This window comes from Macadamia integrifolia, chromosome 12 (genome assembly GCF_013358625.1).
Source record: "Macadamia integrifolia cultivar HAES 741 chromosome 12, SCU_Mint_v3, whole genome shotgun sequence".
NCBI classification, from domain to species: Eukaryota; Viridiplantae; Streptophyta; class Magnoliopsida; order Proteales; family Proteaceae; genus Macadamia; species Macadamia integrifolia.
Genome location: NC_056568.1, coordinates 14,132,572 through 14,196,687, shown reverse-complemented (window position 1 = coordinate 14,196,687; position 64,116 = coordinate 14,132,572). Strand labels below are relative to the sequence as shown.

Genomic DNA, 64,116 nt, shown 5'->3' with positions numbered 1-64,116 from the left:
TAATCCTTGAGTTTACTCCTTAAGTCTCAAACCCAGTGATTAAATGACTCATTATATTGTTCGTGATATGGTCACTCCTTGCTCCTACATCGAAGGCATGCCTTGACCACATCCTCAGGGGGGGGGTTTCATTCAAATGCAAGTATGCCTTCTCCTAATCTCTTTGATGCTATTTATTTTCTTTTGAAACTGAGGTTCAGTTGAAGTCTATGAGGCTGCCTAAAAATGTAGTCTCAATAGCATACCAGGGTGCTTTGCCTTCAGGTTTTGATATAGATGCCTACTGCAAATTCTTTAGTGAGTATAAGGAAAGACTGTAGAAATCACATCTGATAGTCCCTACACAACACATATGAAAAATGTTAGGACATGAAAATGAGTAATTGAAAATACAGATTTGATTACACAATTTTCTCCAAAGATAATTTTTTTTTTTAAGATGGAAAAAGTATACCTTCTATCTGTTTGACATGAATGTGAGTGACATATCATCACTGTCATCGAGTAGAGCATCCCATAAATTATCCAGAAACCACATCCAGTTGTCCTTATACTCTCCTTCAATTACACCATATGCAATAGGAAAAATACTGTTGTTCCCATCAACAGATATTGCACTCAACAGAACTCCTCCATATCTGCCCTTGAGGTGGCAGCCATCAAGACCAATGAATGGTCTACATCCTCTCAAGAAACCATTCTTGCGAGCATCAAAACAGATAAATAATCTTTTAAAAATTGGATTATCTGATATACGGTTCCTGGTCTCAAATTGGAGCTTAAAAATACTCCTAACATCCTTCTGAAGTACCAACCTACCATAAATAGATAATTTTGCATATGACTTGGAATGGCATCCTTCATTAATCTCTTGGGCAATCCTGCATACCCTGTACAACTTGGTGTAATGGAACTGAAGACCATATGGTTTCTGCATATGTTTAGCCATAGTCTCTATTTTCATTTGTGGTTCAACCTTCAGCTATTGAAGAAGTTTCATTACCATCCATCTAGATGTAGCAAACTTGTTCTTGGTTGCCTTAATACATGTATGAACTGGGTTATATGTCTTTATCATGTAGGTGACACCATCTGATATTGATGAAGCATGTAATCTCCATGAACAATTTGATGCTTTGCATATAACTGTAACTCTAGCTTGTTTATTTTTCAGCCTGATAATATCAAACCCTATGGTAGTATATACTCTCTCAAAGCTTCCCTGAAATAGTGCACACTTCTGTACACATTACCTTCAGCTATCTTCACCTTGCTACCTTCACCCACATAGTTTTGTTCACCAAATTTACTATAACACTCTTCAGATTCATATCCAGATAAGTCATCATTAAATGAATCCTCAGCATTTTTCCCATACCCATCATCCTTTGTAGCTTCACTATCATTCTGACCATCTTCTCTTTCACTTTCATCATCCCACTCATCTTCGTTGCCAATTTTTAAATCTTCATTAGATCCAACCATAGAGTGATCCGATCATACATTGCTCTTACTAACAACCCTGACAACCTCATCAGACACTCTCAGTCTCTTACCAATAGCTTCACTTCTGCTATTGGCTCTTCCACTAGAAGTAGCAATGCTCACATACCTTGCAATAGTCATGGTACATTTACCTCCCCTAGAAGTACCTGTAGCATAAGTAGTAGCACTTTCACTTCCACTTCCACTACCACTACTATTAGCACTAGTAGTAGCCCTACATACAGTAATTTTTCCCCTGCTCTGACCAGGACGAGCACCATATGGTTGTAGAGGTTGTTGACAGTGTCCAATAGGTTCATCATCAAGTTCACCATCTCTATCATTAACCAGACTGCTAGGGAACTAGTTAATTATAAATTCATTGCTTGCAGACTTGCTGTGAACAATGTCATCCACATATTATTGGTGTATGATGTCTTGTATTCCATCACAGTTTAATCCAGGGAGTACTGGTGCAGCGCCTCGACAGGCAGGATGGTGGATTAGGGTTTTTTGCTATATATTTATAGTGACAGTTTCTTTCTCTGTAATGCAAGCAATACTGAGAGGTGTGAGGGACGATATAACCCTATTTTCCATTGATAGTGAAGCAGGTTCTCATCTCACTGGGGGTGTAGGAAATTTTGCTGAACCTCGTAGATCTATGTGCATTGCTTGTTCTTGTTTTTCCATTATCTTCTGCATCATTTTAGGGTTGCGTTTCTACACATATATGTTTATCATATCACAACTATGCAAACCAAACAGCTCATACACTAATGGATCATTTGTTACCTCCCTTATCTCATTGTTTGGTAGTGTACACTTCACTTTGAAAACTACATTGTGACCCACAGGGACATGTGTGATAAGTTCATTATATATGTCATACACCATGTCCAAGTAGCCATATAAATCTGGATCAACAATTTTAACTATAGTCTTCCAACTCCAATGGTATTCAATAGCACCCTTAACAGTCATTGCTAAAAAAAAATCAAATGTGAAAACAGAGAAAATCAGTAACAGTACTTAATACTATCAAATGAAATATACCAGCTTGTCCAGAGATCATATTGCATCTAATTCTTTAACAAAGACATTCATCTCATCTTTCATCAAAACTAAAGAAGGCATCTCTTGATAGAGAGAAATCTAAACACAATTAGCCTAGATTAGCAAAAACAAAGAAGCCCAAATGCAAAGAAGATTGAAACATTTCTGTTTACTTTGAAGCAATGTAGAACTAAAACACAACCTCAATAGTGATTTTTATGCTATATTTTAAATGCATATGGTTCTCATAAACGGAGTTAAAAGAGCAATACTACTGCATAACACTGTTCCAACAACAAACTTGTCAAACTCAAACACTCCTAGTTGAAGTCTTGAAGATTAACCACACGATTTTAAGTTGGATGCAGACAAGAGATGAAAAAATAACAACATTTGAAACAACCATAACCAAATAAAAAGGCAAAGTTAATGTAGTTGGCAATAGTGCCTACAACAATGAAATATCAATCTATCTTACCTCTGTAATGGGTTGCATAGTTTTGAATTCTCTTGTAATAAATAGAAATATGATGAATAAGACCATCTCCATTAAAACACACAACACATATGGTTCAATTTTGCTTTATATATGAACTATTTTGAGAGATAAAAGAGTGATTCTCTGTCTCTATGTGTTGTTCATAAGAATTTAAAGTATTATGTGGTCTGTGGTGGGCCTGGTGGCCGGTCGTGGTCGGTGGCGACACCACAGCCATTACATTGGAGCCACTCACTCGTGATCAGCCATATATATCTGCCACTATAGGGGGTGGCCCCAGTTCTTTGGTTTCCCATTTCATAGGTTCCAGTCACCATTATATGCCAAACCCATCTAACCTTATATATCGGTTAGAGAAGTAAAGATCTGCTATTCTTTTATCATATTTTCCACTCTGAAAGAAGATAGATTTGAATCTGTCTTCTTAGAGAAACTGTCTCTGTAAATTAGCTAGAGAATAGAATCTCAAAATCACAAATCAATTTTGTTTAATCAAGTCTAACAATTTGAATAGAGATGTAAACTTTCCAAAAAGGAAGAAGAACCCTAAAAACCCAAAGGAAGAAGAACCCTTAAATACCTTGGACAGACAAGTCGTCGGAGAGGAGAAGTTCTGAGAATCGCCCGTCGATGGGGAGATGGTTTGAGAATCGCATGCCGAAGGGGAGCGGTCAAGTTGCAGGTTCTCTTCTTCTCGGTTTGGGGCTTTACTTGTTCGTATGAGTGAGGAGTGAGAGGGAGAGTGTGGGCTTAGAAGAAGAAGGGAAAGGGAGGGTAATATTGTCCTCTCATAATAGCCGGGGGTGTTTTGGGTATTTTTTAAAAAAACTAACAAAAGTTTATTCACTTAACACGGTCGGCTAACGGCAGGGACTGATTTGGAATTGTTTGAATTTTCAAGGGGTGTCTTTGGTGTTTCGAAAAGCCCAGGAGGTGGCATTGAATAAGGACCAAAGTTCAAGGGGTGACAATGTAATTTTCTCAAATCTTAATTATAATAAAGGGAGGGGGTCACTATAGATTAATATTTTAGTGGTCCTCAATTAAAATCATTAACCCAAACTAGTGATTCTCATTAAGTGACTAAGTCTAGGACAGAAAAATCAAGTAAATACGGTATCCATGGGTCCTTCCAAAAGGAAATGATCTTACCATTACCAATTCTAATTAACATTTTTTTTTTTCAAAAGAAGTAATATATATGTTATGCTATTCCGAGTTAAATATCCCTTCTAGCCATTATTGATGGATCAAAACGAGATTTAGAAGTGAAGTATTTAGCTTAATAGTTGCACCCAAAGAGAAGACTCACAGGTTAATAATCCCCTTCTAAGTTTCAAAAGAAGTGCTCTATTTTGGAATGCTAAATCCCTAAGACCAAGACCTCCAACAGATTTAGTTGAGCAAATATTTTTTGAACTATAAGATAAAGTTTTTTACCTCCCCAAAATCTTCATTCCAAGAAATGGAGGCAAATAGAATCAAAGTGAACAGCACACTTTTAGAGAAAAAATAAAGCAAGATATAAGATAAGAAGGAATAGATAACAGAAAAGATTGAACAACACGACTACCAAACTAAGAAGCCAAATCTTTATCAAGTATTTTAACAGAAGCATTCTCCTCTTCAAATGGACTCCATAGCCACTTGGATCACCCTAATTGGACTTAAAACGACAAAGTTATGGCCAAATGAATATTGGGGGGTATTTTGGTATTTTTAAGGGTGTATTCCTAACAAGTGCGGTGTCACAGGCTGATGACAAGCTCTTAGGCCGTCCAATCAAGTGTGAGCTTGATTATAGCCCTTAAATTAACTTATGTGTGATTGGATGAGTCACCAAAAGGGGAGGCTTGTCTAGCTTGTATAATAAAATCTTGGGCATGTCTATGGTACACCCATGTAATATAAAAGTGTTGCGGCCTATCACACAAGATTGATTTGATCCTTAATTTTTGGGCTACCCTCAATCTAATAGGCTTAATTTGGATCATTATATACTAAGTTAGAGCTTAAAAAAAAAAAAATTAACTCATGTGGCACATGACGTCCTACCAAAGGGAATCTATGGGGTGTTCACTATGTTTATAAGTTACATCACATTGGACCACTAATGCTATGTATCTCCTCACACTTGTTCTTCTATGCACGACCAATTATGTAACTCGTGCTCGAATCTCTAACAATCCCAACTAATTTAATCTTGCGTGTTCTAGTTAATCGTTTGATTTGAATCTTAACCATCTGATACTCATCAAATGACTATTGAGCTTTTGGAAACATAAGATCCAAACATCAAAATAAATATTAAATTCAATACTCACTGAGAGAATGCCAAATAGGTATCTCTTTGAAGCATTTTACTAAACATAAGATGGGACTCATGTGCCTTGGCCATTTCGAGCATTTAATCCCATTTGGCCTTATGGTCCATACCCCGCTTTAGTGTGCCAGCAGCAAGCCAACCTTAATTAGTTGGCTGCCATGGGTTGTGCCCTTACTGGTGTGCGCTTGGTTGTAGGACTGTGTGAGTGTGATTGTTCATGTGTGTGGGGGGGCTTGTATGCCTGGGCTGGCCATGCATACTTGGTTGGCTTGTTACTTAGTTGTTGGTGCGTGCATAGCCGCGAGCCCACGACTAGCCTAGCCACCTGTGCTTGAGCTACTATGCTAGCACCCATCTAACTATATGGCCTCCTACTGCAACCTATGCAGCTACATCACCATATGACCATACATCAATTATGTCACATGCCCCTGATCTCATGCACCATGCATGCCATATCACTTCGTGCATCTATCAAGTAACACATATCATCATTGTACACCATCATCATATCTCTTACCAAAAAAAAATACACCATCATCATATCAACACATGCATGTTAGGTATATGCAACGACATCTACCATTTATTGCCACATGCCATGCATCCATGCCACCTTACATACATATCATGTCATGCGTATCGACATGATACCCTATTATACATGCATATCATCAATGCATAACATGCTACATCATTGGTACCTCACCAGGCATGCTAATGTCATCAAATGAGATTCATAATATTAAATATCAACACACACTCCCCATTTAGGCCTTTTGTTGAACATTTGGGCCTTTGGAATGTTCATACAAAAACTATCATAGCTCCCTCATTTGGAATCGGATTGATGCGTTTCTAGTTGCATTGGAAAAGAGACTCGACGCTCTACACTTCTTCGGTACGATCCTATGGAGACTGTTCTTAGGGTTTCAACAAGACTACAGTATTATTGAGAACCAATGAGTCATAGATCCCTCCGATTCTAACTTCTCTAAGTTGAACACCAAGAAAGACTATACTTGTATTTATTCCAATCAATCTCTATTCCTTGCTTTTCTTGGTTAAAAGTCGATCTGGCCATACTGCCCAGATTATTATGAAGATGGACAAGCCCACACGCTTCGATACTCTCGGGAGAGATCCCAACGCACATCTGGCTAGGGGGTCCCAGTTGTCAGATGTGCATTGTGCGCTCTTCAATACGAGAGAGGAAAGATCTGAAACCCTGGATTATATTATAGGGCTTTAAGTATAGTGCTTGAGCACCTAGGTATATATATCCTCCAAGTATGAAGCTCCAGATTATAATATAGAGCTTCAAGTACAGTGCTTAAGCACCCAGGCTTTGAAGGTCCTTCTGTAACTCACTATGAAGTTTGAAGCTCACACCTACTATGTGTATCTTTGAAGTTGCTTTGACTCAATAGTAGGTGTTGCTTCCAACCACACGTGAATATTTACGTGCTTTTTTTCACGCTTTGCTCTTTTAGTGTTCGCACAGGCCTCCCTCCCTCCCTCATTCGTCCCTTTGCTCTCCCCTTCCCGGACGTCAATCAACACCCTCCTTTTCCTTTCTGAAATTCGAAGGCCCTTCATCTCTGGACTAGTGAAAGATGCCCACCACTAAAAGAAGTCCAGGAAAAAGAAAAAACCAAACGTATCTGCAGGAAAGGACTCGAACCCATCTTAGTGTGATTACTGCTCTCCTTGCTCTCACAGCCCCTTCCCTCTCCCTCCTCTCCCTACCAATCCATGTTTTGAAATATATCACATCATACTAATATTAAAAGTATGTACTCCCCCTTCTTTGGTATACCCTTTCAAAAAGACAAAAAGACTATTGATATTTACAAAAAAAAAAAAAAATTCCAAATGATCAAAAAACCCCTCCAAATGGAAGATGAAAAAATAATAATAATAAAAATAACCCACGTGGGCATTCTTGCTATTGCTCCTCCTTAAATCTCTCTCTCTCTTTCTCTCTAAATGTGGAGGAGAAAGGGGGAAGTAATAAGTTTTAAAAAAGATTTAAAAAAAAAAAATAAAGTGGGCATATAATAACCAATCCCTAAACTTGGGGGAGAAAAAATAGGGTAGTTAATCCTTTCCCTAAACATGGAAGAGAGGGGAAGTTAAAAAAAAAAAACTCATAACTTTATTTCAAAAATCTCCATATTTACCTTTGTAAATCTCTCCATAATTATTCACTCCCTCCTCACTCTCCATAATTATCTTTCACTCATCCTCTCACTTATCTCCCCCTTCTCCACTCTCTCTCTCTCTCTCTAAACGTGGAGGAGAAAGGGGTAAGTAATAAGTTTTGAAAAGGAAAAAAAAAAAAAAAAAAAACAACATGGGCACATAATAACCCATCCCTATACGTGGGGGAGAAAAAATAGGATGGTTAATCATCTCCCTAAACGTGGAAGAGAGGAGGAGTTTAAAAAAAAACCTCATAACTTTATTTCAAATAACTCTTTCCATAAACATGGGCACATAATAAGGCACAAAAGGGGGGAAAGAGAGAATGAACAAATACCCTCCCTTCACATACCGTTTCAGTGAAACTATTAACCCTCCCCTGGTACGCCTTGTAATTGGAACAAAAACCCTTTTGTATGCTCCTCGATTCCATTTGAATGTGCCTCCATGAATAGTCACACCATCAGTTATTGCCATTGTAATATACTAATATCTCTCCCCTCTCCTCCCTCTCTCAATCTCCCTTCCCATTCTCTCTCTTCCCCATCTCTCTCTCTAATTCTATCCCCCTGCTTTATTTGAAGCACTCGCCCAAGTGTGCTGCCACGACATCTAATAGGCCATGGTTATTGGACATGTGAAATGCCATGGGGATATAGGTTTCACGCTAAAAATGTAGGATCAAGGGAAGCCATGGCAGGATGGGGACAACCCGCACCCAAGCTTTACCCGAAGTACTCGCCAAGGGCTATTGCACCGATACCGAAGAGGCTCCGGTGGCTGATGACCGGCCACATGAAACGTTGTGGGCTCATTGAGACTTGCTTTTCCTCTCTTCTTTCTTCCTTTATACTCTCACTACAACTAGCTATGAGAAGTGAGAACACTGCTTTAATCAGAAACTAGAAGGCTGGGGTTGAAATCCTCTGCAATTCCGATCTCGTACAATTCCATGCAATACCACCTTCAGGGGGTGACACGTGTATTGATACCAATACAATGGTCCAGATCTGGTACAACTAATAAAACATTAAATCAGTGAAGAGGCATTTAAATCAGATCTTGACCATTACATTGGTATCAATACATGTGTCACCCCCTGAAGGTGGTATTTCACGGAATTGTACAAGATCGGAATTGCAAATGATTTTTTTCCAGAAGGCTGAGGCATGGTATAGGCCATAGAAGAACTTGTAATCCATCAAAACAAGGTAAAATCATGAAGAACTTTCTTCAAATCTTCAGTTGCTTCCATATATGCTATGGTTCAAAGGATATCTTTTTCTTCCTTTTTCTTTAACCGTCTTCTGGCAAGAGAGAGAGAGAGAGAGAGAGAGAGAGAGAGTCCATGTATAGGAATATCAAAATTGGACTGTAGTTGCCCAAACATGTTTCTTATTGTGATTTTACAAAAAATCTGTATCAAGAGAAAATATGCCATTTCATTATTCGCTAAGCATTCTCAGTTCACATGTGGAACTTGTGGTCTTATGAAACACTTAATCCGAAGAAAAGACATGGCATATGTGCTAAATTCTTGGCATAAACATGCAACACACTTCATGGATATAAAAGAGATGTGAGTTAGCTAGTAGGGGGTTGGAGCCAAGATGGCAGCAACTTGCTTTCCTGCTATGTAACATTAACAATGAAAAATTCTCCAAGGTTCTCAAGGTGGGAAACCCATAATAATTTCTGCAATTTTCCTGATAAATAGCTAAACCATACTATAGGCATTAAAGAAAAGTAAGATTTTAATCTTTGTTAGCATCAATAATCTTTTGGCGTGTCAATCTAAGAGATAAATATGGTTGACTTCTTCATGCTAGCATGCACATGTTTGCCAAGAATCCTGTTTTGATAGTCAGACTTGATGATCAGCCACAATCTGACTGTTCAACAGTTGACCTTTCATTGTTTGGTACTTAAATAAAAAAATGTACACTCTGATGATCCTGACTGTCAGCTTCTGGCTTCTGGTTCTGATTGACTGATTCAGCACTTGGTCCATTTTCCTAAACAATGCTATAATGAAGAATCCTTATATTCATTATTTCTCAATTTATTTGTTACATTCTTTTCACCGTTGTTGTTGTACCTTGTACAAATCTCTACATACTTTTATGGTTATCAACAGGAAAAGAATCGGATGAACAAAGATGGGGAGCTCTCAGAAGTTAGCTTATGTTCTCTAATTTGTTATTTTTTTCTATTTTGGTTCCAGCGTTGATCTCATTCAATGTTTTTATTCAGGGATAATTGAAGATGCTCTGAAAAAACTTCAGGTAAGAAACTTCAGAACCCTTAAATTTTTCTATATAAACTTGCGGCTAACTACTCAGTAATTGTGCCAATTTTCGATTCATATCAAGATGATCTTTTATTGCCAAGTGTTCGTTTCTTTTCTAGTGTTTTATCTATCTTCGTGCTTTTAACATCTCTCTCTCTTTTAACACAAGACCAAAAATGCATTTGCACGTGCATCTTTACTAGGGTCTATATATATATATATATATATATATGGAGAGGTATAGGTATGCTAACAGGTTACAATGGAATTAGGAATGCTAGCGGGATAGCCGTAGGATTTGTTCATCCTAAATACAACCGTTGGATGGTGGTAACAAATCCAAACTCTCACTCCACCACTGCTACACCTTCTCTCCCCCTCTTTCTCTCTCCCCGCCCCTGCAATTGTGTTGTGTTGCTGCTGCTCGAGATAGAACAATCCTACCATAACAAGATCCCAGAAGCCGTGGAGAGTTTGAGAAACTGCCAAAGCCCAGTAAAGGCTTGGGAAGAGAAGCCAGTCCATGTGATACGACATTCGCCACAAACAGTATGGACAAAAGGTCCCAGAACTATTAACCACCATGAGAGATCAAGAATAATTGCAATTCCAACTATGCCGACCTTAAGCTTAGAGACGAAAACTAGTTTTCTAAAACCAGGAATCGATCGATCGAGTATTGGTGGAGAAGTCGGTGTGAATTGGAATTACTTTAAAACCCTAAAGCCAGCCAAGCCCACTTATGGGAGTAACAAAAATCGGTAGGATGTAATTACCCGTATTCATCTTTCAAGTTCCATCCACGGAGTTCCCCTGCTATTTCCAGAGCTGACCTCCATATTTTATTAAGGAAATCTGGAGCAGGGTGGTTTTTGATACCTAAGATTCAGCGAGCATGGGTTATGATTAGAAATCTCAATTTCAAAGGATTTCCTTGTGGTGAGAATCAAGCTCATCTCCATACATGGACCTTTCTTACTGCCAAGTGTTGTTGCAGGTCCAAAAAATGTGTGGATGTCCTAGAAGGTTAGCTTTATGGATGAAGCAGCAGTAATTCAGCAGCTATTACTGCTGCATCGAAGGCCATTCAAGAGACAAAGGAAGGTTCAGGGGCAAGCTTGAAGGAGATAAATGCTACAGTTAGAGAAGCAGTTGAGAAAGTGAGGAACGGATCAAGGTTGGTGATGGATAAATTCAAGGCCCCTGTAGATGGTAATGACAATCTGACTTCCTTTTTCCTGTGTGACTCTTGGATTGGTTGTGATAAAGAGTTTCAAGTTTAAGGTTTTAAAAAGAAGCCGAGCTGGGACCCTGAGATTTCTTCCTTCAAGAGCTGTTAGGGTTGTTGGCTTTGGATCTGAGAGGGTATACTATGGCGATTCTTCAACTGAAATTTCAGTTCACTTAGAATACGCAAGGGTGAGCTCATCCTTTGAAAGGGGGGCTGGTTTATCGCTGGACAATAGACGGACGGTCAATGTCTTCTGCTTCGACATCGCCTTCTTCTCCTTCTTCGGCGGTGTCCTCTCCCCATCAACGGTTTGAAGGGTCAAAATTCTTTTCAAAGATCAAATCCACAAATTCATTGAATAATGGAAGTTTTACCACCGCCGACGAAGGGAGGGCATGGGAGCCGGAGACGGAGACAAATGCGGAGAAGTAAAAAAAGAGAGATTGTAGAGCACTAGTGGTGGGTAGGTTATGTTAGACAACGGTCATCTAACAGTCAAGATTGCTTATGTTTCATCTAACGGTCTACATTCGTTAATATTCTTAATACCTTTGCACTCCGCTAGCATTTCTGTCTTTTTCCCATATATATATATATATATCAATTGTTTTATTGACAGGAATATATGACAAATGTGAGGAATGTGGTGGTTGAAGAAGAGGGGGATTTTATGCTAGAAGAAGAGGGATTTTGTGGCAGAAAAAGTGGCAGTGGACTAGTGGTGGTGAGCAAACTAGGGAATGTGAAGTATCAATACTTAATAAACGAGTTTAAACATGTTTCCATTATTAATGGATATTTTTTGACATATCATAACAATTCTTATCTAAAATTTCAAAAACTTAGAATCCTTATTACAAAAATTTCTGAATCGGTTACACTGGCATATCCCATTTGTTGTCATAGCTTCAAGAATCCAGTGGATGAGCATCCAAAGGGTTGGATTGATGTTAATTAGTATTGCTAGACTTTGCTTATAAAAGACAAAAAATATTTTCATCAACCTTTAAACGTATCAGAATCGTCTCTTGGGTATCCCATAATAAATTTAGGTTGTATTGGATTATTAACACAAATTGAATGCTTTACGGGTTTAAGTGCATTCGTCCTTTTTGTATGCTCCCCCAAAGTCTAATAGCTCTTGGATTTGGAGGATCTTAATTCGAGGAAGGGAAGCTTGCTTTTCTATTTTTTCTTGATGTGTGGGTGATGACTGCTATATTTCCGTCCACTATGATTCTTGGGTTCCTTCTCTTCCGGGGAATAGTGTACTTAGTGCACCCATTGACCGTGGAATTATATGGCTTATGACCTCATTGGGTAGACTTTTAAACAATTATTTTCACGCTCACTTTTCCAGGACTGAGTATGTTGCTATCTTTCAAATCCCCATCCACATTCACCCCGTAACTAGTAGTTCGTTTTGGAGATATAATGTCACACCCTGCTACTAACTAGCCAAGGTATGCAGCATTAGACACCCACATCTAGTCAATCTAATCATCTACGATCATAGAAGCAGTACCTTAATTTCACAAATGCAGCCAAGATCACATTCTAAAATCAGAGTATGCTAATAAATCATACAAATATCACTAGTGATTTACTAAAGTGATAAATTATAACATACATTATTCATTTGTTAACAACCCATAGGTTTAATATTTACCTCTTACATAGAACATCAATATATACATCAAGAGAAATGACTGAATAACAGTAGTGAAATCAATCAACAACCTGGTGTCTCGTAGACACAAGCCTCACAACCACCGTTAAAATCCAATCTTGTATCAACACCGGTTCCACCATCTAAAAATAGTAATCAATGAGGGGTGGGCTTCACAAGCTCAGTGAGGGGTGAGTATGCAAGCACACACAACAACATGAAACCAACACACTCTCTCAGTCAAATCATAGATACACAGTCATATGATCCATTTTAATTATAAATATCCATTCTAATTACTAAGTCTCAGTATGTATGGGTATAAGTGCTATAAGCAGTATAGGTGGAATCCCCTTCCCAGTATGTCGGGCCTTAGAGATGCAAGCTAGTTGTAAGTAGGAGTCAACCAGTCCAGAAAAGAACCTCGGTCCCCCAGCCAACCCCTGATAGCCATGGTTTCAGAATCCCACATCGTCATCGGGCCCACCATGTTGTCTGATAGTCATGCATACAGTACGCCGTACCATGTTGTGCCCTCTAAGGATACAGTACATCATACCCAGGTATAGTAGTCCTCTGCGATCCACCACCGAGTGGGATTAGCCAATACTTTACCCCTATTTGCAAGGGGTTATAGTACTGGGATGTGATATTCACCATATGCATCTACATGCATCCATAGTATCCATATCATCCATAACATCCAATCACACATCCATGATCACAACTATAATACTGACCTTTGAGTCCACAGTACCGGAAAGAACCTCAGCTATACCGTGCCTCAGATCGATAATATTACAACCATCATCACACGGCTATTATGCTTCACATCCACAAAACCTCAAATCACATGACATCACAGTCGGTAAAATTATGCAACATGTGAAATTTATATATTTTTATATAAAATAAATCCATAACACAACATTCATCACATTTCACATGAGCATGCATAAATGAAAATATCAAAATACTCCGTAAAAAAAAATCAAACACCCACTCACCTGATACCCAAATTTGATGCATTTTCGTTGAATTTCTATCCACGCGTATTCTCATCGGGTAAATTAGGTTTCTATGTGAATTGTATATCATCATATGAAATATTTATAAGTCCTAACACAACTTAGTATAGGTTCTATGCTGAACCTAACAACCCTCAACAACTCACATACTAACCTAAATTAAAGTCTCGGAAAAGCCCCTTGACCCTGCCCATAGGTTTAATTTGGGTAAAAAGGTAAGGGACATAACCCACAAGGGGTAGGGTACTAATCAGCCAAATCAGGGGCTGATTGGGCTTAAAACACCCTAATTGGTGGGAGATAATCGGTTGGCCGTTTGCCCAACAGGTGAGAGATAATTTGTAGAAATTTCTGCACTCTCAGAGGTTGTTCTGCCAATTTCCCTGGCTTGGGCTACTCATGGATGATGGGTATTGACCATGGCAATATGGGGAAGGTGTTATAGGGTCTTTAATGTCATTTTACAGCCCTAAAACTATCAATTACATAAATCAAAATTTCATTCCGATACACTTCCTAATTTATTCCAAATTTGCATGCCTAATCCATATAATTTAGAAATCAGAAATTTTTCACTTCTTATGCTAATTTAATTGGAGCTGAATTTACTTGAATACAATAGCATAAGTCTGGTCTTAGCTCCAATTAAATTCCCACAATAAAATTGTTTAGTCATTCATAATCCAAAAATTAAAATTATATTAATTTAGCCCCAATTTGACTACCATCATATCCACATCACCCAATTGGAACCTTCCCATTCATTTTATCACTTATATGTGGCTGAGGAATTGTAAGATACATGGCAGTACCATTCTTCAGTTCCAATTGAGTTCAGGTGGGACAATTCATCAGTCGCAGAGGACAATTGGGCAATTTCTTCCCAATTCACCTAGTAAAATATAGCAACAGTATGTCTAAGCTTCAAACATTAAAATCAGTTGCATGCATACCACCATTTCAACTCCAATTTCATAAAATTTTACTTGCATGGCATAAACCCTAACATCTAGGGTTCCCAGAGATGGGTCAGAGTCAAATTGGGTCCCTAAACCCACTCTGAAACCAAGGATGCAGTTACAGGGAATTAAAACCCAATTTAAGAATTCAATTCCATCTCACAATTGCACATGCAACCATAACCCTAATATACTACAACCATTAGAGAATAGTTTCTTACCTTAAATTTACAGGTACAATAGGAATCATATATAAATTTATTCTCGATAACAGAAATCAGCTAAGTTCCCTTGCATGCAGTCCAAATTTCCCAATTCTGGGTGGGTCTTGGGAACCAAGCTGAATACCCTTCCTAATTCAAGTCTAGGTACCGTAAAATAAATTCAAGGATGAATTCTGACCTTCAGATGTGTGTACAGTAGCTATAAATAAACTAGGAACAATAGCTTCTATGGTTCAGCAGAAATCATCTCAGACTGCAGTTCGTTGCTCAGTATCAGATGGACAGCAGCTGTATCCAGCCCCACTTGCATGCATCTCTCTCTGTTCTGCAGCAGCAGAGAACCATAGGGCAGCAGAAGCATTCGGACAGCAGCTCCTTCCTCCTTCCTCCTTCCTCTTCTTCTCCTCTTCTCTTCTGCTTCTTCTTCTTATTCCTCTTGTTCTTCTTCTTCTCTTGCTGTTGTTCCACCGAATTGCGCAACAAGCAAATGAGAAGAACACAACAGCCCTATCCCTTATATTCAAAGCCAAAACAAGCCTTAGGGTCTGTTTGGCTGAATTAATTAATTTCTTAATTTTGAAAACTACTTTTGAAAACATAAAACTATTTGAACTTTAATTCCCTTTAATGGACCCCACCAAATACTAACCTTAAACATGGGTTACACTCAGTAAATAGACTCCTATGCATGGGGTAGACATGATGAGTTGGTCTACAGAGAGGTGGGCCCCACATAGAAAACTTTTTTTCTTCTTTCTTTTTACATTCAATTCATAGTAGAGCAGTCTACTTCATATTATGAGCTGGGTCATACCCTTGGACTCAGTTACCTCAAATTTTAGGGTGTTACATATAACCTCTCTGAAAAATTTACAATGATGTTTGCTTTACTTCTCCATCTTTCTCTCTCAGCATCAGGGTCCTTTGACCCCTAACCCATTTTGGGTAAATTGGTGGAGGATTAATTAAACTCCTAAGATTAAATTGTTTCTATGGAGATGTGCTTCTAATGCCCTTGTTAAAAAAACTATTAGTAATTTATCGTGTGTCTTCTAATGCTCTTTACCCTCTATGTTTGGTTGAAGAAGAGTTTATTTCCCATACTCTCTTTAGCTGTCTATTTGCAGCAACATGTTGGTTAATATCTTCTTTAAGATTTAAAACCTCAAAATTTCATGGTGAGAAATTTAAATTTTTCCAAAACTTCCTTTTTGTTAAGTATAAAGACATCACAAACAAAGTTCATTTTGATATTTCTTGGTCTTCTTTACTTCGACAGATTTGGAAGACTCGCAATAGCATGATTTTTTAATATGCTGATTTGATTCTACAAAATAATCTTGCAGTGTTTGTTGTTTTAGTCTTGGAAAGGCTCCTCTATGTTTCCATCCTATTCCTGATAGATCTCAACCTTTTGTGATTTTTCTTGATGATCACTTTGTTACGTATTCAAATGGGGCTTGAAAAGCTGACTCTTGGCTAGGATGTAGTGGCGTTGTTTTTCACACAAATGCTGATTCTTTTGTGGCTGTGCGATGCACGTGTGGTTTAAGCTTTTCGGCCATGCTACTAAGGTGGATGCTATTCGTGAAGACCACATTTTTGCTATATGTTTTGAAATTTCTCCACTTGTGATGATGTCTGATTGAATGATTATCATTAGCTCTTTGTACGGCTCTATTGCTTCGCTTGATTGGGACACTAGGGCCATTGTTGAGGATGTCCTTTTTGCTGTTATCCTCTGATTTTTTTAGTTGTTTTTCTACATGTTCATGGGTTGAAATCGTCTACAATTTCGATCTTGTACAATTCCATGAAATATCACTTTCAGAGGGTGACACGTGTATTGATACCAATACAATGGTCCAAATCTGGTACAACTAATAAAACCTTAAATCAATGAAGAGTCATGTAAATCATATCTGGACCATTGCATTGATATCAATACACGTGTCACCCCCTGAAGGTGGTATTTCACAGAATTATACGAAATCGGAATTACAGACGATTTTTTTCCCATGCTCATAGGTCCTCTAATAGAGAGGCTCATTTGTTAGCCACTAGAGCTTTCCATTTGGGTATCTCCCAAACTTGGTGGTCTTCTCCACCTTCTTCTCTTGTATCTCCTAACTCTTTGGGGAGGAAGTTTGCCTCCTCTCCTCTAGTTTGAAGAAAAATATTTTTTCTAATTAAAAAAAAAGAAATAGTACAACCCTCTTGCCAAATATGACATGGCTTGCCAGATTGGCTCCTAAGCTGACTTATTGCCTAATCACGGTCTGGCATTTCCAGTTTGGTCAGTCATTGATTGACCTACCCAAATACTATCAACTCATCCGAATTTTGCTAGACACTGCCGAATACCTCTGTATCGCTACCAACATTGCCACTACAATGTTTGAAGCTTTTGGCTCTGCAAGATCATTACCAGCACATTTGTGACCATTGCCACATCACTCTACAAACTCTGTACAACATTTGAAGCTCTGCCACATTAGTACGCTGACCTTACACATCAATACTTATCTTATGTATCTATATAGACTGTCCATGCTACCCACTATGTTGACAACAATACAGGTTCAACAATATGCAAGGGTTTGCACCCCCAATTAATTTCAATAATTAACAAAGGGGAGAAAGGATGCTACCGGATATGTACAAACCAACACCCACGGCCAATTGGAGGGCATGCACAAGTATCTTCAATGTGGGGCAACGCAATCTGTTCATACCCGTGCTGCGTATGGAAGCATATACACGCTATCGTGTAACATTCTTTCTTTCTTATTATAGTTATAATTTTTCTAAAACACAAGCTGTGGTGTATTAAACTTTGAAATCCATAAAGTTTTTACTATCTTTTTTTTTTTTCCTCTTTTTTTTTTTTTGTAAGAAAAAAGGTTATAATAAATTAAAAACGAAAACAGAATGGGGGAAAGAGATTCCACAAGATTCCATATACAAAGAGTGAAATAAAGTATGAGGAGGGGCACTATCCCAAATAACAAAAAGACGGTTTCGAGAACCAAAGGAAGCTAACTGATCAGCAACTATATTTCCGTGTCTCATGGTGTGAGTGAATGAATATCATTGAATCGAATCTAGAGCAAAGAGGATGGCAGTCTTTAATAATAGAGGCTATCTTCCACAGAATATGCACAGATTAAGACTTCAACATATTATTAATCCCCAAATTATCACTCTCAATGATCAAATGAGTTAGGTGCTTTGAAGAACCAATAACAAGGTCTTGTCTAATAGCCATAGCCTCCGCCACATAGAAGTGAGAATGACCAATGTATTATAAAAAACAAAACAGAAAACGGCCATTATAGTCCCGAAACATGCCACTAATTCCAACTAGACCTGGACAATCGAGACATGAACCATCAACATTAACCTTTATGTAATTCAATGGGGAGGATGCCAAAATATGTGAATGATAGAGATCGATTTGAATGTTGGCTTCTGAACTTGTAAGACTAAGCATATGTATCAATTCTTCTAACTAGAGAAGAAGCATCGGGAATGAACTTTTGAAAAGAAGCCTCTAAATATGCTAACCAAATATGCCATAAAACACTAGCCATCAAACTATCCTGCTTATCTTTAGAAGAGTTCATGAAAGACAAACCCAAAAGATATCCAGTCTTGAATAGAGAAACCAACCTGAGCTGGAGGATGAAAACCCACAACCAACCACAAAGCTCAAGCAAGAGGGCAATGGCGAAATAAGTGATCAGAAGATATAATTTAATCAGAGCTACATAGAGGACAAAGATCATCTTTCTGAATGCCCCAACGATGAAATAAACATGCATGAGGGATTCTATCAAGCATCAATTACCAAAGATGAAAACGAACCTTTGGGGCAGTCTTAAGGTGCCAAATCTTCTGCCAAATTAGATTGCAAAAGGAGTCATGATCCAATCAAGCAAGTCTGTAGGCAGAGGAAACCGAAAAACATCCATTACTTGTCAGAGCCATATAAATTCATCTTCAATAAGAAATAATGGTAATGGAATTGATAAAATAGCTTCTGCCACAGCAGGGGGCCACCAATATTGAATCAAAATTTCCTTCCACATATGTGAATCACCATCTATAAGATCAATGACCAAAGTAAGAGCATCTCTTGGGAGAGGAAATGGAGAACTTGCTTGACAAATCCCAGGTATCCATGGATCTGTCCAAGGATTGATAGATCGACCATTTTCAACACGTATGAAAGGACTTCTAAAAAGAAGAGACTTAGCTTTATAAATAGACCTCCATCCCCAAGATGCATTAGCAGGATATGTAGAGTGCAAGAAATCAATAGTACAGAAGTATTTATTTTCATCATACTACTCCGTAGAGAATTGCATGGATGAATAATTTCCCACGCTTTCTTACAAGCAAGAGCTTCATTCATTGGAGTAGAGAGCTCTAGATTTAAACCACCCAACTTTTTGGAGTAACAAATCGACTTCCAACCACCAGTAGGGACTATGCTCCAGTGCAGTTTTTCGGCTTTCCTAGTGACAGTAGGATTGGTCCATAAATCTAGATCTATCCGTCAGAACTGAATTAAACTTTGCAGACCTTTTCTACCTTTTGAACAAGGTTGTAATTTTTGCCCCCATCAGATAAAGTTTTGGTCAAATTATTAAATTTCCTTTAAATCTGGGTTTCTAACAACCCTATGCTGTTAGGAGGATAGAAGCACCATTAATCTGCAATCCAATGAGATAACTCCAAGAAAACCTTCGAAATGTAGCCAAAGGCATCAAAATCATTAAGGCTATGTTTGGAAACCAAGAAAAAAAAATTCAAAAAATTTTGAATTTTAGAGTGAGACGCATAAAAAATCATTGTTTACTGTGTCTTTCTTACTATTTTCTTTTCTTTGCCTCCAAATAAGAAAATCATTGGTCACTTCTTGTTGCAGCAGAGGGGGACGATACTGTTTCCTCAAATGACTTGGTTTCCTTTTGTAGTTTTCCCACTAAAGGTAAGCGATGATCAAAAGAAGTAAATAAGGTACAAAATTAGACGTCAAGGCATACCTCGGACGTACAGCATAGAAAGAAAAAAAGAAAAAAAAAACCCACCTGCATTGCCATCCACAGTTAATCTTTGTAGCAACATGAAGATCTATATCTAGGTCTTGACATAGCGTCTCATTCTAAATCAGCTACAATGAATGAGACGCTATGTAAAGGGAAGTGAATGGGGCTTTTGCCCTCAATTCCAAATTATTTAATTACATGATAAAACATGTGAAAAAACTACACATTTTAACCATCCTAGAGGCCCCATACCAGTACTTGCATGTCAATCTCAAAGTTCACACAAAAATTACACATTTTAATCCTCTTAACAAATCTCACACGCCCTCATGGCTGTTGATCTCAAGGGCAAAATTGTATGGGTATTTGACATCACATGCCAATAATCAGCACCCAGGATAACATCAATTATTTACAGGTAATACTCCTTTTCCTCTCCCTTCCTGCATTGTACCATCAAAACCTTACACAATCCAAAAAGCTTGGTCGTGGGAAACCAAACAGGAAAAAATTGAAGAGCTACAAAAAACTACACTCTCACCTTGGTTCCATCGTTGAAATGGAAAGAGAGTTGCCTAAATGGGTGAAAGGATTTATTGATTTACCCTTCTGTGCCTGATTAGTCTCCAGTGAACTACTACCACCTGAGGATTGAGAAATTTGATCCTTATATACACCTGGCTGAATCAATGAGTTGACATTGAGGTTCATCTCTTTGGAGAGCATCTCCACCACCTGTGTCATGGAGGGCCTCTGGGAAGATGCAGCCTGGGTACAAAACAGTGCTACCTTAATAAAGCGGACCACCTCTTCCTCCGGGAACTCGATTAATTCTGGATCAACTATTTCCAATAGCCTATCTTCCTCTTTCAGTTTCCATGTCTGTAACATCATCCATAGATTTAATCAGCATAAACAAGTTTAATCTCTCTCACATACAGGGGGACAATTCAGTATTCAGATTTTAACTGGTCAGGATAACATAGAGCTCTTCAAGCAGAATATAAATGCTGCCAACAAAATGGAATGGATTTACAACTGGAACATGCACAAAGACATGGACACATGCATTTGATCTTTAAACATGGATATAAAAATCAAGACACTTACCACAATAAACCCAAATATGCAACAATACATGTCATATAGTTTGTTTCAAGCTTTTATGATGAATTATTTGTCAAATAGTTTAACTCACAAACTCAGCCAAATAACTAAATAAATTGTACATGCAGAGGAGCAATATTGTAAGTATGAACTTAGAATAGGCTGAGCACATGCTAGTTTTATATGCTTAGGGTATATAATGGAGTGAAAATAAGAGAAGTAAGATAAATTTATCCAAGTTGAAGCATCTAAAAATGTCTGATACATGAAAATCATAAAGTACATATAAAAAAAAGGGCATACCCAGTGCACGAGGATCCCGCCATTGCGGGATCTGGGGAGGGTCATAATGTATGCAGCCTTACCCCCGCTTCACGAAGAGGCTGTTTCCAGACTTGAACCCGTGACCACTAGGTCGCAATGGAGCAATCCTTCTGTTACCCCGAGGTTCAGTTGGAAAAAAAAAAATGTGAATCACAAAATCCTATGATCTCCTTCATCAACTGAGCCTTTTTCCAACTGAACAAGGTCAGGCTAAATGGATCTTGCTTCACTGATCAACCTTGTCTATATCCATGTTTGCTTCCAACTCAAAGCCATTCATATCTTTTATCATCACTCCTTTCCAACAATTTTTGGTCCATCCCTTGGTCTTTTAACCCCTCTAGTTTGCATCATACTGCTCTTCCTTCGAAGTACATTCAATGGCCTAGCCCATACCACATTAGACATCTCAACCAGCCTCCTATCAAAGCCACTCCTAAATCAACTTGAATTTTTTTCATTCTTATTTTATATTTTCTAGTTTTACCCATCCATCTAAACTTTCCCATTTTCTGATACACCAATGTGTTATTTTCTTTTGTCGCCTAGCATTCAACTCCATACAATATTTCCCGTCTTATAACTATGCTATAGAAATTTTCTTTTAGTGAGATGCATTCGTTACATAACACTCTAGAAGCAATTCTCTATTGCACCTACCCAGTTATAATTTTTTGAGCAATTATAAATTATTTGACTTTTTCAACTAATTTACATATGCATTTTCACTGGACTGCTAAAGTCGGCCAGCCATTTGGATTTCACTATGAGGCTGCTGTTGTCTTTTTTGTTTGCAACAGTTGTACCAAAATACAAGATCCTGTAACAATTTGATCATTTCTTAGGAAGACGAGCAGAAATAGGAAAATAGTTTCCTTTTTCCTTTTGGAAGGTAAAGAAAACTGAAGCTTTAGTGCATCAAATGACTGCACTATTATAATGAGTGGTAGAAGAGCTACCCATTCCACAAGAAGCATCAGATCCTCGCCAAATGCTGCCTTTGTATTACTTCTGCCACTTATTATTTCAAGTATAAGCACTCCAAAACTGTAGATATCAGCCTTTCTCGTCAGCTGTCCCAACAAAGCATACTCTGGAGCCAAGTAACCCCTGCAAAAACAAACCAAAAATCTGTCAAAGGTCAGTGCAGGATGCTGCAAAGCATTAAATCCTCTATTGCTCGGGCAAAAATATTGCCAATTCATTGTAATTGAATTACAAGACTACAGCGTATTTTACATGCAAGAAAATCATATTTGAGAAAGCAACGGCTGCTCCGCGGATGCAAGTAGCAAGACTAATTTTTTTCATACAGTAGAAACTAAACTAATCAACGGCTTGGGGCTTTTCTAATATTCAACTTCTAGGATTAACCTATATTTAATCAGTCACAATTTTCTGGTTGAACCAGATGTTTCATGCATGTATATTAACAAATAATTATCATGACATCCTCTGCATTCTGCTAATGTAGAAAGTCATGCAAATGGAATGCAAATGAGATTTAGATTACCATCAAACATATAAAAAACTTGGGCCAAATTCGGCTGCCACCAGTGAAATGGTTTCATTTTGGTTTACCATCAGAATTTAGTGCACATCTTCGACAAAAAAGGACAAATTTTCATCAACAGCAATATATCAATATCTAACGTGTCTTGGATGAGCAACTCAGTGACTCATTTCAACTCAATTGCTAAATTCTATTTCAGACAATGAAAGGGTGAAACCATTCTGACTCAATGTCCCAATGGCCCCAAACATGGACCAGACCTTTAGCTCAAGGGAAAAGGCTTTATGACATTCCAAGCATTTTTTGAAAAACAAGATTCCCTAGACAGGCCGGCCAGGAAACCATTACCTTAGTTCATTCATATACCCCACATGCATAGACCCTCAACCCCAGGACCAAGGTCTGGGTCCAGAACTGGTTACAAGTTACAACTACAAATGCTTAACCCATTTCTGATCTGGATTAGGAAAAAAATGGATCTAGCTTAAGATCCAAATTACATAAGATTGGCATGAGTTCGAGAAGATCACAGGTCTGGTCACTCCATCTTATGCCCTACTCTTGCTACAAACTTGAAACTAGTAATGATGATTGAGATTTTCAATATTTTTTATGGGACCTCATCTTAGTTTTGCTTCCACTGCATAAGAATGCAATAAATTGCATGGTAGAGAATGTGAATTTGATTAAATTTTCTTGGTGGAGGTGGTCTAGCTGAACAATATCAATCAAATCATGGTTTCTTCATACCTTGCATGTTAAAGTACCCCCAGTTAAACTGCCCAGAATACCAGATGATCATCTAGATCAGCCCATGGCTTATAAATGAATGATTAATAATCAGTTTAGCAGAATCATATACAATGGAGAGTGAACAGGGCCTAGATCCAAGGGAACCCACCTTAAACCAGATTCTAATACAAATTACCGGTAAATAGCTCAGACCGGATATCAAAGAGAGAAAGCAATGCAGTTTAAACAAAGGATGCTTACATTGTTCCGGCAACTTTGGTACTAAGATGAGTGACATTGTCTGGGAAAAGTTTAGCCAACCCAAAGTCTCCAATTTTAGGACACAACTCTCTGTCAAGAAGTATATTACTGGCCTTGATATCTCGGTGGACAATATGCGGTTTAGCTTCCTCATGAAGAAATGCAAGACCATGAGCTGTACCCATGCATATGGCAGCTCTTTTAGGCCAGTCTAGAGTGCTCCTTTTATTATTTGGACCTGAAATGGAAGATGCCAAATAGAAGTTAGTCTGGAAATTCATTTGAATCCACTTGCTAAATAGAGAAACATGTTTTGGATGAGTCAACTCAGTGACTGAACAGCTTGAACATTATTTCAGTTCTACTGATAGGACAGGAACATTATGTTGTAGGACGTTGCATTCTCCTTGGTACTGCCACTTGCCTGAGTCACATTAGCAAAGGCCGTAATTGTCATGCAAGTTAGGATGGCAGGATTATAGGCCTAAAATATCATCTTAATTTGTTGCTTGCTACAATTAGAAAATTACAGGAGTTAAGTCACAGTTCAAGAACAAGACAAGTTGCTTCTTGAAAGAGGTATTACAGAAGTCGTTTTTAGATGATATGCCTGTATCTGCTAATTACCGAGTAAAGCACTTGCAAGGCTGTTGTTCTCCAGATACTCGTAGATCAGCATACGATTACTTCCTTCAATGCAACACCCAATGAGTTGAACAAGGTTCGGATGTCTAACATTTGATATCATCTCAATCTCAGTCAAGAACTCACGATTTCCTTGTTTAGATTCTGCAGACAGAGACTTAATTGCAACCTCAGTACCGTTTGGTAAAACACCCTGCAATCAACATGCACAAAATTGGGTAGCTTCAAAAACAGATGCTTTGAAGAAAGTTTGATGTCCCTGAGCCCACACCCACAAACACCTGCCCCTTAGAGATACCAGACATTCATGGGGCAGTTTAATTTAGTACAGAAAGATGATTATGTAATAATGAAATTATGGAAAAAGAGAAGTAGCAAAATCTTACCCTATAGACAACACCAAAACCGCCTGCACCGACTCGATTTGATTGGTGGAAGTTTCCTGTTGCAGATCTCAATGAATGATGGGAGAACAACCGTACATTGTCGGGAGCAATCTCTACATAAGCAAAAAAACATAAAACAACATCCAAACATGTCAGCAGCTAAACTGATTTGTGTATTTATTACTATAAAGTAGGAAGTACTCAGAATTTTTTTTGCAATGTATTTTTTATGAATTTCCAATTCAGATTTTATTTTTGTCCTTCATGTCTTCCTTTTACTTTAGAAAATAATATACAACGTTTACTGGTCCATCAAATTTTTTAAGAACATAAACTCCTAAATAAAGAAGTAAAAAATCCACAAAAATATGGATAACTAATTCATGGGAAACGCTATATACCTGAAATTCTTCAATTCTTGCTCTAAATACAACTTAAATGAAAGAAGCTAGTTGGGATTTGAAGAACACTTAACAACACACTGAAAATCCTATAATACTAAGGAAATATTGAAACAGAAGCAAAAGCAGAATCTGATCTTCAGAAGTGGTAGGACACATAGTTAGACCTGGAGTTGTTATAAGTTATTCAATCAGGGCTTCTACACTTTGAAGCTCATTTGGAATGGGAGAGCAGGCAAATAACACCAACTGTGCTCATTGGACAGAAAGACCAATTTTGATGAGGATCTAAGTTCTGGACTTTAATTACCCTGTTCAGCCATGTCTGCAACTAACAGCTCTTCCTGGAAGCTTGAGTTCGATACCTTCTTCCCACATACTCTACAGCTAAGGATACTAAATCAGTTTAAAACTAAGATTATATAATTTAAAATTAGGAAAAAAAAACTTAACAACCTACACTTTTAATCATTGGTAAGGAAATATGTTTTCAGAAAACTTTCTAGATGCTTGTAAAGTAAACAAATAAATATCTGTACGAGAAATGTTCCCAGCACCAACAGTGTTCTTTGGTTTCTGGAACCACCAGTTACTTCTTCCATTTCGAAGTGCCTGTTGGTCCTTCCAACCATCATATAGATATGTAATTCACTGGTATTCCACATGTCAAATTCAATGGCCTAAATCAACTGTATGACATGTAATGTGTTATGAGACTTATCCCCTTGTTTTTTTCTATGGTCAGTTTTTCTTCAAACATAATTGACTTATAGAAAATAATTTGGAAAGCATTATTTTGACATGTGGCAATGTTGGTTAGGAAAAAATATCAACCTATGATTATACAATGCATGCAAATCATGTCACAAAATTTAAGCACCAAAAGCACAGGGATGCGACGGCCTTTGGCGCCAAAATTGAAAAACACCACATATTTATAACAAAACTTTGCCTTAAAGTATTTCTGCTAATTTAAAATTAAAGTATAAATATAATTATGATTTTTTCATATCATTTAACATTAGAAAAATCCAAGTCTAATTATACAGACACACAAACCCCTCCCCCTCCCCATCCCCACAGAGAGAGAGAGAGAGGAAAATAGCGTGCAGTCATGTAGGTACGGATTAAAGGAACCAAGAAAAAGGCAGCATCCGGAGTAGGCCAAGAAGCTTTACTGATTGAAAGGACAAGGAACCATTTTGGAATTCTCAGTGCTTTTGATCCAAATAAACACTCTCTATACCAGTTACCATTGAAAATTCAAAGATGTGACTTACAGCCTATTGCATAAACTACATAGATAGGTGATAACCAAATCTCCAGTATGACCCTAATGATCGAGTGGAGGACTCTCCTGAAGCACATCGAAGTTCAATCTGAACACAAGAGTGTTTGTATTGAAAAAATTTCTGAAAATGAATTAAAAATGAATGGGAGTTGTCTAATACATGCACCAGTCCAGGGTGTTTTCTAGGTATACGTTTTGGAGCACCAGGCAATTGAATTTGAATAAAGTTAAACAATACAAAGATAATTGGGTTTCTTACCTTCTGTCTCTGAAGATTTCACATTCTTCTCTTTACTTGATTTCGATTTGGATTTGAATACACCGAAGCAGGACAGGTTCATCGCAATTTAATTAGGCTTTAAAAATCACCACAAATGATAACTATCTTCTTTGTCGACAGACCTACAAAATTACAAATATTAACTCATCAGTACCTACAAAACTAAGAACAAAACCAAACAATGACCTGAGAATCATAGCAGAATCATCAAAACCAGAAGAGAAGAAGATGAAGAAAACGAAGAAGTAAATAGTTACCATGGTACCAGTTAGATCTGGAAGCGCAACTTGAAACCCAAGAAACGGTGAGAAGAAGGATTAAATTTCACAGAGAGAAGAGAATTGGGAGAGAGGAAAGGAATGTCAGTGGGAAGATCAAATTGAGGAAGAAGAGGAAGCTTAGCTTCGGAATCAACCTATGGCAAAGTCGTAGTAAACTGGTTTCGTTCATCAGTTAATATAAACACGAAACGTACTTCGTCTTCGCTTTAGCTTTCGTCTTCTATGGTGTGGTTGTAGCTTGGTTCGGGCTTTGACCATCTTATCGATTCAAATTGAAGCTGTTGGTGGGTGAGAGAAGGTCAAGCCGGCATTAGACTCTCAACTCTCTAGTCTCTAGAGATAGAGAGACCGATGCCAATGCCGATACCGATACCGATACATAAAACGGAGAAATGAATTATTGATAATTGATATTTGATAGACAGCGATAGTCTTGGGAAACGGAATTCACTGCTTCAGTACACTACCGTTAAATTTCCACTTCAGCATGCTCGTGTCATTTGGATCATTTAACTTGTGGGATGGGTCTTAAAAACTGAGATTCCAGATCAATGTCCAGGTCAGCATGATGAAGAACCATATCATGGCTGATGGAGTTGCCTTTCCTATGGGTTTCGAATTACGTTAAGCATTTTGACTATTTAAATTATCTTCCTAGAACAGACGCAGAAGGTCAGCACCCAGATTTGAACTTTCCGGCCTTTCTTTCTTCCTGGTAAAAGCAGATTTGAACTTTTTTCCTTTATATTAATGATTATTAAGTGATGACACTTAAAAAAAATAAAAAATTTCAATCATGACTCATGAGGGGCCCCCTACAGCGCCAGCGTCAGATATAAGGCATGCAACCATCACCTTGTCCTTGATTGCTGGTACACGTCTACGAGTCTAAACACAAGGTCTCCCGTGGATAAAAAAACATTTGCCTAAAAAAAAAATTTAGATTAGATACTGCTACTTGATAGTGTATGCACATACCAGTACTCATGGCTAATAGAAGGGTATGCATGAGTATCTTCAACGTAGGATAGTATGATCTTTTTCTCACCTGTTACGTTTTGGTATAGATACACATTATTAGGGTAGTGTTTTTTCTTATAAAAAATTATTAATGATGACAATAAAAGAATGGTATAGCTTTAGGAGGTATTTTAAAGGGAAAATGAAGGTACTCGCTTGTTGTGTTTACACCTAGACACATGCGGGCATAAAAAGACTACACTGCCTTGCAACTCATGCGTTCAAGACGCCTTTGTGTGGCTTTCCATTTGTCTACACACTAACATAGAGGTCGTGCAAGTGAGTAACATTCTCTTGCCCTTATTAATTAAGGAATAATGTTCTATGTGAGGGAGCACAACCTCCACCACAATCTTTCTTTCTCCTCCTCCATGTGAAATGGCCTATATAGCCTGAGGAAAACGACAAAATGTGGGGGCCGCCGGTAGATGTTGTGCTCCACCCCTCCCCTACCATAGTTTGAGGGATCATATTGGATTGGTATTGGCATTGATCAGTACAAACAAAGGTTAAAATGATCAAAAAGTGGCTTTAAACGTAAAATCAAGGGTATTTTTGTCTAATCAAAAGTGATCTGATCAATATCAATCGTGACCAATCCTATTCACCATACCAAGTTCTCAAACTATGCCCCCCACAGAAAATACTCTCCCTTTAACTGAAGGAGAGAAGAGTTCTCTGACAGGGAGCATGGCCCTAGTAGGGCCAATGTATACTCATGTGGAAACATCGAAAGGAGAGCATTTTCGCCTTTTCATTGGGGTGGGGCGGTTATTTTACCCTCTTTTGTGTCATTTTTGGAAAAAAATCATTTTTCCCTAAATTCAAGGACGTGTATTTATTTGCCCTGCAATCACTCTTTAAAGAATCGGAATTGAAATTGAATCAGGTCGATTCCTATCTATTCTGATCGATTCATGGACTGACCTAATCCAGAACGCCACAATCAATACAAGGAGTCACAAATTTTGAATACGTGGTGTCAGCCAAAAGAACGGGTGGGTGATAAGGATTCGGTTGAGGGGCATTTTGGGGATAAAAACAATAATTGAAGGCGAGTTTCACTTGCCAATGGCAATGGGTGACGCAGGATTCGGGAGAGTCCGAGACTCAAGACTCAAGCATATATAAGTTATGCATATCAATATCGGTATTGGTATCGATTTTAGCCGCTATTAATACAATCTCGAGTTGGATGATGGTATCATATTGGCCGTATCAAATGTATTGGATTGGTATCAACTGAGACCGATCCCTAATCCCTAATCGATTCGGATTAGTTATTCGTATCTTTTCATAGGTAAAACAATTATAAAAAAAAAAATTGTACTTTTTAAAAAAAGCAAAGGCAAAATAGACCTATTGTCCCCTAAATCCAAATCGATATCGAATCGATACATTTACCATTATCGTCCCCTAAATCCATGGCTGAGATCAATCAATATTACTTGTATTTTCATAAAATTATTATGGGAAAAGGTTGGGTATGCCGCCGATATCATGTATGCTAGCACCCATTGTGTCTATCTCTCTCTTCCTTTTTTTGAAAATGATCCTCATATCCTTTTTGAATTATACTCCATCATGTGTTTCTATTGGTGCTATCCGCTAACATACTTGATATCGACGGCATACCTATCCTTCTTCCAATTATTATTTTTCTTTTTTGTATAATTTTGGCATTCATACCAATACAATACCTAATTCTAGATCCATCAGATGTGATCGATCTTAATTGATATTGATATCAATGATACATCTGATTCGAGATCGATACCTAAAACCATGTATGAACCTGAAATTATGAAGTGGAGAGAGACTCTAAGACAGATCCTCCGTGAGTTTGGGGCGGTGTTATCGAGGTAGTTAGTTTTTTTTTTTTTTTTTGATAGATCAGGTAGCGAAGCCCTTGCTCTTTTTGGAAGGTTTGTTTTGCTTTCCTTACCGATGACGAAAAGTCGAAAGTTTATAAAGTGAAAAAATAGCGTTTTGTAACTCCCCTTGGCATCGAGTAGCTGTCAGGTCTTACTCTTTTTGGTTGTTGTTTGTCATTGTATTCTGAGTGTGATATTTGTTTAAGATCCTAACAAAAAAATAGTTCTTTCAAATGGAAGCTAAAAGAAAAAAAAAAAATTATTCTTGTTGAAACCAAGCTTGGTTACAAAATAGTTTTAACCACCTTTTGGAGTTATCATTGTTGAAAAACTAGGTTCTTCAACTTGGTTCCAATAAAAAAAACCTGGTCAAGACAATATAAAAAAGATTTAAAAAAAAAAATGTACAGGAGTAAGAACGAGACAAGTCTTTTATATATATATATATATATATATATATATATATATATATATGTATATATATTTTTTATAAGAAGAAAAACCTTGACAATTGGGCATAGGCTGTTGGATTGTGTTGCCCAACACATTTGTGTTATTTTTATACATAATTATTGGACATTTTTATTTTATTTTGTAGCTTATGGAATTGATTAAATGATATCATTATTGTTTGGTCTAACTATTAGATTAGTGGACTAGTTTATGGATGATCATCTGAATGAGCCACGTTATAGTTCTTGACTTGACCGCACCTATCATGATGCATTATGTGCTTACATATGCATTGTTATACTATGATAGGTTGGAAGGAGGTAAGTCAAAATTGCTCAGACTATGGGAGACATAAAGACTAATCTCCTGATGGTCTATGGTGTCTATCCATGGAAAGACCTCGTGTACGTTGAGTGTTGATCTTAATGACTAATGTTCCATTTCCAATGACTTGAAAATCAAAAAAGTGTATGCATACCTACAACTACCGATTTGAAAAGATTTGTTATCAAAATTGTTTTGCAGGAAAAATGTTTTTATTTATTAATATAAAAATATTATATATTTTCTCTTTTTACAAAAATCAATTTTAATTTATGAAATAGGCAATTTGTATTTTTGTTCCCTTTTTTTCTTTTGAGGACATTTTAATAATTGTCAAGGTAAGCCCAAGGGGCATTCTGGATGTGATCATTAGATGGCGAGCATCTCAGTTGGGGTTGGACTTTATGGTTGGTCATCTCCACCCTAAAAATATAAATATCTCAAGGTCACGCTTGCAAGAGGACTTTAGGAAAATCAAAATACCTTGTGGTATACCTATCTAGCTAGGGTGAGCACCCTAATTGCTTATAAGTTTCTTGAATTTTTTGTGGCTTTATCCTATTGTGATCTACTATAATCTCCTGCAAAAGATCTATTTCTCCAAAAGGTATGTCAATTGTATGTCTTTTATTAGTCTTTCATATTTGTGAAAAAACAATCTTATGATTTTTCTTTCTTTTGGGTTTGTATCATGTCTTTTCAAGAGCTCTTTTTTCAATATAGGCAATGCCAAGACACAGATATGTGTGAAAAAACTACATTGTCCCACCCTATGCGTTGAAGATACTTTTGCATGCCCTCCCATTGGGCCCACACGCTAGTGTTGCCTACACCAGATTGACAGGGTTATTTCTCATATATATATATATATATGGAAAAGGTTGGGCATGCCCAACCCTCATTGATAAATTTAATAAGGGAATAGAACTCTCCTTTGTCAGGCAGCCCCTGAGCCAACATGAGGGGCAATAAAGAAGATACATGGGCATCAATAAAGGGAGGGTGTTTTGTATTTCAAAGGGGAGGGGATGTCATTTCTGGGCATAGGGCCACATGACCAAGGAGCATTCTTTTATCTTGTTATATATATTAAAGGAAAAATAAAGTTACCTAGTTATGCGGCCCTGCATCAATATGGGGGCCAATGAGGGAGCGCACATGGGCATCAAGGGTGGGGCATAATTTTCCCATATGTCTGGGTGCAAGATCGCGCGATTGGAGAACATTCTTTTGCTTCATTACATATATTAGAAGAAAAAAAAGCACTCCCTGGTTGTACAACCCCTGTGCTCGTCCAGGGGCCAATTAGGGGATGCACATGCAAGTCATTTCTCCCCCTCTATGTCTGGGTGCAAGGTCACGGGACCGTGGATCATTCTTTTGCTCCATTACATATATTATAAAAAAAAGAACACTCCATAGTTATAAGACCCTTGTAGTGTGGGGGACAATGAAGGGCACACATGGGCATCAACTGGGGTGGGGGGCATCATTTTGCCCCCTTGTGTCTAGATGCATGGTCGTATAACCAGAAAACATCTTTTGCTACGTTACATGTATTATAGGGAAAAGAATGCTCCTTAATTGTGCAACCATTGTGCCAGCGTTGGGGCCAATGAGGGGGCACACATGGGCATCAATAAGTGTGGGGGCATCATTTTCCCCTCTAAGTTTGGGCGCAAGGTCTCACAATCATTGAGCATTCTTTTGCTTCATTACATATAATATAGGGAAAAAAAAAAAGAATACTACCTAGTTGTGTGGTCCTTGTGCTAGTATGGGAGGCACACATAGGCATCAACAAGGGTAAATGCATCATTTCTCCCTTTGTTTAGGTGTAGGGCAGTACAATCAAGAGCATTCGTTTACTCTATTACATATATTAAGGGGGAAAAGAATGCTCCTTAGTTGTGTGGCTCATGCACTAACGTTGGGGCCAATAAGTAGTTGTACATGGGCATCAACAAGAGTGGGGCCATCATTTTTCCCCCTCTATGTTTAGGCCGTGCAATCATGGAGCATTTTTTTCTCCAATTACATATTTTATGGGAAAAAGAATGCTCCCTAGTTGTGCAGTCCCTGTGCCAACATAAGGCCAATATAGGGTCGCACATACGTATCAACATGGGTTGATTTCTTGTGTTTCACAAGGTAAAGGCATCTTTTTTTTTTTTTGGTAAATGGTCAATCTATTCATTGTCACATGTAGAACGCATAGAAGAAGGATTACAGGCTCTTGCAACCACAGAGTGGAAAGCAACCATTTTGTCCTACATGGATTAGACAAGGCATTCCGAGCAAGGGAGTCGGCTACAAAGTTAGCCTCCCTTGGAATAAAACAAAACTTACAATCTAAAAATCGATCTCCCAAGTTGATAGTATCTCTGACAATGCATTGAATAGAGAGAGGAGCCTTATTCATAGCTTCAATGATATAGATAATCAGCTCCAGGCAATCAGCCTCAACAATAATATAGTTCACTACACTAGCAATCCCTTCCGACAAACTAGAACGAAGAGTCAAAGCTTCTCACTCCAAGGCATTGCAGCAACTCAGGGGCTCCGAAACAATAATCAAGGGACCTCCTCCAAGGTTAGGGATATCATTTCACCACCTTAGCATAAGGGTTGTGTGACTAGGGAGCATTCATTTCCCTATATATTATATAAAAGAAGGGAAAATGTTTTCTTTGAGGGAGTGTGACCTTTGAGCTCAGACATGTGGGGGGTAGAATGTCCGATCCGCTCCCCATGAAAGGAACATGGCTCTTATGTAGATGCTTCCTGTGCACTACCATTGACCATCACGCATGCGTAGGAATCGCACTCCCCTCAGGAATCACTTCCCATAAAAGAATATAAAGGGAGGAGGTTAGGTATGCCGTCGACTTTCCTAGAGATAGCACAAAGGGGAGGGCTAGGATGGGAGGGATATGGGCGTATTTTCTAAGAGATTGAAGAGAGAGATAAACACAGATCTGGATGTACTGGCGACATACCCAACCTTTCCTTGAATATAAAATCAGAAAAATACAAAGCTTTTTAACTTCATAATTTATACATTATGGTTCGTATCATAGTGCCACACCACTTTATGTTACATTACCTTTTTTTTTCTTTTTTTTTCTTTTTTGCTAATGATGGGTATCTAGGCCTTTGGCTTGACTAGTTCCGTGGGCCCATACTGACTCCACAACCGCGTGAATCGGGTTATACCGGGGTTGAATGAGAATCATTCAACTTTCACTAAAAACAGTGAAGTGCACTAAATAGCCCCGTGTGAGTGGCCCAAGGTGTGCCTAGTGGGAGTCGAACTTTGGATTTAGAGCTCGTACCAAGTTTGTTGCTCACCAATTGCGTTATCCCCACTTTATGTTACATTACCTTTTTAACTTTTAAAATATTGGTAAAATGCAACCCGTCATTATGTTGACTTTTAAAATATGGATTTTCTTATTAACACACTTGAATGTATTAAATAATTTATAATTTTATTTTTTTACTTTTTTGATATGATAATTTTTTCCCCCAATAAAGGTAGTATTGTCATTTTATATATGAACTCACATGACAGTAACATTTTTGATAATGATATAATGATTGTTACATTCAACTTATTTTTAAAATCTCTTTTATATCTCTATCTTATAAACCATTTGAAAATAAGGGAGACCATTAAGAGAAGATGTCAAGTTCACGATACCCTTATAGAAGTGTCATTCAGACACTACTTTTAAAATATTATAGTACTTTAATATATTATGAACATATGAAAAGTTATTACAAACCATGTCGGTTTGTCTCTTACCTCACCAACCTCTCAATAATTCTGCATAGTATTAAGAAGGGAACCAGCACCAGCTATGATCAAAGAGGAAGATGAGATGATGGTGAAAAGGTAGAAGAAGGGGAGTCCACATCATCTAGTGAGCAGTGATGCGCGGTAAGCATTAGACGGCTGAGAACATCTGGCCACTCATCCCAAGGGACTCTCAACCACCCGATGCTCATTGCATTGCACCGGTGCAACAACTACAAACAATTTTCAAATGCAAAAGCAAGATGAGGTTAAGTAGAGATCTAAGGGAAAGATCGACAAGGATGGAGCAAAGATGATGGGTTTTGGAGGTGAGAGGGGAGAAGAAGAAGGTAGTAAGTATGGGAGACTAGAAGTAGTAGTCGTCGGAGATTTCTAGGGCTTTGAGGAAGGAACAAGAGAATGGTTGGCATTCAGAAATTTGGTCATTTTTTTAAACTTGGACGAATCTTTTCAATTCTTGATCAGGTTTTATGATTTTTTTTTTCTGACTCATTTGATTTGATTTGATTTATGGTTGATATTAAGAAGTTTGGTCATTTTTTAAACTTTGATTAATCTTTTCGACTCTTGACCAGGTTTTTATGAATTTTTTTTCTCCCGTTTGACATGATCTAGTCAAAAGCTGTTTTTCTAGCAGTGCCTCGCATAGTGCAATTGGGGATCATATAGAACAAAGGTTCATGTCAACTTGTACTTGAAAATAAAGTAATAATGTAGGATGCATTTTACTTGGGAAATCTCAAGATAGGAGTATATGTTGAATGGACAGTCAAGACGAAATCCCTTTCGATGGCCAATAGTGCCAGATCATGGATTTAGTGCACGCTATCAGGTGGAGTATCGGTTATCTTCGAAATCGATATGATACAGGTACAAATTGGCACAGATCAAACCATATCGGGTAGATGTGCTCTTGGACTTCTTTAAAAATAAAAATAAAAAATCAATTTTTTTTTTTACAGTTTTACCACTAATTGTATCTTTTCACCAATACGGGATCAACCAGTATCAGTATCGGTGACTAGCAATATCGATATGGCCAACGCGATATTATACATCCCATATTAATAACAACTTTTCTTCTACAATCCGCCAGTTGCTTCTACGTAAAAGGCATGTATATGCTATATATATATATATATATATATATATCTTTGTTTCTCATGCCAATTAGAGTGACAAAATGGTTCAGTTTGTACGAAGTAAGGTGGAAAATCTTAGGATCTAATTGAGATGTATGAGGGATGCAGGTGAAAGAGTGCAAATGTTTGCATCCACTTAACCTAATCATTACTAGGTTAGTTTGGAGTGCAATGGTTAAGTCACAATATTACAACATGTTGGTTATAGGTTTAAAAATTGGAAGGCTCTTGTGTTGCAACTACCATAATTGAGAGAACCAATGATTGGATTCATGAAATCATTTACCCAATTAATTTTTTCAAATCCATTTTTTTGAAAGATAATCTTATCTTGTAAGTCTTTAAGTTAAACCCACCAATTAGTAGAGTTAAGACTCTTGTTCCTATTTATTAGTGCCCTCCCTTTCATACGATTAAACTGAATGTGGATGCTGCTAGTAAGGAAAATCCGGGCATTAATGGTGGGGGAGGCATTATTAGAAACAACAATTGGAATGTTCTTGCGGCATTCTCTAATTTCTATGGGGTGTGTTCAAATACAATGGCTGAGTTGAGAGCCCTTAGAGATGGATTGAGATTATGTGGGGAATTGGACCTCTCTGATTTTTATGTTAATTCTAACTCCTCCTTGATTGTGAAGCTGGTTACCCAAAGATCCTGTAATTTGTGGAAGTGTTGGTATTAGTTTTAGGAAATTATCAACCTTTGCGATTCTCTGAGAGCCCACACCTCATTTTCATTTTGAGAAAGCAATCGAGTAGCGGATTGGTTAACTAATTTTGCTTGTGAGTCTATTAGAAATTTGATTTTCAATAGTGATGATCCTCTTCTAGGTGATCTTAGTTGCATCATTCAAGAGGACAAAGCTGGTTTACCAGTCTTTTGAATGTAATAGTTATTTAATAAGTGTTTTCTTTTGGGTTTTGAGAGTGATAAAGTGACTTATCTCTCCTGGGTTGGGGTAAGTCGGATTATGTTCCCCTTGGTTTTTTATTATCAATTTCTTTTTTAATAAAATTCTAGGGACTATCTATAGTCCCAGATAATATTCGAGGTAAAAAAAATCAAAAATTAGAAACAACCTCTTTCGAAGCATGGGTAAAGGTGTGTATATTTACTTAACATGATCACTCCATTGAGAGATACAAAAGAGAAATTTAGACATATGCCCAAATTAACTCTAGATTTTCTACTAACCCTTTATGCCCAATTGTCACAAATCTAGCATATATATTATAGCTTGGAAAGTGGTACTAATACAATTATACTATTCACTAGTTTATGTGGATACCCTGAAACTGAATAGGACATTTTTAGGTAAAATATTTTCTTGACTGAGTTTGAACATTGCCTGCTTTCCTTAATAGAGAAATGAACACAAGAAAGTATAAATATGGCATTTTTCAACCCTCAAGTAACCTAGAGTATGATTGGCTCACATATAGACATATCTCAATCCTCAAGTGTAGAAACATTTGTTTCATTTTATTTTTAATATTCTTCCAACTAATAAAGTATTTATTTTAATGAGCAAGTGGTGCGATAAGTCCACACTCATTAGGTCTCGAGTTCAAATCTCCTACCTATTATCTCCTCCCTTCTATAGTGTATCCATATAAAATAAATAAATATTTTAGGGTGATTTACATTGAGCTCCCTTGATGTTTGCCTATATTACATCATCCCCTTAAAAATTCGTTTGTTATATTTAAATCCACCCAAATTAACACGAGAGATATTAGTTTTTGAAATGGAAAAAATGATTTTACCCCTCTCTTCTTCTTCTTTTTAACACCGTCGCGTGAGGTTGGCGTAAATCGCCCAAAAAAAAACCCCAGATATCCGCTAATAAGGGAAGTCAAGGTCTGAACTGATTGGTGTGATTTACAGGTCCTATAAAGGGTGTAATGTCTGAACTGGTTTTCAAGTTTTGATTGGGATCTTGAGATAGAAGCTGCAAGATTTGAGCGTAAAGTAAGAAAGGAAGTTGAGAGTGTAGAGCTTATTAAGTAGCTGATCTAACCGCTGATAAGGGGAGGAGGAGGATTTTTTATTCTTGTAGCTTTGGGGTGTCTCCGGGTTTGATGGATCCAAAGCTTGAGCTCTGGGTGAAAAAGTAGAGAAAAGCAGGGAGAAAGTAACGAAAGAAGAGATTGAAAACATAGAAGAATTTGGAGGGAAAAAGGTAAAGCAGAAACAGAGTGTGATAATGGGCATAGAGTATTTATGGAGAAGAGAAGAGAGGAGAAGATTAGAATATAGAAAAGGGTAAAAGGAAAGAAGAATTGCTGGTTTATAGGGATAGTATGGTATCTACAGATATCCAGAAATTTATTCAGTGGATTTGGAGAAGTGTTTTAAAAAGCAAATATCTCGATTAAAATAGAGTGGGATTTGTTCAAGATTTTGCGTGATAGACCAACAACCACCACACAATGCACCTCAAAACAGGTAGGTATGTACATACAAAGACCCACACCCACTTATACCTTCCTCCCTTGCCGTCTTTCATTCTCTCTAACTCTTTATGTTCCTCAGTGTCTGTCAATCTCTCTCTCTCTCTCTCTCTGCTTCGCTGGTATTTGAGCTTAAACAAATCGATCTGGGTCAATCTCTATTTTGTATTTCTGTTTCTAAATTGAAGAGACACTAGTTAGTAGTTAGTAGAAGAAGAAGAAGGGGTAAAATCATCTTTTTTATTTCAAAAATTAACATCTCACGGTGTTAGTTTGAGTGGATTTAAATGTAATAAACAGATTTTTAATGAGGAGGACGTAATATAGACAAATACAAGGAGAGATTGATGTAAATCAAGATGAATTTGTGATTCACATCAGATATTGTGGAGTGCGGTAATCAGGATGAATTTGCGATTGGAACTTATGCTACTATACTGAATTTGCCCTAATAGATCATGAGTGAAATACTATGAGATACTTGTCTTACCATGAAACTTTCTTATTTTTTTTTCTTTCAATTTGAGATATTTTTGAGCAGTAGCATCTGTCTCTCTTAAAATTAAAGAGCAACTCAGTGCACAAGGCTCTTGCTGCTACAGGATCTAAGAGGGGCAAATGCATGCAACTTTACCCCCTACTTCATAAGACTACTTCATAAGAGAGGTTTCCAAGTTTGAACATTCCCCCCCCCCCCCAAAAAAAAAAAAAAAGAAGACATTTGCACACACACATAGGATAGTCTTGCCAACAAGATTGTAGTCCTTTTTTTTTTCATAACATTTTTTTCCAATGGTGGTAAATCGATTCATTTCATATAAAATTGCATGAAGTTATACAATGGATAACTTTCAACATTTTGAAAATCATTTTTACTCCTGTATTAAATAACTTTTGAGAATAAGACAATAGTCAGTTAAAAAAAGGTTACAACTTCTTAATTCACCACTTTTTTCTTTTTATTTAACCCCAAAGGATAGCTGAGTTGGCAAAGAACTTTTGTCTCAGGAAGCGTATGGTTTTAACTTCGACTCCTCTTACCTCTTTGGGGCCACTCACACAGGGTGTTTAATTATCTTCACTATTTTTAGTGAAAGTTGAATGGCATTCAACCTTAGTATGATCTGATCCATATGGTTATGGGGTCAGTATGGACCCATGGGACTAATTATGCCAAAGGCCTAGATACCCATCACACCACTTTTTTCCTGGAAATATAAACTACGAAGGTGATCAAGAGGGGAAGGGAACAAGGGAGGCAAGAGGGAATTATAGATGAGACAACATGGAGTCAAGAAACTGAGACCTCCTGACGGGCTAGGCTCAACCGCACTAGGCCCCAATCAGCTGTTCTAGCAGCTGTCCTCTCTTATACTTCTCCACATTGGTGACAAGTTAACCATATTTTCAACAAAACAAACTGAATCATAATTTAGTGCCACCTGATCAAATGTAAACCAGGAATCTCATGCTAGCCACGGTTCCCAGTGATCCAAACAGCTGCATGGGTACCTTTTTGGGGGGAAACTTACAAACAAATGTGTATTCATTTGGCTCACCAAACTAGTAAGCCAACACAGTGTAGTACGGAGCTTTTTAACACATTGTATGTAAATTTGCATTAGGTCTTGGGAAACTGGCTTGAGGTAGTGGCACTTCGCCAATAGGTGAAGGCATGAGAACTCTATCGTACGCAACAAGAAGCTGCAATGGTGGTGTGTGCTCTGTTCCTTCCTGCAGACTTCATCCGTGGAGCCACTGGCACGATAGTCATGGTGATGTTCAGCAATGCTCAAGTACAGGTGCTGCACAGGAACGAAGATGGAAATTCACCAAATATTTATGAAAGCAGCAGCAATCTAAAACACCAATCCTATGGGCACCCAAGAAACACAGCATCTATGAAATCTGCACTATTTAAAATCAACTTGACCATGAACAATGACTAAATTTATCAATGTATTATTACATGACCATAATTAAAGACCAACTCTTGAGAAATAACCTAGCCTCCATTGCTGTACAAAATTTTTCTCAACTCCAATATTATTCCAGGTATCCGCCTCCCAGAAGCTGGAAACCCAACAATTAACTCACAAGCATGGGGAAAAAAGAAGGAAAAAGAAAAAAGAATCCGTCTCAAGTTGCAATTCCTGGTGACTCAAGACTAAATACAGAGTATATAATTAGAATTACAACACTGACAGATATTGCCGACTCACTATTGTACAGAAGATCACTTGTAACATGATCTCAAACATGTTCCCCGATGGAATACCCATTCTGTGCCCATTTTGCTACAGTTAATTCAAGAACTGACATCTTCCCATTAATCTTTTTGTATTACAATGTGCGGCGATGTCTTCTTAGGGAATAGCCGCAGATGAATGCAAGAGAGCAACGATAAATGAGACATGTAATTAAAACCTTCTCTTAAAGACCCACCCATTTGACCCATCTGAAGACTCGTCCTACTCTGAAAGGCAAACCGTAATCTTTGGCAACTGCAGGTTCTCTCCTTGCATTCTCTGGTTCAGACCAAACATACACTCCACGTTCTTGCCGGCTTCCAGGTACAGTGTTGTCCAAGATTAGAGCAATGAGGAATGCAATGACCATGTGAAATGACAGTAAAGTGTTCAGAACATAGTTCAACTGCGAAAATAAAATAAACCAACCTTTAGTAATCTAATCACAGTACTCACTACTTTGAGGTTCCCCATATGGAAACTTATTCAGGAGCTAAATCTAACAAGATTTGAGTTTAGTCACAGCTTTCATGACAGCTCCAAAGAGTATAACAGATAAACATTAAAACCTCATATATTCTCTTGCTTTTTCTGACATGTCTGAAAAGTCCTATAATGACCAAAAAATTTAGAAGATCCCAGGTAATCCACCTTTCCGAGGAACTTAAATTTTTCATATTTTCTTTTAGGAAGTAGATGAATTCCAATGGCTAAGACTTAAGCAGTAACACAGTTTAATCCTCAACTATTGAAAGTCAAGAAGAGAAGCATACCCCGCCATATTTGCTGCGAATAGGTCCATGAGATGCCACAATGTATGCCTGGAAATAGCTTGGGACTGACGAGTTAGCATTAGGAACAACACCATATTGCTGGAAGTAGGCAGGTATTGACAAGGAGAAAAACAGAGAGAGCCCAACTATGATAATATTCCTGGAGCTTCCTGCTTCACTGTAACGTAAATTTGACAGGCCTAACGCTGCAAGCATTGCCCACATGAAGCACAACAGCGCAGCAACCATGACATCGGGAATAGAAGCAATAAAGCCACCAACTTTTCCTAAAAGCATGAAAAGGAAGTGAGTAGTGTTGTATAAAGAGAACAAAACCTAGTAAGCAGAATTACAAAGGAAAAATATGCAACTGAGAAAATATGGAGAATTTTTCCAGACCTTGGTTGTCCAGCCACTCCCTTTAAAAGAAGCTATGAAAATTTGATAAATACTCTCTTTTGTAGAAATGGTTATGTTACATGCTTAAATAGTCATATAATCTGTGAGGTCTAACCCATGACTATAACTGATTTGACTAGTTGGATAACAACTCAAAACAATCAAATCAGATATATGTACAGGTTACACGTTGCAGATGCTATCAGTTTTGTTAACCATCAATAAGAGATGAATAAGGGGAAATTTTGGACAACTAAGGACTGCTCATGCTGTAAAGGTAAAGCTGCTATGCTCGAAAATTAGGCCTCAAGCCATTAAAGATTCATAAGCACAGTGAGCATGATATTCATCTATGAGCAACTGACAAGCTTGCTCCATCAAATAAATAAAGTCAAGCAGATCAACCAACACATGACTTCTTGTTTCTATTTTGCTTTATCTTTTTAAATATATATATATATATATATATTGCTGGGGGTAGAAGAGGGGAAAGAATTAATTGATAGACAAAGTTATTGAGGGAAATAATCAGCCAAAAACAAAACCATATTTTAAATGGATTTTGGTCCAAAAAGAACAGTGGGTAGTTACACTTCAAAGAGAAGCCTTTTCATCAGTCACTGCCATCTCACACCTTCCAGAGTCCAGCGTTAAGTAAATGGAAAAGTTTCACGAGATACTCCATAATACTTTGACCACGAATCAACATGCCAGCAAAGTAGGAAGAGATGCCGAATGCATCTAAACCTTCCATAGAAAATGGAATAAAATTTCATATGGAATTGGCGGTCAAATAGAAGGAAACAGACAAAGAAGAGGGAAAACAGAAACCTTTTACTTATGTTACTGATGGATAAGTATAAAGAAAAGATAGATATCTTCACATGGCCATCTTGGATCTAGCAAAAGCAAATGATTGGGTACCAAGAGAATCATGTGGTGTATTTTGGAAAAGTACAGTGTTACAGGTTGATATATTGGCATACCCAAAGATGTGTTATAGAGATGTGCTGACTGTTAGAACTAAGAACCTGATGACCAGCCAACATAGGCCAATATAGGCCCAGATTTGTTGGTCTTCATGGGCCATCCCTAGGCCCAAGCCTAAGGCCAATATTTAGACCATGCATGTGAGGAATTTATAGAAGTTAGTTGTCATTAATGGAGTTAATTTATATTAATGTTAGGTCAATGTTTGGTGGATGTGTTAGTATGCAAGCCATAGAGCTCTCAACCAAGAATTTGAAAATGAATGAGCTTCGGTTTTGTGCAGTAACGCCCCGGCCCCATTAACATTGCACAATATTGTTCTCTTTGGCCCGTGGGCCTCAAGGCTTTAAAACGTGTTATGCTAGGTTAAGGAGGCCGGAGGTTATTAACTAGCTCAGTAATCTCTCCCTAAACGATGTGGGACTAACCCTCACCGATCTCCCAAACCCCCTAATACTTGCCGTATTCTTGGGTGTTTACATCTGCCATTGTGCTGTCCAATGCAATGAGAGGTGAGATACATTTATGGTTAGTGAGAAACTTACCAAGGCTATAGGTGAGAGACCTTGATCCTAGTTTCTAATTCCAGTTACTTTCCTTACGTCCTAATCTGACCGTTGGATCACAGCCATATTTTAAGGGGGCATTCACCAATACTAGGGCATTGTTCAACCTTAGTCCCAAGACCATCAGATTTCTGGTTGATAGTCACTGTTAGTTGCATATCTGATTTTATTATTTACCCTACAGTCCTCCTGGTTGGTTAACTACTTGCACTTGTAAGTCAGAATCACTAGGGGATAGACACACTACTACACTAGTCACCAATTATAGTGGACCTACGCCAAGGGTCAGCATTGAATCCTTAACTCTTTACATCTGTGATGGATGAGACAACTAGACTCTAGATATAAACAGGACGAGATCCCAGTGTATTGTGTTTTTTATTGACACGGTTTTGCTTAACAAAATTAAATGCCAAGTCAGAATTATGAAGGTTGCTTTAAAACCAAAAGGTTTTAAGATCAATTGGATTAAAACAGAATATATGGCTTCCGATTATGATAGGAGAGATTTTAAGATCAATTGGATTAAAGCAGAACATATGGCTTCCAATTATAGATAGGAGTGGATGTAGTGTTTAAGACTGTTGACCCATGGACCATTCTGTGGGGGTTTCAATGGTAAATAGTGGGGCAGAGTTTCAAAAGGATGTCACAAACTATTAGTCAAATAAAGTGGAGTTCCCCCACCCCTCTTGTTTTTTTGAAAGAACTATATTTTGGAAAAATGAAGAGAGGATTTTCTAGTGTATTCTGCCCTCAGCACATTCCACAAAAGCTGAAGAGTATCTCCATAAAACTTTTGTAATACCAACAATGTTTTATGGAACTGGATGTTAGAAAACAGAGAAATGATATCTAGAATAAATAAGCATATCAAAGAACAGAAAGTTAGGCAAGAATATCACCAAAAGCATTCAAAGAAGCTTAAAGAAGCACCAATTGGTGAAAAGATGAGAGTAAGTTGAGAAGGCCCAATCATGTCAGACAGAAACCAACGAATGCTTTCACTGAGGAAAAATTGGGGGAAAATGTCCTGGGTTGAACCAGTGACTCTGCCTGCTTTTGAGTTGACAGCAGATGTTGCCTTAAATAGAGAAGAAGCACAAAACATTATTCATGTAGCTTAAAATTAAATAGATATGAATGACAATACAAGATTAACATAGATGAGTGTATTATCAATGAAGTTGGGAAAGGCTTGGTGAGTTGAGTACTTACTTGACATATTTAGTATGTCTGAGAAATATACATATATATGTATATATATATATATATATATAAATATATATGGGAAAAAGAACTCTGTCCAGGGGCAGAGTGCCTGCGCCCAGGCAAAAGGTGAGATGAAATGACTGCCCCACGGCCCCCACCCCCCATGAAACACTCTATTCCTGCCCCTGTTGATGCTTCTAACTGCACTCCCATTGGTCCCCACACTGGTGTTCCCTATATACATATATATAGGGAGAAGGATAGGCACACCACCCATGTGGGTGAGCTTGCGGGCAGCACCAACGGGGGCATGAGACTGGGTATCATACAAGAGGCCGGTGGGCCATTTCAAAGGTGATGTGGAAACGGGGTTTGAAAACCCTATTCAGTTCGCTTATAGGCCCACCAAGAGTTAAGCAACTCAAACCACAAGCACTAATGGCAAACAGTAAATACTTAGTAGTTTAAAACAGTGGCAGTACTGTAATTAGTGAAAGTTTAAACCACAAGAGGCTAAAACAAATAAGGGACAAATAATGTATGAATAAAAGGGGTAACTTTGGAATGAGAAGTAAATTATGGACATGAAGGAAGAGGGGTTAAAAGGGGCTTTAGTTATACCCAAAGAAGAAGGATTTCTCTCCAACCTTCGCACAAACCAGAAGCGGATATCAGAGGGCTTACGATGGAGGTAGCTCCTTCAATTCTTATCGGTTACGCCTGAAATTTCAGGTGAAGGCGGGAAAACCAGTGGTCTCTTGAATCCGACAGATAGGCACCTCAAAACAGCAAGTAAAGAGGGGTTTTGTACCCGCATCTCAGATCTGGCGGCAAACAGAGAAGCAAACACATGTCTTTGTTCGATCCTCACAAAGAGAGATATTTTGGGAGATGAAACCCTTGGGTTAAGATCTCCCAGGGTAGGTAAACCACGCCCAAGACAAAAGGCAGAACAAAGGAATGGGATGAAGAATCGAACCAGCTTTGTAACTGTTCTAATGCTGGTTGCAGGAAACAAAACAGGGAAAAAGAAAGAGTAGAAGAAGAAGGGATGAGAGAACACAAGGGCCGGCAGGCCACGCCACACCCACAAAGGGTAGAAACAGGGACTCAATATTTCTTCAATTCAAAGCTAATCTCTAGAATCATTTTGCAGAAATTTAAAGAACTACATAAAATTGGAAATCAATTAAAAGATGGAAACTACTCTAAAATAGAACCTAACTCCAAAGGAAATTGCCTACATATCTACCCAAGTAAACCAACCTTCTGAGACAATGAAAATCAAATAAACTAAACGGGAGAGGCATAGGTATGCCACCGGTATACAGTAAGCTAGCGAACAACACCAATGGGGGTGCCGAATGAGGTATCATATAGGAGGTGTAGAGGGTCATTTCAAAAGGGGGAAGAGAGAGAGAGAGGCACAGTGGGTGCTAGCTTACGGTATACCAGCAGCATACCCAACCTTTTCCCTAAACTATATATCGATTCCCTAATTATCAACTACCAACCCCCTTTAGACCAGAAAAACCGGTTTGGTCTGATTGCGTCTCGGCTTAGGCCTCCAAAGAGGGTTGGTTCGGTCCAGCCAAGCCAAGGCATCAAAAGGGGGGGTGGGGAGAGAGGATAGACACATTAGGCGGTGTGCCCAGCCTTTTCGCAATATATATATATATATATATAAAGCGAGAGAGAGGGTTCTAAGGTAGATCCAAATGTTCCCATGCCAAATTACATTCAGAGCATTGGATTGATGTCCAGTACGACGATTGTAGGTACCAAGGGCCAAATAAAGGACTGCCAGTCCAAGAAACAGTCCACACAATCAAACTAGCTTGTGCATGTATAAAACTGAGACAAGTTTCTACATAGATGTTCTCTAGTCAGCAATTCAATTTTATAAAACAGAAATATGAATCACACTTACCCACAAGAGACAAGAGTATCAAAATGCAAGCACCTAACTCAACTGATCTTCGGCTACCCATTTTGGTCACAGCAATGGTATGCACATTTTCAGTAAGAGTTGTAGAACCAGTCCCTGTACCCCAGAGACCTGCCAAAAGACTTGTAAGGCCTTCAAGACCAATACCACGGCTCAGAACACCTGGTGTTGGAGGTCTGGATGCAACCAATAACGATGATGCATGGTATGAGCCAACCTAAGAATTACCAATGTAGAAATATCAGGGGTCAGCTATGAAGTAATCTTTAACATTGTTAAATAACTCAAACAGCAAATTACATACAGAAGAAAGTAGCAAACTACAATTAGGGTTCAGCTTATTACAAACTTTCCTCAATATGTTTGCTGTGAAATCTGGAAAAGTAAATAAAAGCTTTTATGTCGGATCATAAGGGAATAATGCATTAAATTTCCCCTCACATTTGCCAAGGGACAAGAGTTCTAAATCATCATGCATTCTCCACGAACAACCAGAATCATATGTCAAATCCTACATGTGCACAATATGCTTCTAGATAAATCAAGTACCATCCTTACAAGTTCAAGAAACTTTCAGCTGGATTTCCATCAGACACTAACAATTTCGAGAGTTCTAGTACTCATCCTATCTACGAAATGCAAATTAAACTAGGAAAAGACGTTCAATTGTGGTCAAATACAGCAAAAAAAAAAGAGAAAAAAATAAAAAAACAACAACAATACAGGCATACCGATAATTACACCTACAACATAGCAAGATATAGCATTGCTTCCAAGTGTATTCTGTGTTAGGGATATGCCCACACTCCTATAGTTGGTTTTGATGATAACAAACATATGAAGGTATGTCACAATTTTCCTTTAAGTATTGTTTTGTAGAGACTTCATATCAAAGATCGAATCTGGTGAATGAAACGAAGAAATGAAGATTGAAGTCATCAAATGAAGAGTATCAACAAGTTGGCATCAATGCTTGAAGAATATATCATACGAATTTAAGCTTCAAGATGTCAAGACATGAAGCTTAAAGACATGGAATTGCAAACAAGAAGAAAAGAAGATAAAATGCCAAAGAGTGGAAGGTTCAAGTGAAGAAGAAGACCACTAGGATAGATTGGTCATTTTTTTTAATGTAATTTGTAATTTCCACATATATATATATATATATGCACTCACCACATGCATGTGCATTGCATCATACTAGAATGACCATAGAGCATACCTTGACCAAGTATGGAAAGTCTCTAAGTGGTGAGGAACATATTAAGAAAAATGTGTTCTAGTGAAATTCTATGAAAACCACATTAACCTGACTCAAGGGTATTTTAGGGAATCTTAAAATTAGTATCAGGAGATGAAACCTCCATAGAAGTTGTAGGAAATTGAGTTGTGATTCCAACGCAACTAATCTCAGATCAATCTGAGGTCAGACCGAAAAGTTATGGTCAAAACACTGACGACTGGTCAGTATGACAGCATTCTGTCAAAACAGAGTGTCATGTTGGCGGTCGACCAGCTACCGATGGAGGTCGACCGGTGGTCCCAGAATACATCCGTTAGAGCCTAATTTCCTACCTAAAATGCTTCACTAAGCTCACCTATAAATACCTCTAATACTACTCATTAATTAACAATAAATCCCAACTTTAGAGAAGCATTATTTGAGCATTAAAAGTGAGAATTGGTCTACACCATCTCTTGAGTTCAAGTTCTTCATTTTACATTTAAGAGGAACTCAAAACCATCTACAAGTCTTCATCTACATCTTGGCATTTACATTACAAGCATAAAGAAGGCTTCAAAAGGTGCATTCATTCTATTATCATTGTATATTTCATTTGCACAACACCGGAGGTAATTCTCTTTTATTCCACTTCTCCATTTTCTATTTTACATTAAGTCTAGACAGTACTTAGGCTTGTGTAAGGACCCTCTTATCCTTAAGAGATTGTAAGGATCCTCTTACCTTAAAAGAGTGTAAGGTGCATCTCTACCTTAAAGGAGATTGTAAGGTGCATCTCTACCTGCAAAGGAGATTGTAAAGGTGCCTCTCTGCCTGTAAAGGAGATTTGTAAGGATACTCTTATCCGTGAAAAAGATTGTAAAGGTTTTCTTCCCTACCCATCGTACTGAAAGGGAGAACTAGTGGAATACCTTACAAGAGGATTCTTATAGGGAGTGGACTAGACTCAGATTGAGTCGAACCACTATAAATCTTGTGTTGTGTGATTGTACCTATTTTATTTATTCCGCATCGTTTTTAACTTGCAATCACACTTGGGACCTATACATCGAAAAGAGTTAATTTTCACTAGTATAACCTATTCACCCCCCTAGGTTATTTCAATCTGAACCAGAACCTGTCTAGTTTTTTAAGGTGGCAGCAGAAGCGATTCGATACAATATCTCATCCAAAACTTTTAGGAATGGGGATTTCAATGAGTCACATCACATAATCTAATAAGGGGGATACACAGATCACCTAGAAGTAACACAAGTGGGTGCTCATCCAAAAGAACGCAGCACTCGAATGTGATCACCAAAGCTTGCACCTTCTCCAATAGCTGAATCCCCAGTGAAGAAGAAGAAAACTCCTCTTTTTCTCTCTTCAATCTCTTAACCCCACTTTGTATAATAAGTAGTGCAATTATGTTTTGGCCAAAGCCTCTTTCCAAATAGAATAGGCTTAGTTAAGATATTACAACCTAATGGTCTAAATCACGTCACATTGTGTGATCCTAAAGGGCGGCCTTTAAGTTATACTTAACTGCACTTAAGGATGACACTACAAAAGGCGAAACCTGAAAAACCCTAGTGGTAGATATTTTCATTATACCTTCTCCCCCCAAACTACCTACATCCGCAATGGGTCTTGCAACCATGGAATAAAAATCACCGCCATGATATAAATTCATTGCATTTATTTACGATGGTATCAAGAATATAGATTGAACACAACATTTTAAACAATTTTCAAATATAATTTATTTAATAAAATAATGAAATAAATACTTTTTACAAACTCCTCACAAAACATTTACAAGGCCTTGGATTTCGAACACTCAAAGTCTGACAACTCTATTGGAAGTTCTCCCTAAATGGGTAGCGAAAACCCTATTGAGTAACACCCCCATTGCCATTTATATCGTGTACACTGAACAGCCAATGTGTACTCAAACCTGTCGGTAAGACATCAACCATTGACCCACAACAAGTGCACAAAACACAAATGCAACTTAACTGTAAGTGTCTCTCAGGTACCGGGAAAAGAAACTATAGAAATTTTGGGTTTGATGAACACATCAAAATGTCAAAATATCTAACAATATTTCAGCATCTTTTGAGGCATTTCATAATTTATGACATCATATCAAGGAGATAAAACTCTTTTAGAAATTTTGTAGTTTCTTGTTTCAGGGCCCGAAACTCACTGGAGGGTCTGCAGCTATATCTACAGAAAACCAATTTGAAGGTCTGGGAGAGAATCCCTTCAAAACCACAGTTTTCAAGGCATCCCAGGCACCTTTAGGGTGTCAAGGTAAAGCTTCACCTTACTGGATGTAGGTTAAGGTGACCAACTTAGTCCTCCTTGGTTGCTGGGCAGTCGCCTTAGCTGTTTTGTGTGTGTGTGTGTGTGTGTGTGTGTGTGTGTTTTGTTATATAATATATATTCTTTTCCCAACTTTTTTTTATTTGGCAATGTACAGGATTATAATGTCAGTGATAAATGGAATCCTTGAATTTTAAACTTGCTATACTGTTGCATTTTGTTTTAATTGCTAATTCACTACTACAATCAACTTTGATCCTTTTTGGCATATCAAATATCTCTATCTTCTTTGTTAAATTTGTATTTAACGGATGTTTTTTACTGCTAGTTCGTTGTGAACAATCGAATTATGTGACTGCTGATTTTTACTGCTGGTTTCTTTAATTGGCAGATAATTTACTTGTGATTCTTATGATGTGTTTATACTAGAAATATAGGATGGGGAAAAAGTACCAGGGCACCTAGGCACCTATGTTCAAAACCCTTTCAGAAAGCGAATAAATAAGTCCCGAGTCTCAGAACACTACAGCTGGACTCGTGATGAACTACTCAAGCATCAAGACACTTGATGCAGATTAATTACCAAAATAGGCTTGTTTTATTAGGAATAAGCCTAGGGTTGGGTTCCATACATGTTAGGCTTTTGATCCCATGTGTTTTGAGTGTAATAGACCACTTTTATGGGTCTAAAAAGGGGGCTCTAAGATTGAGTACGGGATTACTAGTTAGTTTCCATTTTCATTAGTTTCCTTTCTAGTTGGGCTTGATTTGAGTTATATTTGTTTCCTTATGAGTCAAGTTATTAATTGAGTCAAGTCCTTAGTAGTTAGTTTCCTTTTTCAACTAGTTTCTAATTTCAGTTAGTTTCTAATTTCAGTTTTTAGTAGCTATTGTATTAGGAGAATATTTGGTTTCCTTTTTGAGGAACCTTCTATTTTGTAATTCCCTCCCCCATTAACATTATAAATAAAGAAGAGGAGGCTCCTAAAGGCCTAGATGATTTTGATAAAAAATTTAATGGTTGTTGCTATTGTCTTCTACATGGAGATTTGTCTTGTGTTTGATCAAGGCTGATGGAATTGGTGTTTGATCCAATTGACTTTCAGCGGTGTGAAGCACAAGAGGTCCTCTTCCTTAACTCATCTTCTTCTTCTCTCAACTACACAAAGTGTTATTGATTTGCTCAAGTTCTTACAGGTATTAAATTCAGTTTTCCTTCTCAGTTCTGCCCAGAAAATTGCATACTTTGTTAGCAATTTTCAGAACCTGCGTAGACCTAATTCATCATTCCATTAGTCCCCTTATTATCTGCTTCTATTCTGATTTCTGACACCCTATAATCTGAGATTGATATTCTTAATCTCAGATCTGATCTCACCCTTGTTATTAATCTGTTTTGAACTATTCTGATATTTGATCTAATGTTCTCCAAGAATATCCTGCAACATTGGGACTAGGTTGACTTGTCAATCCTAGTTCTACATGTACACATCCCCATGTTTACCTCTCTAGATACAAAATACTATTTATTACTATATGTGGATATTACAAATCTTTCAGCTTTTCTCACTTCTGATTCCCAATACAATTAAGATTACACATTCAAAAGAAGCCTAATATATCAAGAAAATATTAACCTTAATTTTCCATGGTTCAAAGTTTAATGAACCAGGACAGATAAAGCAGTCATGAAGGAAGGGTGTTTAGGAAACTAAAAACTTAGGGGAATGAGATTTTACAGTTTCCAGGTTAAACACAAATTAGGGTAAGATACATAGAATTAGGACCTTATAGGATTAAGCTAAAAGAGTAATGAAATAACCCAAAGTAATATACTAAAATCTCAATAAACGATAATAAAGGATGTAGAAGTTACCTTTGGAACAAATAAGTGAAAATCAAACACTAGGTGAACTCCATAAAAAAGGGTAAAGATCAAAAGAAACAAAAACGGAGCAACAGGATTAACATCTTGATGCATGCAAGAGAAAGGAGAAGCGAGAAAATAGAAACAGATAATAAGGAAGGAAATTAAGTAGAGATAAAGAGATAATGAGTAAATAAAATAGAATAACTAATAGGAAAAGTTGGCTTGGATGAGGAAGCCCGACTCATCTTGTTTAGAGATAAATTAGGGATTTTTCAAGATGTCTGCTCATTTTCCATTACCTCATATTTATACTACTAACACATACACAGTAGTTGTAATTCCTACAACTCTTACTTCCCTACTCATACATTTTAATGCAACTACTACTAACTACTCCCCCCATTACATCCATATTGCCTGACCATATCCACGCGCTATTGACATAGAGTAAGAATAACTACTCACTCCAAGCCGATTCATCCAATATATCTCATGTCCACATGGCAGCCCATATGTTGAAGTCAAGCATGTAATATTCCCTCCCCCTCGAATTGTCCTTGTCCTCAGGGGCAATGAAACTAAGAAAGATAATTGTCCATCAGGATCCCATATCTTAAGCAGGAAAATCCCAATTAACGAAGCCGGAATGGTCATCTCAATGGTATCTCCTTAAAAAAAATGGTGAATGATTTGTATTGCTTGGGCTTCTTCTTCCTCGTTGGCTGCTTTGGGTGTACAATAACGATTTAGGGAGTCGAATACTCGAATTTATTAGATAACGCCAGCAATTTTTTCATGATTTCATCCAACAAGGCCAAACTCCTCGCTTGAATATCATGAATCTTATTGAAATTTTGCTCCATGTGTGTGGGTAATCATTGGCTCTGATACCAATTGATGTGAGCACAAGATAGAAGAAAAGAGAAAATAGAAAGCGATAAGGAAGGAAATTAAGAAGAGATAATTACGAGATAATAAGTAAATAAAATAGGATAACTAATAGGAAAAGTTGGCTTTATAGACAAAGCCATGTGTCTTGGCTTGGATGGGAAGCCTCCTTATCTCCTTTAGCAATAAATTAGGGGATTTGCCAAGATGTCCTCTCCTTTTCCATTACTTCATATTTATATTGCTTACACATACACCGTAGTTGTAATTCCTCCAACTCTTACTCCCCCCACTCGTCCATTTTAACATAAATATTACTAACTACTCCCCCCATTACATCCATACCCCTTTAATATATCCACATACTGTTGACATACTATAAGAATAACTACTCCCTCTAATAAGCCGATTCAGCCAATATATCCCACATCCACATGGCGGACCAAGTGTGGAAGTTAAGCATGTACCACATCATGTCAATAACTCTTTCTGTAAATATCTGATTGACAACAATTGAAGAACCGATTTCTCAAATCAGGAAAGAAATCAAGAAAAAATATCTAAAATAATGAAGACTATTTCATCTCAAGATCTCAGGGATGAAAACAAAGAATCAAATATTTTATATCTTATTATTAAAAAATAAAAAATAAAAAAACTGGAAAGCATCCAAAGTAGTCACCTGCTACAAGGTTAAGGTCTAAGGGCTAAAATTCAGATTCTTTTCAGAAAATTCAGCAAGTTGCAATGGTGCGGACTTTGAAATCGGGGCTGTATAATCAGTCCAAGTGATGCTGATCAATCACATAAATGGACTTATTTTGGTGGAAATAATTGGGTTGAGTACTATACATGTTGGGTTTGGTCCAATGGTTTAGTACTCGCCTAACTTTAAAGGCCCGTTTGATAATGTTTCTGCTGTTTCTTGAAAGTAATATACATGTTGGGTTTGGTCCAATGGTTTAGTACTTGCCTAACTTTAAGGGCCCGTTTGATAACGTTTCTGCCGTTTCTGTTTCAAAAAACGGCAGAAACATAAATTAAACAGAAACGGAAGAAACACAAATTTCCGTTTCTAGAAACGGAAACGGAATTGAAGGTGTTTGATAAGTCATGTTTCTGGAAATCGACAATAACCAGCGAAAGAATGGCTACGAGTCGTTTCCAAAAACGGTGAATGGGTCGTTTTTTGAACCATAAATAGGTAGAAATTTCAATTTCTATTTCTGAAAACAAGTGAAACAAAACAGTTTTATCAAACGCTTTTTATTCCGTTTCTTGAACGCGTTTCTTGAAACGTTATCAAACGGGCCCTAAGTCTCATGCTTATCCTATTCAATGGAAATAGAATGTCGACAGTGACCTGAGGCTATAGTCATGCACACTCAGACACGTGCCTGCACCCTAGCTAGTTGCCTGACTGAATGCACAAAGGATGCAGTTAGGAAGCAAATGAAATGATGAACCATCATCAGTTCAGGAATAAAAAACACCAATTTTTTTTTTTTTAATAGAAAATCTGGACAATCCTAGGTGATGGCCTGGCTGGTAGCCAGGGCAATTACTGATGAATCATGCATTCAGGCAAAGTAATACCCAAATGTCCTGTATGTCCTAAAATTCATTACTTTTGATGGGGGAGGCGTATCTACGCTTGAAAACTTTTTCATTCATGTGAAGGCATCTTGCAATTCATCTATTTGAAATTAGATAACAAGAATCACTTCAGATTGAAGACACAAACCTCCCAATAACTGTTAAACACCTAAGGAGCCTTGGCCACTGAAACAAGCATAGCAAATTAATACCCAAAAGTCCCATATACCTTAGTGTCCGTTACATGTTTGATGGGTGACTGAGGGTCTCTAGGCTAAAAATATCGAAGACTGATCTGCAGGAATATTGAAACTGATCTTGATCTTCATCTTGATGGTTTCATCTCAGATTGGTATTTACATAACAAGAGAAATAAAAGGGCATAGACAAAAAGGAAAACTAAAGAAGAAACAAAGAAAATAAATCCCCTTTTCTCAACCAACTAGAATAATTTCTTTGTATTCCTTATTTCCTTTCTACATAAAAAATGACCAAACATCCAGGGCATAATGCATTACATTAGCAGCTGCTAGACTCTTATTATCAAAATCCATTTAACGGCAACTAAACAGGATAAATGAAAGTACAAGGGTTGTAATCCTACATATCATCATCAAAATCCAAAGGCAGTATAACTGAATAGGCAGGGCCTGTGCCTAAATTATATGCCCTAACTGTCTCCTAGTGGCCTATGCATAATACACTTAGAATCCTAGGCAACACACACAATGTTATGCTTAGGCTGGTGCAACACCTAGGACATGCCTTGAAACACTGTAAAATACAACGATATCCAATAAATTTCTTAAGACCACGCAAAGAAGAGGTAGGAAACTCACTGAATCAACTGATGCAATTATGGACACCACACACATTACAATAGCCATTTTCCAGTCAAAGACAGGTGTACCCCACTGTAATGGATATGGAAATCTAAACCAAGGGGAATCTTTCAATGCATGAGAAGTATCTACTCGACAGTGCTTCATCCTTGAAACATGTTTTCTGCAGCCTTCAGACACAATATTTGAGACGGGAACATTTATGTCACAACCCTTGTAATTATATGCACCAGCTTCAGAAAGAAGGAAAGCTGCAGCCCATGTGATTGCAAGACCCAAGGGAACCTGAAGGACATATCAAAAAAATATTAATAAAGTTTATGGGAAAAATCTCTAATAAAATTATTAAAATGTGCTGAAAAATAGAATAATCACTGAACAGAAAAAATTATAGACTTACTGCATAAATTAGAAATATACGATGACCAAAGACAGATATTTTACGAAGATACTGCAGCAAAATTGCAGGGAGGCATACATTAGACATTTGGGAATCATATAGTGCAATCATAAAAGTTAGCAAAAAACCAGAGTTAGCCACCATTATCATGTTAACATGATAGCATAATAACATGCGAGTAACTCCCAAGATTTAATGTAAGCACAACTAGAATCTGGAGGCTAATATCTGCTTACAAGAGAAAAAATGATGACTAGCAATATCTGCACTGAACCAATCTCAATGCAGGTACCCACTTGAGGGAAACCGTAGCTATAGAAGGAGAGTCCAACAGCAGCAATTGTAGGGGCTACAACCACTGGATTGATCAGCCTGACAAGAAAAGGATTGCATAAAGATGAGAAATTGGAAATGCTAACAGGAGTATTTAAATTCAGCAAGTCAATGCAGAAGAAATACAGGTTTTACAGGACAAAACCTGTGATTTGGAAAGCTAAGTGATTTCATTAATATCAACACCTACTGCCTCATCTTAGAAAGTCCCATCATAAGCTCTTACAAACAATATGCACTAAGGTTTATGATACATATATAGTAAGTTGATTATTTCAGATACATGATACTTATAAAGTAACTCAATCACATTCTATTTCTCTAATTTCTTCATCAATCTTCATTGCAAAAGACTCAGAGAAACAAAATAGCTGAAAGGACAAAGGAATCAACAGATAATCCTAAAGTCCAAAGGTAGCTTGAAGACACATTCATAAGGCTTAAACCCACTATGAGACTCAACTCTGTGCCAATTTAAACAGGAAGGCCTCATGCGATACCCTAACATATTTTACTCTCCTTTTTTTTTTTTTTTTTTTTTTTCCCCTTTTGAGGGACTGAGGGGGGGGTTGGGGGGGTGGGGTGTGGGAGACTCTGATCGTTATCTTTGCTGGATTCCCTTCACTTCCACCCTCCTTGTTTCGCAAAATATAGCTAAAGAAACTTCATAAACAATTAAACATCCATTCCTTTAATATTGTCAACATCTACTCTGTCCACAATAGCAAAATGAAATATCTAGAAGGTGATGAAAAGACCCAGCATTATCATTATGAATAAATTGAATACATTTAATAACTGCAAACACTTTTATTTGTTTCTCACAAAGAAAAGATTCCAGCAAGAGATGCAAAGGATACTTCTATATCCATGTATTACATCTATGTACTTCTCACAAACTGATAAATAACTTTTGTTGCTTTCAACAACCCACATGGATACACAAAGAAACCGATAAAACGTAAAAAATAGACAAACAAGAAGATTTTAAGAAGCAAACCTCAGAAAAAGTGACATGAGTCCACTATACCCCAATACTGCTTGAAATGCAGAAGATATGATAATAGCACCTTGCAACTCCTTCATGATATGCCTAAAATTCTGTAACAGTAAATGATTTATGATGAGGCTTAATTGAAGTCACCATGAATAAATAAGCTATTAATGAAAGAGTAATGAGTTTTATAAGACAAATAAATGCATTTCAGAAGCTCTCAGTGGTCAACCTATTTCTGCATGGTGACAGAATCTTCAGCTAGATGGCATTCATTGCTTTTATAATTTCATCACCACTAATAGTCATGCATATCATAACTAGTGATAAACAAAAAATGTATCAATCTAGTAACTTTGACAAATTTATGGGATATTTCACACACAAACATGAAATTTCCTATCTTTTTTTGGCCAGGGAGTGTTTTCTGGTTCGAACTAGAACCCAAACCTTGGTTGTGCGTGGGATTCTAAAGAAGACAATGGCATAGACAGAGACTTCCAGCTCCCCCTGTTCACAGCTTTGAAACTGAAGGCTTGATAGGTAGAAGCTCTCCAGTTTTGTGTTCTGGCATGCCTCAACGAGCAATTATTGAATCCAACATCTTCCGATACTGGAATTAAATTGTATATCTAAATTTGGCTATAATCACAGAATTCCAAAACAACAAGCCTATCCAAATGGGGCCCAAGTGGCTTCTAGCTATTTTCCGTTGAAATGAATGAATACTTAATATGCAGCAAAAACTAGTAGATTATAGATAGCAATAAAAATTGCTGATTGATGCGTCTCAGAATAGAATGCTTGGAGAAAAGGAGTATAAACTACTAGTGCTTGAAGAAAAAAGTGGTTGAGAGAGAGAGAGAGAGAGCATGAGTTTTTCAAACTTGGGTTTGGTGCAACATTCAGCCTCCTGAAAGTAGAATTAATAACTGAAAGATCATCAGTCTGTAGGAAGATTGTCAAAATTATATAGACTATTACAACTTTTTGGAGATCCTGGAAATCGTGAAGAGGAGTTGAGGAAATAGCAACTTCAGGATCCCTCCACAAATATATGAGAAAAAATCTGATGGTAATGCTCAATCAGCCGTCCACTTCATGGAATACCCATGCCAATCAAGATTATGAGAACATTACCAATAAGGTAAACTTAAACATCCAGTCTGGACATTAAAATAGAAAAAAATATATATATAATTATGTATCTTTTCTCACTTTACAATTAATAAATTGATAAATTGCGTCAAGTTTTTAACTTGTAAGATAAGGGAGAGTGTTCTCTCAGCAATTGGTATAGGAAGCACACCAACGAGAAGTGATGAAACAGTTTCACACATATGGGGCAGAGAGGTCATTTCATGTGAGGAGAGAGAGAGAGAGAGAGAGAGAGAGGGGATGCTAGTGTACTCTCAGCAATCGGCTCAAGAATATTTCTTCCCTTAAACAATCTGATCAAGCTATTTCTCAACCATAAAAAGTGACTTCCAAGAGAGTACAGAATGGATTGTTTCAAGGTATAGGCTTGAAGATCCTTTGTACAATACACGTCATTCATCTCCTCAATGGCATGTAAATCTTAAACAGTATAGAGAACCAATGTAGCAAATCATTGCACAAAATGACTTCAATAGATTCTTTTGATGCAAGACTAAGAGCATTGGGATTAAATAAAAGTCACCAGAACTGACCACGGTTTCCCAGAATCTTCATATCAAAACTTGAAAATCAGTATATTAGTACATAAATAGAAACATGATGATGGGAGAGGAAACCTACATTGGCATTCAGTCCTTGGAACTGAGGTGAGTTAATTATTGCGAGCGCTGGAGCCAGATAAACAAAAGATGGACCCTGTATCAATGGCAATCTTGACCCAAAGAACGTATGCAACAGTGTCGTCACCCCTGAAACGAAGAGTACAGTGGACACTACAATTGAAGTATCCTCCTGACCCTCACTAACTTCCATTAGACCAGATGATCTACAATTTAGCGTGCACAAACAAAAGACATCCTAAAAAAAAAAAATATAGAAAACTCACATGACTGCCGCCCATTGCTGGAACTATGACCAGTGGAATGAGAATCAAGGAACCCAACATGGAAACATAATGCTGAAGTCCGTACAGACCAATAGGAACTGAAGCATTTACAGGAAAATCCGTCACAGATTGAAACCATAAGAAAAATTGAAAAAGCACATTCTTTTTCCAATTTTTGTTGTGAACCAAAATAAAATATTTTATAAAACTCACCGAGGCCAGGGGTGTCTCTAAGCTCGTACTTCATATGAGAGTGGCGTGCCACAAACCCTTCATCGTCGATGGACTGAGGCAAAACATCCACGACCTCCTCAGTTCGTCTCGGTCTTGGAGGCTGCAGGGGAGGGTCAGACCGAGCCTGGCCGTTAGTACTAGGTGGTGCTGCTGCTGCTACGGTCCTCGCAGTCCCCTCCGACTCCCTCCTCTTCTTAATCGTTTGATCTCTATCAGCCGATACTGGCATTTTCTCATTCTCAAGGTCACCATTCGTAGCAGGAGGTGGCCGAGCTCTGCCGGATTCGAGATCTACTCGTTGCTCGGCCTCTTTAGGTTTGGGAACTGCAACAATCTGACCAGAATCACTCGCATTCGTCTCACCAGAAAGCCTTGCTCTGAATCCAGTCCTCTTGGCCCACGTCGTCGGCATTGCAGTGGACTCAGATGCCGGTGGCCATGGTCCGGGCTTCGGGCGTCTTGTTGAGTCGTTGTTCGCCATTTTCTCCGACTAGCTAAAACTGCATCACTGGATAACAACAAATACAGAAAATGTCTATAGATCTGATCTCTACTTGGTAGTATCTAGGGCTCTGATGATGCTCCTGAAGTAGAATACTTAGTTTGCTCGCTTAGGGTTTGGAGAGAAGGATAGTAGTGGTGTTCTGCGCAAGCTGCGAGCTTTCAGTAATCAAACATTGAGAAGGAGAGAGAAACGTGTGCACATTGGAAATACTTTAGAACGGAAACGCCAAAAAGGGAGACAACTAAGACGGTGGTGTGTGGAGTGAGACTGGTGTGAGAGACAGTTAGAGTGAGAGAGAGTGTGTTGAGAGAGAGTGTGTTGAGAGAGAGAGAGAGCGCGGCTGACGCTCCCTTGTTTCTTCTTCTCTACTCGCCCGAATTATTCGGACGATATACTCATTCAGTATATACTTGGACTATGGACCGCTCTCACACTCGCTTTACGTGTAAGATTTAAAATTCGGGATCGGTCTCAACCGATACGAGATTGGTATCGGTCAGGGTCGGATCATTTTTTTAACCTAAATATCATATGTGAGTCCTTAAAATATTATTAATTAAATTCGGTCAGGATCGGACTAAATTAGATGGACTTTTATTCCGATTTTTTTATGAGAGGATAAAGAAAACTACCCCCTTGTGTGTCTCTCTATACTCAAATATAGGTAGCTATAAAAAGACTTTGTTGCCCCTCACTAATGCATTGAAAATACTTCTATGCACTCTCCCATTGATGGATTTGAATCATTTCTAGTTGGTGGGAAAGTCCTCCCAAATAGCACCTGGGAGGATCTGGGCACGCACCCCAACACATGGATACACCTCAAAATCCTCCGAGGTAGGGGTGTCAATGGATTGATTTGGCTTAATTTTCATCCAAGTTGAATCGGTTTTGGTGTGGGAATGGTGAAACATAAATCAAACCAATAAGAAAATTTTGATTTCGATGTGGTTTGGTTTCGATTTCTTGTATCGGTTTGTAATCGAGTTGGTTTCTATTTTTTTATCAGTTTGAGTTTGATTTTTCATACAAAATTTGCAATTTTTTTATTTTTTTAGTGAATTTTGGATTGTTTATGGTTTCTTACGGTTTGATTCAATTTCAATTTGGTTTTTGAATCGGTTTTTGTTTGGTTTTGGGTCCAATCGGTTTCCTATGCGATTCGATTTGTTAAGAGGGTTACAATATGTCGAACCAAAACATGCTCAATAAAGCCTTCGATTTGGTTTAGTCTAGGTTCACGGTCTGGGGTAGTTTTACCACTTCAGTTTAGGTATTGACACCCCTACTTCCAAGCTTCAGAAGAACATTGGGCATCCCGTGGCTAGTGAGGATCTGGTTCCCTCATTGATTTGTGTGTTGATGCAATGACCACAGAGGAGGGTAGCATTCCCTTGCTAGTGTTGGGCCATTTTACCTATATACCTTACCTACTGATGATCAATATCCGATCGATCAAGGATTGGGGATAGATCTCGGCCGATATCAATCCAATCCGATCCAATTTTTTAAGATATGCTTATCTGCCAATTGTAAATCTAGCTGTATTAATTTAATAAGTGATTTCTCTAATTAAATACTAGATTGATCAGCTCAACCAACATCTATAATCCGCTGCTCCGAAGCATAATGGCAACTTTGGGGGAATCCTAGAATGAAAGGCGGCTAAACCATCCAACATGCACGTGCTGCGTTTACTCCAATACGAAACCCTCAGATTTGGTTAAGCAAAAAAAGAAACCCACAGATTTCTTGAAACGTGGATGGTGGGTTGGATCTATGTATATTCCAATCCAAGGGTAACCATTCTTTCATTGGAAAGAGAAAGTTTCACATACAAAATTGGACTCAATCATAGTTTTCGAACCGAGACTTGTCTGACCTGGTCAAATCGGCATTATTATTATTATTATTATTATTATTATTTTATACATCTTGTCATGTACTTGCTAATTCCAGTATTGTATTTCCACTAGAATTCCCCATGTTATTTGCAAATAGAAGAGGGGAAAAGAAAGTGATATTAATTTTAAAAAGTAAAATAAACTTTGTATTCATAACTAACCTACTTAAAATTTTGGCCATGTTTATTAATTGGATTGTTAGAACAAAGGATTTAGTTATTGCTATTGGTGGACAAAGTACAGGAGCAATGGAGTTCTGTGAGCATTGTGTGTTTAGGAAACAGAAAAGAGTTAGTTTCAGTACTGCTATTCACAGGACCAAGGGAACTTTGGACTACATTCATTCAGACCTATGGGGGCCCTCTAGGGTTGCTTCAAAGGGGGCTGGTGCAAGATACTTGCTTACTTTCATTGACGATTTCTCTAGGAAGGTTTGGGTCTATTTCTTGAAGCACATGTCACGTGTTCCATACTCTAGTGCAGTTGGCTCCGTTATGTATGCTATGGTTTGCACTCGTCCTGACATTTCACAAGCTGTCAGTGTGGTGAGCAGATATTTGTCATGTACAGGTAAAACTCATTGGGAAGCAGTGAAGTGGTTTGTTAGATCAAACGCCAAGAAACACGAATAAAGAAAGACAATAGATCCGTACGACACAGAGATTTAACGAGGTTCACACACCAGGGTGGTGTGCTACGTCCTCGGGCGAAGAAGAAAATGATTCACTATGCAGAAGAAGGATTACACCCTAGCAGCGGCGAGGAAGAACTCGCCCTGAAACCCTAGCTTCGTGAAAACCCTAGAATACAATGACTCTCAACAAGCAACAGTACATTATATATATACTCCAAATAGCGGTTCGACCCAAGCCCAAGCCCTCTGCTCTTGAAAACGGGTCAAGAATTCGAGACAAACTTAACAGTATTGATAATGGTATTGGTCAAAATCGATTTGGATTGGATCAAATAAGTGTGGATTGGTCACTTTTACCCTTATTTTTTATTAAAATAAAAATAACGATTTACCCCATAAACGATATTAGTAATCGATCAAAATATCGGTCAAGTATTGATATTGATCTTGATCTTGACTGATACCATTATGATACAGCCAATCCGATACCAATACTTAAAACCATGGTTGCAACCATTTGTTATCTTTGGATAAATAACAAAACAATGAAAAGATCAATACTTAATGAACAGTGGGACATAAAAGGATTTTCTTGTTTATTATTTCTTTTTTCTTTCTCTACCGCTTGTAATGGTCTAGGCATATTGCATTTGCTCTTTGGATTATTTGGAGATCAAGTTGAGCTTTGCCTGGTAGGTTTTTGTTGCAGTTTTTTTGCTCATATCCAACATCTTAACGAACCCTTTTAATTTTCTCCACCACAAAAGATGATGGCGCTCACGCCAAAATATGTCTCTCCTTATTACAAATCTCTCTTGACCAACATGCAAAGTTAAAACAAACCATCTAGTTGTAGTTAGCCCCAATAGCTGTTATTATAGGAATACTTGAGCTGCAACAATTATCACCCATGTTGAAAACCTATAATTTCCAAGCATAATTGATCGAAGAATCATTCGTATTAATACTATGACATTGATTCCACAAATAACATGAGCACCAAACCTTACCTTACTATATAACATGGTTTTGTTTACCAATAAGAAACATAACACCAACACTAAGAGATGGCCCATGTTCCCAATCTATATAATGGTTTCAATGCCTATTAGTTGAAACTTAGAAATTGTGTAGATAAGGGAGCAGATAAGACTCACAAAACGAGAGAAAATAACTGTGAATAATACTTTGTCAACCGATATAGATCCAGGTATAAATCAATTGAATATTTTATTTATATTTTCATATTCAATGATTCAACATATTAAGATCCTGTGTATTTATTTTAACAATTGGTATTAGAGGTGGTTCATGCTTGATTCGTTGAACATATTAAAGTTGTTGAGATTCGGATTCTCTTATTTTTTGTGATATTCTATCCATTGATGTTGAATGTTTTATGTCGATCTATTTTTTCGGATTCTTGGATCTAAATCTCACCATGAGAGAAAGATAATTTAACAATTTAATCAAAAAAAATGTGCAATGGGGCACGTTCCCTGTTAAGCTATGCTTTTCCTTTTGGGTTTTCCATGGTGGAACCTGAAAAATCGTTTTTGATTAAACGAACAAAGTTTTATTATTATTATTATTACTATTATCCGACTGCCTCAATTGAGATACGCTCGGCCAATAGCCGTGGTACGTGCATGGGAGGCCGCTTTTGACGGTCAGTTTTTCTCTCCCAGTGAACTTGTAAAACCAGAATCATTATTTTTTTTGTCAATTAAATCCAGTAGGATTTTGGTTTTGATTTTGGAAAGCACTATAATTTTTTATTTATTTACCTTATTTTTCAAAAGTAATCGTTACCTTTTTTAATTAGATTTTTTAAGGGCTTTTTTTTTTT

General features: G+C 37.7%; 2 protein-coding genes and 1 long non-coding RNA gene across 6 annotated transcripts; all 3 read right to left on the bottom strand.

Annotated features, from left to right (window-relative positions):
* Nucleotides 1-12,673: 12,673 nt before the first annotated feature.
* LOC122057174 lies at nt 12,674-15,509 on the bottom strand. Of its 2 annotated transcripts, none has more exons than XR_006133469.1 (2): nt 15,151-15,509; nt 12,674-13,604 (listed from the first exon to the last, which is right to left on the bottom strand). It is a non-coding gene; the product is annotated as an uncharacterized LOC122057174 (long non-coding RNA). The 2 variants fall into 2 exon arrangements; XR_006133468.1 differs by having other exon boundaries at nt 12,674-13,587.
* Nucleotides 15,510-20,212: 4,703 nt separating this feature from the next.
* LOC122057342 (putative serine/threonine-protein kinase) lies at nt 20,213-27,551 on the bottom strand. 3 transcript variants are annotated; one of them, XM_042619397.1, is made up of 8 exons: nt 27,224-27,551; nt 26,946-27,088; nt 24,995-25,107; nt 24,591-24,801; nt 23,964-24,201; nt 22,417-22,567; nt 20,568-20,908; nt 20,213-20,469 (listed from the first exon to the last, which is right to left on the bottom strand). In XM_042619397.1, the coding sequence occupies exons 2-8, from the start codon at nt 27,025-27,027 to the stop codon at nt 20,439-20,441; spliced, it is 1,167 nt and encodes a 388-aa protein (XP_042475331.1). In that variant the 5' UTR covers nt 27,028-27,088; nt 27,224-27,551; the 3' UTR covers nt 20,213-20,438. The 3 variants fall into 3 exon arrangements, with proteins under 3 accessions (XP_042475331.1, XP_042475332.1, XP_042475334.1); XM_042619398.1 differs by lacking the exon at nt 27,224-27,551 and adding an exon at nt 25,706-25,776 and having other exon boundaries at nt 26,946-27,079; XM_042619400.1 differs by lacking the exon at nt 27,224-27,551 and adding an exon at nt 25,706-25,782 and having other exon boundaries at nt 26,946-27,076.
* A 12,685-nt stretch (nt 27,552-40,236) lies between these two features.
* On the bottom strand, nt 40,237-60,023 carry LOC122057729 (nucleobase-ascorbate transporter 12-like). The gene is made up of 10 exons (XM_042619954.1): nt 59,204-60,023; nt 58,991-59,088; nt 58,726-58,896; nt 56,953-57,053; nt 55,856-55,991; nt 55,620-55,670; nt 55,217-55,504; nt 46,456-46,690; nt 41,359-41,645; nt 40,237-40,991 (listed from the first exon to the last, which is right to left on the bottom strand). The coding sequence occupies exons 1-10, from the start codon at nt 59,703-59,705 to the stop codon at nt 40,770-40,772; spliced, it is 2,091 nt and encodes a 696-aa protein (XP_042475888.1). The 5' UTR covers nt 59,706-60,023; the 3' UTR covers nt 40,237-40,769.
* Between the last annotated feature and the right edge of the window lie 4,093 nt (nt 60,024-64,116).

Excerpts from the sequence above, each read along its gene's own strand:
- LOC122057729 (XM_042619954.1), bottom strand. The coding sequence starts at position 59,705 with ATGGCGAACAACGACTCAACAAGACGCCCGAAGCCCGGACCATGGCCA. Across the intron at positions 41,646-46,455 it reads GATACTCTTGTCTCTTGTGG|GAAAAGTTGGTGGCTTTATT; the intron begins GTAAGTGTGATT and ends TCATGCTTTTAG. Across the intron at positions 40,992-41,358 it reads TTCGCAGCAAATATGGCGGG|TTGAACTATGTTCTGAACAC; the intron begins GTATGCTTCTCT and ends TTATTTTCGCAG.
- LOC122057342 (XM_042619397.1), bottom strand. The coding sequence starts at position 27,027 with ATGAACCTGTCCTGCTTCGGTGTATTCAAATCCAAATCGAAATCAAGT. Across the intron at positions 25,108-26,945 it reads GAAATCTTCAGAGACAGAAG|AGATTGCTCCCGACAATGTA; the intron begins GTAAGAAACCCA and ends TTGCTTATGTAG. Across the intron at positions 24,202-24,590 it reads CCTTGCAAGTGCTTTACTCG|GTCCAAATAATAAAAGGAGC; the intron begins GTAATTAGCAGA and ends CTTCCATTTCAG.